The sequence below is a fragment of the Humulus lupulus genome, chromosome X (genome assembly GCF_963169125.1).
Source record: "Humulus lupulus chromosome X, drHumLupu1.1, whole genome shotgun sequence".
In the NCBI taxonomy this organism is placed as follows: domain Eukaryota; kingdom Viridiplantae; phylum Streptophyta; class Magnoliopsida; order Rosales; family Cannabaceae; genus Humulus; species Humulus lupulus.
Window position 1 is genome coordinate 210,289,697 of NC_084802.1, and position 53,756 is coordinate 210,343,452.

The 53,756-nt window shown below is 32.0% G+C and overlaps 6 protein-coding genes across 9 annotated transcripts; 2 read left to right on the forward strand and 4 right to left on the reverse strand.

Moving 5' to 3' along the window:
* Positions 1-15,225: 15,225 nt before the first annotated feature.
* Positions 15,226-16,476, reverse strand: LOC133803781 (uncharacterized protein At1g76070). The gene has a single exon (XM_062241898.1). The coding sequence runs from the start codon at positions 16,332-16,334 to the stop codon at positions 15,504-15,506; it is 831 nt and encodes a 276-aa protein (XP_062097882.1). The 5' UTR covers positions 16,335-16,476; the 3' UTR covers positions 15,226-15,503.
* A 2,920-nt stretch (positions 16,477-19,396) lies between these two features.
* On the reverse strand, positions 19,397-21,499 carry LOC133803710 (large ribosomal subunit protein uL14mz-like). Of its 4 annotated transcripts, none has more exons than XM_062241822.1 (4): positions 21,239-21,499; positions 20,911-21,013; positions 20,370-20,461; positions 19,397-20,027 (listed from the first exon to the last, which is right to left on the reverse strand). In XM_062241822.1, the coding sequence occupies exons 2-4, from the start codon at positions 20,942-20,944 to the stop codon at positions 19,656-19,658; spliced, it is 498 nt and encodes a 165-aa protein (XP_062097806.1). In that variant the 5' UTR covers positions 20,945-21,013; positions 21,239-21,499; the 3' UTR covers positions 19,397-19,655. The 4 variants fall into 4 exon arrangements, with proteins under 4 accessions (XP_062097806.1, XP_062097804.1, XP_062097805.1 ...); XM_062241820.1 differs by having other exon boundaries at positions 19,397-20,030; positions 21,239-21,481; XM_062241821.1 differs by lacking the exon at positions 21,239-21,499 and adding an exon at positions 21,105-21,232 and having other exon boundaries at positions 19,397-20,030.
* Positions 21,500-23,330: 1,831 nt separating this feature from the next.
* Positions 23,331-26,338, forward strand: LOC133806694 (uncharacterized). The gene is made up of 3 exons (XM_062244789.1): positions 23,331-24,675; positions 24,872-25,380; positions 25,555-26,338. Exons 1-3 carry the CDS (start codon positions 23,331-23,333, stop codon positions 26,011-26,013), a joined length of 2,313 nt encoding a protein of 770 aa, XP_062100773.1. The 3' UTR covers positions 26,014-26,338.
* Positions 26,339-26,377: 39 nt separating this feature from the next.
* LOC133804626 (uncharacterized) lies at positions 26,378-28,088 on the reverse strand. Its single transcript, XM_062242772.1, has 2 exons — positions 27,336-28,088; positions 26,378-27,240 (listed from the first exon to the last, which is right to left on the reverse strand). Exons 1-2 carry the CDS (start codon positions 27,854-27,856, stop codon positions 27,021-27,023), a joined length of 741 nt encoding a protein of 246 aa, XP_062098756.1. The 5' UTR covers positions 27,857-28,088; the 3' UTR covers positions 26,378-27,020.
* Positions 28,089-36,367: 8,279 nt separating this feature from the next.
* LOC133807361 (probable prolyl 4-hydroxylase 3) lies at positions 36,368-40,624 on the forward strand. Its single transcript, XM_062245627.1, has 8 exons — positions 36,368-36,725; positions 36,837-36,921; positions 37,626-37,723; positions 37,825-37,922; positions 38,789-38,918; positions 39,019-39,206; positions 39,308-39,402; positions 40,381-40,624. Exons 1-7 carry the CDS (start codon positions 36,535-36,537, stop codon positions 39,379-39,381), a joined length of 864 nt encoding a protein of 287 aa, XP_062101611.1. The 5' UTR covers positions 36,368-36,534; the 3' UTR covers positions 39,382-39,402; positions 40,381-40,624.
* A 1,385-nt stretch (positions 40,625-42,009) lies between these two features.
* Positions 42,010-45,648, reverse strand: LOC133807360 (RNA pseudouridine synthase 2, chloroplastic). The gene is made up of 8 exons (XM_062245626.1): positions 45,251-45,648; positions 45,025-45,168; positions 44,398-44,625; positions 44,092-44,294; positions 43,412-43,490; positions 42,529-42,704; positions 42,316-42,418; positions 42,010-42,130 (listed from the first exon to the last, which is right to left on the reverse strand). The coding sequence occupies exons 1-8, from the start codon at positions 45,617-45,619 to the stop codon at positions 42,122-42,124; spliced, it is 1,311 nt and encodes a 436-aa protein (XP_062101610.1). The 5' UTR covers positions 45,620-45,648; the 3' UTR covers positions 42,010-42,121.
* Between the last annotated feature and the right edge of the window lie 8,108 nt (positions 45,649-53,756).

The window sequence follows — 53,756 nt, forward strand, 5'->3', positions numbered from 1 at the left end:
TTCATCAAATTTTGTACTCACTGTGGAATTAGGAGAGTTGGAGATTATGCATTTGGATCGACCTGGTCACACCAGCATAATTCGGGAAACGTCTCGATATGTTCCGGATGTGGATGATGATTTCATTAATGATGATGATGATGACGAAATTAGTGAAGATGATTTAGAAAGTACAGATGATGATGTAGGAATTGACATTGATGAGGAAAAATATTTTCTTATGCATATTCATATTTGTATGTTTAATGTGTAAGTTTTAATTTCAAGATTTTTCAATCAATATCTAATTTTTCTCAACAATGTATGTTTTTCAATAGTTTTAAATGCATTACCGAAATTATTTAAGTTATGTAATTAACCTCCAAATATAAATGATTTTAAGTTAATAATTATTTAAACTACAAAGATATGTCTTCTATTGTTGCTCGTTCTCATTGCGGTGATGGAACAAATCCTCCTTCTCCAGATCCCACGCGAGTTCCTACTTCCTGTGAGACAGGTAATATACTATAATTAGTCTATCTTTTATCAATAAATGACAAATTGTTATTATTTTATTCAATTTAATTGTATTGTTTAATTAACATATGCAGCGGCTCCAGCAAAAAGAAGAGGTCGGTCTCGATCCAAAATTTACAGCAGCTCGTCAACGACAATAAAGGTCTGTTGGCTCTACAATTTGATCTGAAGGAGGGAACCTACAAAGCAGTTGGTAATTTTGGGACATTGTTCACGAGACTTATTGGTAACCTTATTGGTCACCATGTCCCGTTATATTATGACTCGTGGCAGAGTGTTCCGGATGAGGACAAGATAAGGTTGATGAAAAAGCTTGAGGTAAATTTATCAACTTATTCACATGTAATGTTTTTTTTTTATATAATTTAAAAAATCTCACCATTTTTTTTAAGGAATTTTTCATTCTTCCCTGAGCTCTCCCTGAGTGGCGACTGATAGAGACTAGGATTGAGTGAGAGTTTCAAGATCGCTACAAGGATAGAAAAGGTCGCAAGAAAAGACACTTCAATGAACATGGATGGTATGATGATATCGAGACAGCCAGAAAGAATCCACCAAAGGACATGGACAACGAGAGTTGGCAGAAGTTGGTTGATCTTTTCACCACTCCACAGTTCATGGCACGCTCAAAGGCAAATGCTGCCAACAGAGCAAAACAGAAGTATACAAGTCTCCATAGAACGACTTCTTATGCTTGTGCTCGATTTAAGAAGGTAAATAAAAATATATAGATAATTTGAAATATTTTAAGTTATCTTAATAATAATTTCAATATTTAACTGAGATTTTGTTAAATTTTATTTACTAAAGATGAATCTTCATATTAAGGAAATGCCCATCATTATCGATACGTTCCATGACATGCACAATCATCCGACACTGGATGGGTGAACAAGAATGCTAAGGATGCATATGTAACTTTCTAAGTTTTGTATATATGTATATTATTTAATTATATTATGTATTAATTGTCTTGTTTCTAAACTGTAAAATGCCTTGCAGCAAGAAGTCTAGACACAATCTCAATTTGAAGACATAGGCATAGTCCAGTGGTATCATATCACTTCTCATAAAGAGGAGGGTCCCAAATTCGAATTCTCCATCCCCAATATATAAATAATTAGATTAGTATAAAAAATATTAATTATGATAAAAAAATATATAAATATATATATAAATAAATAATATTAAAACAAAATACAATAATAATTTAAAAAATTATACACATATATGTACAAGTTTTGCTCTATTTTGGTGATTAATTGGAGATGACCTAAGTATTTTTTTTTTTTGAATAAATAACACTTTTGCCCTCCGAACTATGATCAATTCAAATCGTGTCTCCAAATGATTTGCTATGTTAGATTTTGTTCTAGGTGACTAGCAGAATAATGATGTAGTATTTTATTGTTGATGTGTCAATGTTACGTGTAGAATAATTAGTAATTATGCCCCATAAACTTTGACCACTACCAAATCGTACAATTTTTATTAATTTTTTTTAAAAAAATTAAAAAATCATTTTAAAAGATTAAGAAAATAAAAAATACTAAAATTTTCAAATTATAAACAAATTTGTAGTTTATTAAATAGAAACTCATATTATAAATAATTTTTTTTAGTAATTCCGTATGTAAAATTGAACAAATGTGTGTATTCAACAACCAAAAATCTTTGCTTTGAAAATGAAATATGTGATTGCGAAGAGTATAATCTCAGAGATGACAATTACCATTAATGTTACTATAGGTCGTCGTTCGGCATCAGCCCTTAAATTCCAGATTTGTGTAGCCCATTCGTGTAACGCCCTGGATAGCCAAGACCGTCACACTATGTGTTTATAAAGGTGCAAGACTTGCTAATCAAGTCATTGAGTTAGAAATGTGTACTGAAACTATAATTGAACTAGGGTTAAAAATATTTTAGTTACAAAAGTTACATTTCATATAATTAAACATTTTGTACATGGGATCCCAAAAGAAATAGAGTTTAAAAGACAGTTTACAAAAATTCCAGGTTATAAACATGTACTGGCCACTCTAAGGGCAAAACAGACATTTAGGCTTCTCTCGTCCTGTATCAACCCTCGGCCGTGGTGACCGATCAGCTGACTATGTACATTCAGCCTCAAAACATAATATTTTTGTTCTAAGCATTAGATGTGTACAATTTAATGACACATCTTACACAAAGAATATTATGTTTTTACACTAATGAAGAACAAAGTGTAAATATGTGCTAACAATCCAAAATACATGATATTTAAGATGAAAGAAGATATTTGAAGAAGAAAATCCATAAACTTTATTGCACAAAATGGGAAATCAACACACAACATAAATACTATCTAGTTGCATATTGTTTCATCATCACCTTAATAATCTTAAAAAGATTATAAACTCATAACTAGAATAGAAAATACAAACAAAAAAATTACAAACATAATTTAGGAAAATTTGGAGGAAAACCCCCAAATTGTTCCTCTAAAAATACATAGAAAATTAACCAAAAAGAAGAAGATGATAAAGAGAATAGAGAGGTTTGAAAGTGTAGAACTTTGTAGTATAACCTCTCCTAAAATATATGCACTCAAATCCCTTATTTATAGCAAAAAAATGAGCATTAAAATAATTAATTTAATAATATGGCAAATAGAGGTAAATTTTAGGGTGTAATGATGATATTTTGGGGTAAAATGTGTAGAAAAGTTTGGGTAAAAAAATAGTATTTTGGGACATTGTGGACAAGGGGACAATTTGTGCCTTTGATGGGCTCAAGAGAAAATAAAGAGGAAAAAGTGGTTGCTGGTGGCAGGTGAGAGGCGAATTGGGCTTGGCTGAATGCTGGCATTGGGCCTGGTCTGGGAAAGGAAGCTGGCGGGCCCAATGGCTAGAGCATCAGGTGGGTCGAGTGTGCAGCTGGGAGGGAAACGATTGGGCAGCTGGTTTGGGCCTGGCGTGGAGGCGCGGGCCCAGTCTGGTGCAAGAGGTAGGAAAACTGGTTGAGGAGTTGTGGGACGAGATGGGCTGGCTACTTTATGGTATTTCAATAATACCATTTTTCCTTTCTTTTCTTGTTTTCTATCCTTTTCTCCAAACATAAAAATACCACAAATTCCCTAACAAAATAAATCATAATAAAATATTTTCACTATAAAATAAATCAAGTTAATTCTTTGAAAATATTAATTATAATTTAATTTATATTTAACATTTAAGCTCAATAATACAACATTTTTACCTCAAATTAAATAACAATAATTCAAATAATTAACTACAACATTTTACAACAAAATAACTATAAAAACACACAAAAATATATAAAATCAAAATAAACCCAATAAATTCAAAATGACTTTAAAACTTAATAAATCAATTAAAAACTCAAGAATTAAGCAATAATTAGCACATAAAAAGTGGTAAAATAACTCTATTTGGTAGAGTTATCACACCCTCAAACTTAATATTTTGCTAGTCCTCGAGCAAAAGAAAAATTAAAAACACACACATTTTTTTTTAATTGATGATGTCTAATATTTTCGTCAAAAATTACATAATGGAAATAGTTCAAAGAAAATTACAAATAAAAGTAAAGCTTATGTAATTAATTTGAAAAGTTAAAATTGTTTTCAAAATAGATACTTAACATACAAACACAAAAACATCTAATCATCATGTGAATAGAGAAGTAACATATTATGAAAAATATGTATTTAAATTTTTATAGAGATTTAAAGAATTTAATGTTTAAATAAACTATATCCAAATATCACAAATTTGAATAGAATAGAGAAGTGACATATTATGAAAAATATGTATTTAAACAAAACTAACATAAAAATTAAAAGTAAAGCTTAATAATTTCAATCATAATTTTAGAAAATGAGAATCACCAATATTTTTTTCAAACAAAACAAAGAAAATATATATAACAAATGAAAATCACATAAAAACAAATAAAGAAAATAATTTTTTTTAATTTTACAACAAATGGAAAACATGCATAAACACAAAGAAAAATACATAAACACAAAGAAAAACACATACACACTACCCCCAAACTTAAATGAAACATTGTCCTCAATGAGTAATAAAATGGAAAAAATTAAGAACTACTCCCTTGGATGTATGCTTTCTTGATTTGGCTCATTTGTTTTCTTCTCTTCTTTTCTTTTTGGGCAAGAAGTTTCCTTCAAGCTTTTGAAAAACATGAAATAAAAACACAGAACACAAGTGAAATATAAAATGAAACACGAAAGTATGGGTTGCCTCTTACAAAGCGTTTTAGTTTATAGTCTTTAGCTCGACTATAATAAAAAAAATTCTTTCAACCTACACCCAATCGATGGTGTAAAATTTCATTAGTAGGGTGAGTTATGATTTTGATCCAAATGCCATAAATAATAATGTGGTCTCAACAATTTATCACAAATATTTACTTTTATGCCCTCAACGGGCCAAAATTACGAATATGCCCTTATAACCTAATCAGGGCCTACATGCATACTAATACTCATAATCATACATCTCATATATCCAAATAATCATATAAGCATGCTTATCACATAATCATGCATTTAATAATTTAAATCACACATAATCTAGTTATGCCCTCCCGACACACTAATCAAGGCCCTTAAGCCTCATTAGTAATTTTGAGTCGTTACAATTTGTAACGCCCTACTTCCTTAGAGCCGTTACTAAGTGAGTTTTTAAACGTGCATTCAACTCGCTAATCGAGGTTTTAAGTCAAAAGTGTGATTAAATCGTAAACAGCGAAACAAACTTTGAAAATAATTCCATTTACTGTAAATCATTGAGTAATTGACACTTGGGATCCCAAGATACTGTTTAGAAATATTTACAACATATAATTTACAAGTTTGAGTCGACTAGACGACAAAATTTAAGTTTTAATACAACCATCTCCCAAAACCACTGGCCGTGGCAGCCAGGCAGGCCAAACATGTACACGCCGCTTCACGCTCTCCATACTCATGGTTGGTTGACTTTCCTCTTGCCCTTACCTGCACCACAGAGCACCCGTGAGCCGAAGCCCAGCAAGAAAACCCTCACAAACAGTTAACATGTGCATAACAAACACTTAGCATATAGTCAAGCCACCAATAGACTAAACACATACGGCCATGCCGTCCCAGGCGCTTTACCAGGACCTGGGTTCGCGGTCCACACCGTGAGGATATCCCAAGTATCCTTTAGGGTCTCACCCTGGCAACTCACACTCCACATGCTTAACGCTGCTCCCGGCCCCTTGCCGTACTCGGCCTTGCACTCAACGTGCCGAACGTCGTTCCCGACCCTTTGCCGTTCCCGGCCCCTGCCGACCTCGGCCTACGCCGTTCCTGGCTCTCGTCGAACATGCATCAAATCGCATTCATAGCATAACAAACATATACTGAATACTAACAAATTCAATCAAAGGGCTACGCCCTGCAATTCAGACATATTGGGCTCAGCCCTGCATACAAGCTCTGTGGGAACAGTGGTTTTCTTACCTGTATCCCGAGCTTTCCGATGCACCAAGGTCGCAAGCACGGTCCTCTAACCCAAGCCTCTCCGGAGACCTAGTCACAACACATATAAAACATCCTTTAATACTAATCAATCCAAAACCACTTCCCGGGACCAATCCCACACTCTCGGGACCCCCAAATTCCTAAAACAATTCATCGAGAACATCCCCCGAACCCCCGAAGCAAAAGCTCAAAATTGCAAAATTCCATGCCCTGAAAATAGCCTAGCGCTGCGGCGCTGCCCTAGAGGGCCGCGGCGCCTAGCAAGTCAGAAAGCTTCCCCTGCCCAGAAACAGCCTCGCGCCGCGGCGCCCAAGAACAGGGCCGCGGCGCTCCTTCGCGAACCCAGAAATCTGGGTTTTTCCCCAACATTTTCCCGAGCCAAAACACTCCCAAACCAATACCAAGGCATACCCAAACCTGAAAATCAATCCAAAACCCCAAATAAACCATCTAACAACTCAGAAACACCCACAACAAGCCTAAACACACAATCAAATCCTCAATTCACAAATTGGCTTAAAACTTCATGAAACTTAAGCTAACAAACCAGAAACTTGAATCACAGCAGCTAACACATAACAGAGATGCATAAAACCCTTACCTCAAGTAGAAATTCTCCCCTGGGCCTTCTTCAAATCCCTCTTATTCCCAAACTGAACCTAGGCAAGCTTCATCCCCAAGAATCCACCAAACAGCCACACAATTCAATTCTCAAACCATGATATTCATAGCTGAATTCCACAACATAACCACATAAAAATTCCCTTACCTCAATATGCAAAGCAATCCTCTAGGTTTTCTGGCCTCAATTCCCTTCTTGATTCCATAGAAATTCAGAAGCTCCTCTCCTTCCCTTCTGTTTTCTCTAGTTTCCTCTAAAGCTTTCCAACACAATATTCAGACTATACTTAAGTAAAATAACGTAAATGATTCTTCCTCAGCCAAATTCATCTATATCCCAACCAAATTACTATCCTATCCTCCCATGGTTATCCTCTCCTAACTAAACCTCAAGGGCACTCTTGTCCTTTCACTTATATTACAATTCTACCACTTTCCATCTAAACTTGTTACTCTCAGTGGTTACTAATGGTTACTAAGGTTACCTAATCACCAATAACCATTAACCACAAATTCTCAACTCCACTCACGAATTTCCCCAAAGTACCCCTAGGCTTCTCCCGAGCCGGGTGTGAAATCCCGCTGTGACTTTTGAGTTATCTAGCTCTCTAGGACCATCTCAGCACGTGCATCACATTATTATCACCACACTCATGTGGTACAAGTCACATAATACAATTATCACATTTATGCCCTCAACGGGATAAAATTACCAATTTACCCTTATCATGCAAACGGGGCCACATGCATATTTATACCACCTAAACGTGCATTCTAATCACATATTCATTTAAATTCATATATTAGCATATTAGCTCACCTATTGCCCTCCAAGCACGCTAATCAAGGTCCTAAACCTTATTAGCAACTTGGGGTGTTACACAATTCGTCTTCTAGTCCTCTTGCACCCTCTAACTGTCTCCGTTGTGTCCTCCGACCATCCATCTTGTTGCAAAGCCTAGAGTGGTTGGGAAGGATGGAGCAGATGTAGTGAAGAAGAAGAAGAAGAAGAAGAAGGGGGAAAAAGTTAGTTTTAAGATTTATTATTAATTTTTATTTTAAAATAGATTTATTTTATATTGTAAAAGAAAAGAAAAAGAAAAAAAAAACTTATTTTTTATTAATTATATTTTTAAGTTTTGAATATTTTAAAATGATTATTTAAAAAAATAAGGTTTTAATTATTTGTTTAAGAAAAAATATTATATTTTTTAATAAAAAATGCATGATTTGGTAGTAGTTGAAGTTCGGGGAGAAAATTGCTTGTTTAACTCAAATTTGGACATGATGATATGGCATTTGAAGAGGACATGTGGTAGTAAATGACGTCAAATTTTGAGAGTTGATCGAGATAAGATAGCTGGTACCATCTTCTGAAGGTGCTAGAATAGTAGTATGCTCGAAGAGAAGATAGCTAGTACCATCTTCTAGAGCTACTAGAATAGTAGTATGCTCGAAGAGAAGATAGTTAGTACCATCTTCTGGAGCTGCTATAATAGAAGTCTGCTTGAATAGAAGATAGCTGGTACCATCTTCTGGAGTTGCTAGAATATAAGTCCACTCAAAGAGAAGCTAGCTGGTACCATCTTTTAGAGCTACTAGAATAGAAGTCTGCTAGAAGAGAATACAGCTGGTATCATCTTATGAAGCTGCTAGAGCAGACATCATTAGTACGAATAGTTGCAGTCTTCTCAAAGAGAAGAAGCAGGCTTGTGCTGTCTCATGAAGTTGCTCGAAGACAGACCTGCTCAATGTAGGATACATTTTTCACTCGAAGATTCGGATTTCACGAGATTCTACAAAATATCCCAAGATATTTATGTCAATAATTGAATTGTATTAACTCTGTATTATTTGAATTTGTAACCAAGTATAACAATCTCACACTACACGTGTAAAACCTATGTTATTTGACGTGTAAAACCCATTAAGAGACTATAAATAAAGATCTCTCTCAGTCATTATCTCTAAGCTGAATTTGTATGCATTTTACATACAAAACCCTAATGAATTGTATTATTTTTCTCTCGGGCTTGAGAAACTCAGTTGAACCCTGTTTCTTCTTAATCTTGAGTCTGAGACTTCTTTGATTAATAAAAGTGCAAGTAGACGTAGGTCATTACCATCTTGGAGCCGAATCACTATAAAATTTTGTGTGTCGTTTACTTGATTTCAATTCGTTTTATTAATTACTACAGTCATATAAATTGATTCAATGTCGTTGACCAAAACGCTGGTCAACGTTGCTTATTATTCTACATGTCGCATTGTCACATTAGCAGCAAAATGCCACATCATCATTCTGTTAGCCACCTAAGACGAAATCTAACAAAAGTCTCACATTTGAGTAACATGTATAGTTTATGAAAAAAAAATTAGCATTGCAAATTATTCTGGGGCAAAATCTAAATTGGTCATAGTTTAGGGATAAAAGTATTATCCATTTATTTATTTTTAATTAGAGAGTACCTAAGTATTTATGAAGACTCAAAGTCAACAATCTTATCACCTTTCAGTTTGATTTTTATTTTTTTTGAAAGGGCGAGTCTCTAATTATCACCATTATCATCACAATTGGCCACCTAAAAGTAAGAGCTCCTTCTACTTGCTTAGCTACTCATGAAACTGCAAATTGCTATGCCATTTAGATCAACATCGTAATTATTGCTTATATATAATCCAAAACATCAAGCAAAGCTTTATCTTCAAAATTGTTAAATGTTTGAATTAAGATCATGGTGCCACTAGCACAAAGATTACTACTACATTTAATTATTATTAGAGACTTCATTTTCGGAGCTCAAGTGGTTATATGTAGCATAATGCCAAATGTTCAAGCAAAAACTAACCTACCAACTAATATTGATTTGACGTGGAAACCACCAATTAACCTCGCAACTTTCATTAAATTCTGGCACCTAGCTAGGCTTACGACTCCAAATCTGCCTTGAAAGAAAAGTGAAAAGTGAAAACTTTCTTATGCTATTTAAGATGTCTTGATTTTTTAAGAGATTTTTTTTAAAAAAAAAGTGCTTAATTCAATTTTTTATAGCACTAATAAAAATTAACTTTGGGGTATCTATATTTTTTTTTATATACAAATAGTGAAAGAATTAAAAAAAGAATCTACAAAATTTTATTTATCTATATATTTATTTATAGAGTATAAAAAAAAATTCACTCAAAAAAATAGTCTATTGCAACTATTAGATTAAGAAGTCGCCACAATTGCTACAATTTATGGTTGCACCTTAGTCATCACAATGCCACAATTGCTACAATTTATGGTTGCACCTTAGTCATCACAATAAATTAAGAAAGTTTTGGAGACAAACTCATTAAAATACAAGAGCATCTACATTAGTTTTTTTAATTTAATTGTGATGATATGTCACTGCAATAAACATATAACTTGAATGTTGTCACATTAGACTCTTTTTTTTTAGTGTTTTATTAGTTATTTTTATTTTGGGAAACTCACTTATAAATCATAGGCAAATCAGTCAACATAAAATTTGAAAATATTTCTTTCCCACCCCCTACATTATTATTTAATTTATATAAAATTTTATTCATGAAATTTAAAAGAAAAAAAAATGCTTAAACACATCTAATAAACAATTTTAACAATAAAATACAATAAAAAAATATATTAAAATATCTTTTTGAAGAATTCACATATATGATATACATATAATAAAATACAAATATTAATAATAAATTTTTTAAAAATATAACCTCGTAAGAATTAAAATCATTAATAGAATAGAATCACAATTTTCTACACCCACATCATAATTTTCTTCTTCCATTAGCTATATATTGTTGATAATTTTTGTACCTTAAATTGATAACCTAATTTTTTGAATAACTATTGTGTTAGAGATTGATGTAATAAGAAATATGGTTTATGTTTTAAAATTATAGGATGATATTTATGTCAATTTTCACAAAGTTATATTTGTAAATAATTAGTTTTAATTATAAAATGGTAAAAGGAAAAAAAAAGTGGGTGCCAATAATCATAAAATCGCAAAGCTAATAATCATTTTTTGGTCAGTGTGGTACAGACGCAACTAGTATGTACATGATAACTACATGATTGTGGATGAGTTTGTCACTAGTTGGTCTTTTGAGTATGTACCTAGACTAATGCGAAGAAGGCATGAAGCTGGCGTCAGACACTACAAGAAAAAGACTCTACAACGACGATATTTATTGTGACGTCTCAAAAGATTGAGTCGTCACTGTATGTAGTCAAAATCCATGAAAAAATCTTTTTTTTTTTAAATTATTAAAAAAAATAAGCTACATCAACGACATGGCGTTGCTGTAGGGGCTCGTCAACAATACATGACCAGGTCCTCTGAATTCTTGGTACCCTACAACGACGAAAAATCGTCGTTGTAGGGTACCAGGAATTTGGAGGGAACAAGAGACGGGAACTGACCCTACTGCGATGATCATCGAAAAAAGAGAGGGAAATATGTTTGTCTAAAGTGACGATATGTCGTCACTGTAGGATGGGGAGGGAACTCAACCGCCCAGAGTTGGTTGCCTATTTGCACTCCCGTATAGCGACGACGTGTCGTCACTGTAGAGTACTTGTGTTAAAAAAGAAGGGAAATATGTTAATCTAGAGCGACGACATGTCGTCGCTGTAGGATAGGGAGGGAACTTAACCGCCAAGAGTCGGCTGCCTATTTTCACTTCGTATATCGACGACATGTCATCGCTATAGAGTCTAATTTAATCCACTGGTCAGTTATTTTGTATCTATTGTGACGACATGTCGTCGCAATAGGGCCCAAAAAAAATGTGGGAAAGTGAGCTGTCAAAAAATTTAAGTCAAATTTCACTACTTATAGCGACGACATGTCGTTGATGTAGGGTAGACGCGTAGTACACGAGATGATTCGTGTACTATTAACTATCCTACAACGATGACATGCCGTTTGAGTGAAACAATGCGTTTGAAATCAGCGACGACTGGTCATTACACATATCGTCGCTATAGGTCACAGCGATATAACCCCCAGGCAGAGACTTTCTTCCTCATTCTCCTCGGTTTTTCTTAAAAAAAAATTGAGAAACAGAGAGTTTATCCGTCGCCCAATCCTGTTTTGGCCAATTTCCCCCAAGTTTCGATAGTCTAAACTCACTATCTTGCTATTATATCCTTTAATATGTATTTTTTTTCTTAATATATGTGTATAATTTGTATTTGGTGCACGTGAGTTTCGACATTTTTTGTTTGTTTTCTTTTTCAGATTTGGGTATTGGATCATCATCCCAAGCCTTTGCCTTTGGATAATCCCCCAGCCAGAGTCTTAGGTAATTTTTTTTTTTAAATATCTTGTGGTTGGTTACTGGTTAAATTATGTTATTAGTTGTGTAATTGGTTATTTTAGATAGTGTTGAATTTTGTTTTTCATTTTAGGGATTCGTATTGTTAATTTAATTATATTTGTGATTTTTAATTTTTTTTATGTTAATTTAATTTAATTAAATGTTATGTTATACAAAAATGTATGATAGGTTAGATATATGTATAAGTATATGTATAAATGTGATTATACGAATATGTTTATTTGTATATAAATGTGAATGTGAAATATATTTTTAAATTGTGTGGTAGGTTAGATTAATATAATTATATGTTTATTATAATTTTTTGTTTTCAATGGTATATATGTTAGGTTAAATAAATTTTTTGTTTTGAATTATATATAAGTTAGGTTATATAAATAATATGTTGCTTTGTGAATATGTTTATAATATGTTTTTGTTGTTTATTTGTGAATTCAAATGATTGTATTAAATTTTATGTATGTTCTAGGACTGGTTTATATGTTTTTATGCAGATTTTAAATTTTGGGAGGAAGAGTCACTTGTTTGATGGGAAATATGAAAAGGATGTCCTCCACGAAAAATCAGTAGTCAAGACATACTTGAACAATTAACGCATTTTCCAGATCGTTTGTCGGGTAAACATGTTAGTTTCGGGGGTGTGAAAAGAAAGTGATATCCGAAAGAACTTAATTAGAGTAAAAAGAGTATTTTCTTTTAGCTTGATTTCTGGTCTGAACTTGAACTGAAGCACAATTTAGATGTGATGCATGTAGAGAAAAATGTTTGCGACAGTTTACTTGGTACTTTTCTTATGAATAAGAAATCTAAAGACACCACCAACGCACGAGTAGACTTGAAGAATTGGGGTAATCCGACAAGAGTTGCACCTCAAGGAAGACGGTACGAAGTTGATCAAACCACATCCTATATACTCTTTCATACCGGATGATAGATGGTTTTTTTGTCAGTTCGTAAAAGAAGTTAGACTTCCTGATGGCTTCGGTTCAAATTTCTCTAAGAAAGTAACTGACAATGATGGCAACATTATTGACATTTTCAGCACTCCACAGTTCATGGCACGCTTAAAGGCAAATGCTGCCAACAGAGCAAAACAGAAGTATCTAAGTCTCCATGGATCGACTTCTTATGCTTCTGCTCGATTTAAGAAGGTAAATTAAAATATATAGATAATTTGAAATATTTTAAGTTATCTTGATAATAATTTCAATATTTAACTGAGATTATGTTAAATTTTGTTTTCTAAAGATGAATCTTCAGACTAAAGAACTGTCCAGCATTATCGATACGTTCCATGACATATACAATCATCCGACACATGGATGAGTGAACATGAATGCTAATATTGCATATGTAAGTAGCTTTTTAAGTTTTGTATATATGTATATTATTCAATTAAATTATGTATTAATTGTCTTGTTTGCAGGATGCCTTGCAGCAAGAAGTCCAGACACAATCCTAATCCCAATCTCAATCTCAATCTCAATCTTCAGCAAGAAGTGCCACTGTCAATGAGACACAAGTCGTCTCAAAGATACTTGGTCAACGCGTCGTGGCCACAACCGAGGTATTGGACGCAAGTTGAAGGGCACTAGTACCTTTGCCTCAGGCGCCACTAGTTCATCTTCACAATCAGAGACAACAATTTCTGTCCACCACAGTCGGCCCTCCAACGGTACCACCTGAGGCTTTCCAGTCCATGATTCAACATTTCAGTCAAGCCATTATGACCCAAAACAACAACTTCTAGCAAATACAACAATTTTTGCAAGCAACAAATCCGAACATCCAAACTCCACAATTTCAGCTTGTTAACTTGGACATTAATATAATACCGTTCATGATGGCAAACTTTCAACCACAGCAGGCACAACCACAACAACAATCACCACAGCCCGACGATAATGAGTTTGGAATTGATTTTGATGACACTTAGTTTTATTATATTAATATTTTGTGTTGTTTTTTTTTAATTTGGAGACAATATTATTTATATTTTGTTTTTTACATTTTAGAGACTATGAATATTGTTAAATTTGTTTTATTATTTAATTAATAAATTGGTTTTATTATTTAATTAAATAAAATTTAATCAATATAATTAATTAATTTTTTTAAAAAAATTATATACTTACAGCGACGAAACATGATTCGTCGTAGGGTGCTTGTTGAACACGAAAATCTCAGATTTTCGTGACACTACAACAGGAACATGTGACACATGTAAGACTTGTGGTACTGGGGTCCTCTTCAGTACCACAAGTCTTAACTATGTTGTCACACTTGGCCGGAGCCTCTGCCATGCTAGAGGGTTTACTCTTGTGTTCATGATTGGGATATACACATATAATTGTTGTATGAGAGTTTGCCAAGCCTTACATAATAACCATGTTTCTATCTCAGAGTTTGGGATGGTCATCCAGGATATCAAAACTTTGGTGGTACAGTTCAATGTAGACTAAATAATTCAGTAGCTCATTCCCTTGCCAAACTGGCTCTTTCTTTGGACAATGTTATAGTCTGGTGGTCTGGCCTACCAATGTGCCTATGCCTTAGTCATTTGTACTCTGTATGAGTTTTGATGCTTTCACATCTTTTAATGAATCATTTCATAATTAAAAATAAAAATAGAAGCACCCATAGAATAATTGGTAAAAATATATATTTTTAATTTTATTAGACAAAATATCTTTTTTTTAATTAATTTTTTTAAAATCTCTTTAAAGTAGTTTTTTCAACACTTTATTATGTAGGTGTCGACAAGCTATCCAAATGTGTTGAAAAAAAAAAACTTCTTTACAAAGTATCATATCCAACAACAATCATTTCTATATTTAGGTTATCTGAGCATATCCAAACAAATTAAATCCCGTATCAATTATCTTAATAATAAGAAAACTAATAATATATGGAAATAAGTTATTAACTCTGGCTGGAAAAAAGAAAACTTCAAATGATACTCGTGCGAAAAAAAGGGGACTCTAAAATCAAATTCAAATCATTCAAAGTGGAGAAACTTCCTTTCAAAACAAATAAATAATGAGGTAAAGAAAATAAAAAGGTTTGAGATTGGATTTTACATGTGCAATGTTGGTCAGATGGGAAATATGTATTCTTTTGCCTCTCTTTAGAGTTTTAAATTAAATTATTTTGCAAAATGACACTTAAAAAAGAATTAATTATGATATAAAAGGTTACTTGGCATTATGCATTTCTTCAATATGTAGAACTCATGTAATTTTTTTTCTTTTCTTTTCTTACAACACTAAATTTTAAACAAACAAATCATGTAACTTTTAAATTGGTTTAATACATTACATATATATATATATATAGCATTATTACATATGCCAACCAATGCAATTACAGTTTCCTTACAAATTCATCATATGGACAAAAGTACCCTTCCAAAATGGAAAGAAAAATCATAAGAAAAAAAAGAAATAAATGAATTTAATTAATTTGCTCTGATCTCAAGAGGCCTAGGAGGAGCCATGGTTCTTCTCTTCCATAGATTAATTTCCTTCCTTGGCTGTAAAGCGACTCCTTCACCAACCACCATAGGCGCCGAGAACGGAACCATAATCTCTTCTTCTTCTTCGTCCTCTTGATCACTCCCTTCAAGATCCAAATAGCAAATATTCTGGTGATACGAGTCCACCGGTGTAACCTGAGCCGCCGCCCAATCAAAACTCGCAAAAGGATCACTACGCCCACTAGCGAACCGCTTCATTTGACTCAAAGAAGTAGCTCTATCAGTAAGCGTTGCTTTATTATGATGATCATCACCATCACCATCACGATCACGATGATGATCATCAACAGAAGAAGCATTAGATTTTCTACTGTTACTACTCATGAACATCCTCTTAATGGCCGAGGCGTGCTTCTTCACATCACGCGGTGACCACGCGACCGGCTTAGCTTCCTGAACCGCCGCCGGCGCGGAAACTCGTTTGTTTTTAGTATTATTCTTCAATTTCTTCTTCTTCTTGTTGCTGTGCTTGATTTGACCCATGCATGAGATTTTCGGCGACGTCGGCTCCTGATCTTGGGCTTGATCGGCGTAACTTCCGTTCTTGGGCTTTCTCCGAGCCTCGTCGGGAATCATGGAGATTATTGGGCCTGAAAATCCTCTTCCGTGGGCCAGCTTTAGCTGCTTACTTGCGTTGTCCGATCTCATCTTATTATCTCTGTTTGGACTAAATGGTGGGTTTTGAAAAGTGATCACAGAAGCTGCTCTGGGCAAGAATTTCAATATGTCTTGGTATTTGGCTTGTTTCTCCATTATATTCTTCTTACTCAAAAAAAATATGTTCTTGTTTTTGTTAGCTCTCTCAAATATTAACCACTATATATATATAGATATATATGTATATGAGGTGTTGATTTCAAATTTGAAAATGAAATAGGAAGAAGAGAGAGATTAGAAAATTTTGTGTTTTGGTCAAAGGGACTGAGCAAAACTTTATAAGAGTACATCAGTATTTAATAATACAGCTTGCGGTTGAGACAAGTTTCCTTCCTCTTTCTGCACGCGATTAAATTTTTTGGGTCCAACGTGTTAATCCGCGGGCTTAAGAATATTAATAATTTATTTATTTATTTTTATAATATGCAAACCATTTAATTATGATAATATTATATTGACTTGCATGTCTGGCCTCACCCACCCCTTTTCCTTTTTTTGGCTATTTTGTCAGTATCCTGACTCTGTATTCTTTATCATCACTTGATCTAATCATTACAAATTACACGTGTATAATATATAATAAAATAAAATTAGTATATTTGAACATTAAATAGTGTGTTACATTACATACATGATATATAATTTTTTATTAGAAAAAATAAACTTAATTGTGAAGATAGGTGGTCTTATTACAATTGAAAGAGTCTTGTTTATACTAACAACCCTGTCTTACTATCACATGAATAAGAAAAAAAAATCCACTAGGTGAGAATGAATGGGTTCTTCCCTTTTTATGTCTCAAAATATTAAGGAGACAACGTCTATTTTATCCAATTGTGATTTTAATACACATTCTTCAAATTTTATTAATGAGTTATAACCTAGTCTTATATTATATTCGTAGTAAAATTACTAGATATCTCTTATTGAATAATTCGTACAATTTTACTCTTGTATATAACAAATTAAGTCTGCGTTCTACTACATGTGAATTGTAAAAAAAGAACCCTTCTCAAGTTGAATAATAATATAGGGTAATTCTCCAGTGCAAAAAAGGTATACCGGTGCACCCTTTGGTGTTTTTGGCTTGAGAAGTATTTTTGGCAAATTTTTTTTATAATCGTGTATATTGTTGTTATTTAGAACATCTTACAAATTTTTAGAAAATTTCGAATAATTTACAGTGTCGAAAACTAGATTCAAAACAGGTTATTGCACGTATGACTAATTTTTTTACACACGTGGAATGTAACATGTTTTAACCTTATTTTCAGCACTGTAAATTATTTGGAATTTTCTGAAAATTTGCAGGTTGTTCTAAATAACTACAATGTACACTGTCATAAAAAAAATTACCGTACCCTTTTAGGGGAGTGCACCCGAGAATTTGCTAATACTATATACCATATTCGTAGAGCCGTATTTGACTGAAAATAATTGAAATAGTGTTTAGTTTAAAATGATATTCGTATTGTTTGTTTTGTTTGAACTCTCAAAAGATCATTTCATCAAATATAATTTTCAAATGTTTAATTAGCATAAACAAGAGGGATTTAAACTTTTGAAGTGGTCCACTAAGTTGAATTATGCCACCAACATTTTTAATAAGCTAGAGTTGTATTTGTCTTACTAGTTGCTACTTGCTTGGCTAGCTGCTCAAATTTGATTTTTCAAAAAAGTCAAAAGCAAACTTAAATCTGATGTCCCTTGGTATGGTATGGCTGATAGATTCTTGCATAGACTTCTACTATCAAAACAGTGAGTGGCACTACTTGCTTGCCTCAGCCGGCAATAAAGATAATACCGTCATCACTTGCCATAAGAATTTATCAAGCCTTCCAATTACGTTTTTCACCTTCTCATGCTATCACAATTTTTTTAATAATACTCAAAATCACATGGCGAAAACTAGAGGAAAATAATATTTAATGGTATCATGTTCTAATTTATATTTTTCTTTTCTTTACCTAATATTGTGTTTATTATACGTAATCAGAATTAATGAAAATTAGATAATTACTAATCAAATTCACCTCAAAAAAAAAAATTAAGCTTGATTTTATCTAATTTGAATGACAATCCCTAGTTCCCTACGGACAATCACGTTTCTTGATTCTAAATTTGTATCTTATTTCTTAATAAATTTAAGAAACTAATATAATAATACTCATATTCTACACTCATCCCTCAATCCCAAAAGTAAACACACCTTGTCTACTTGTAAAAATAAAATACAAGTGTTACATCAGAATTTCGAGAATGAACAAATGAGCTTCGAAATATAGGCTCGAAAAGTGTAAACTCGGAAATAACAAACATTGGCTGAACACTTGTATAAATAGGTGATTCATGATCTGTCATTGTTGGTAATCGAGTACAAGTTGAAAGGTCTGAGCTTAAGTTTCAAACTCGAAAGAAAGAATCTTCTTCGGAACATGTGGGTATTCGAAGGCGTTGGTCTCCAATGACCGAGTTCGAAGAAACCACAAGGTGAGGAGGAGGCTGACTGAAATAACGAGCTCGAAGTCTTGATCGATCTCGAAAGCGCGTTAACCTTGCATTCGAGATCAGCAATGCGTTTTGCGCATGACAGTTGTTAGGAAATCCCTATTCCTTAGGGATTCGTTGTTATCAGATATTAAATTTAAATTATCATGAGATATTATGTAATTAATGTATATATTTACATTTATTTCAAATTTGAATAATAAATTGCAACTTTACTGAATCAATGCAACTTTACTGAATCAGTGGAAGATATTCTCCTAAACAGCTATAAATAATCTAGTATTTTTTATTTGTATTCACCCAAAAAAAACTGGCACTAAGAATACTCTGATGAATTGTTTTCGTGCTCTTCAAATTTAAATTAATGAAAAATAACGTGAAGAACAAGAATATGATTGATTAATTAGGAATGATATACCCAATTTGGATTTTCCCTAAAAAGTACAAGAAGAGTGATAAGATAAAGTCAAAAGATTGACCTATAAAATGACTAGGATATGATCTCTATCAGATAAAGATCATTTCAAATTTTAAACGAGGCAGCTCCACACAATAGGAACGCGGTTTAGGAAAGACAACAAATAGCCGCACACGGTAGCTCAATATGACATGAACTTTTCTTGTAGATGTTAGCGTTGCAAGAGCCAAGATACAAGTTGCAACCCCTTGTTCACAATTAGTCAATACCAATATACAACAATCCAATCTTTAACCTCTTCTCAGTCTCAGTTCATGATAATCGTTTACATTTAAGTTCAACTCCTTATTTCCTAGAGAGAGTCACATTATCATCAAGCCAAAATCCTTGCCATTTGGAGATGATTAAAACCTTAAAACACCACACTAGTAAAAAATTGGTGTTCCAAAGAAAAAACTAAATAACATTGTGCTTTCTTACTAGTAGACGGTTCAGGCAATATGACCGGCCAAACTAAGAATCTTGACATGCTTTTTTTGCCTTAACTCATGAGGGACTGGACCAAAAACTCTAGTTCCAATTGGTTGGCCTTGCTTGTCGACAAGCACCACGGCATTGTCATCAAACTTGACCTCACTTCCATCGCAGCGGCCCTTTTGCATGGCAGCACGAACTACAACTCCGTATACTACCTTTCCTTTCTTCACTTTACCATTGGGATAGGCCTCCTTCACTGATGCAATTATAGTGTCTCCTAGTCTTGCTCCCTTCTTCCCCTTCAAAGCTTGTATACACATCACTTTCTTTGCCCCGGAATTGTCTACAACTTTCAGTACAGTTCTCATCTGTATAAAAGTCCGCAGCTGCTGCAAAAGGGGATGAAACAAATGAATCTCCCGAGCAGTCTTATCAAACGTAACTGATAATTTATATCAAGTTAAAATAGTACCATCGTTTCTAAGCAGATTTTGAATAATATTTTCTATGTTTACCCATTTCCTTAGAACCCTTACATGTAAAAGCACTTCCCTATTAGTAAAGCCCTTTATCATCCAGTGATATCAATGATAATAACATGAACTCTGGGTCAATTGAAAAGAAATTGACAGATTTAAACACTAGCCCCATACCACCAACATATTATATTACGTAAGTTAGCAAATTTCTTTAGGACTATCACTTAAAATATTGACAAATGCACTAACCTGGGACAAGAAATTGCAGTGCGTCATCTCATGTTGAGTGCTTACTGATGCAGACAAGTTGTTACCAAGGCCTCCCAACAATGAACGGCCAACTAGTTTTGATTACCAATGCATCGGAGAAAACAAAAAGAGAGAATTATGACTATACATAATCCTAACGAGTTGAGTTTATGATTACACGTTAAACTAAGGTAACATCATCCAACGAAGCCAAATAAGTTGCCAGGATATGCATTAAAAAGAAACAAAAACTTGGACCAAAATTATCATCCTCCACACTGACTCAACACTTAACATTAGGTTAATGTCCAAGGAAGCCAATATAATCTTTGAAGTTAATGATTTAAAAGCTTATCTCAACAAATGAAAACACCTACGGAGGTTAATTCTCAAGGTTCTCTCCTCAAATCGGTACAGTAATATTTACAGAACATCTTCAGGAATAAGAAATTCATATGGGAAAGCTCAAAAAAACCAACTTACTAGAATAATTTTTAGATCAACATAACAACAGAGGAATAGTGAGATAATAAAATCGCACCACGAGAACACTTTGAAGCGAAAAAACCAGCCATTTCTGCGGTTGGGCAAGATTAATGTTCTGAACCAAATCGACTTAATTTACTTTCTCTTCTTCCCTGTTACTGCCAGATCCAAAAAAAAAAATCATCATAACCATGGGAGGGGTATTTAAAAACAAAATAGGAAAAAACAAGAAATAATCTTATCACTTACTCCACCAAAAATTGACTTAATTTTTCCTGTCGAGAATGCTAAGCAGGTTTCATTTTCACGTACAAGAATCTAAATCCAGCATATATTAATGAAAGCATATACATAAATTAAAAATAGAGAGTAAGATAAAGGACCTGGTAGCGATGAGTGGTAGAGAACCCGCGAAATGGGTTGGCCGGAGGACCCAACTGGAGCGACGGCAGAGATATTCTAGTTTTTTTGAGGTTTTTTCTGTTAAGTGGTATTTTTAGGGGACTGAAGATTATAGGACTCTTACATGTTAGATTACCTAAATTATAATGTGTAATAGAATTTTATCAAAAAAAAAAGTGTAAAAGAATAATAAATCTACATCATTAAATTGAAGAATTATGCTTTATTATTTTCTTCAAAACAACGAATAAATTAAAGTAAGAACCCATGTAAGTTTATTTGTCAGTTTTTTTTTTCACTGCTACTTCAAAATTGTTGTTGTAATTTATCAACTTTGAAGCTAAAAAAAAGTGTTATATTTTTTTAAATGAAAATAAAATAAGAAAGACAGAGAATGAAATCATTGATATACAAGCATTGTTGGCTTAAAATGACAAGAAAGACAATAGCGCAAGTAATTATAAAGAAGAGTAAAAGTAAGAGTAATGCTAGAGATTAGGAGGTCAAATTTTTGGGTGGGGAATTGTGGTACTGAACCAGCCCGAAATTTTCAGATTTTTGAGTAATTTTGGGTTTTGTGTGTGGTCGGGTCAGGAAGTTCGAGTTTCGGGTGGGATTGGGCCGAAACAAGGATTTGGGCTGAAAATGGGCGTTGGTAAAAAATTTCAAAAATACCAAATTTTTGACACTATTTTATGGGAAATTTTCATAAATATGGCTTTTTAGCCATAATTGTGCAAAAATATGGGAATCAATCTTTTTATAATATGTATGGAAGATTTTATACAAGGAAAACTTAGAATATGGGAAAAATAAGTACATGCCATAATTGAAATTTAAACAACAACACATCAGTACAAATCAGGGGTACACATGTAATTACCAATTGAATCTTCCTCTCTTCTGCTCATTTGCTCATGCGTGAAACATGATCAAAAAAACACGTTACTATTCCTTCCATCTCCAGCACGCAATTCTCCGGTGATAGTTTCCTTCTCCGGCAACGACTCGTTTCTCCGGCGATCACCACAACAATCGACCAACTCTAGCAAAGGTTTGACCTCATCTTCTGTCAAAAAAATGCAAGAAAAATCTGATCACTAAACAAATGGTCCCTTTCTGCAGAAATCAAAAAAATTCCAACATTCTTCCAATCAAACCAGCTGCAATCTTTGAAGATTCCGGCGACCTGCATATCCACTACACGATCAAGAACACAAGGTTTGCAAGAAACCGTTTCCTCTGTCAACTCTGTTCTGCTGTCATTTTTTTTTTTTTTTTTTGCAAACTATGTTCAATCTACTATATTATTTGCAACTATTATCTTGATTATAATAAAAATGATCATGATCAAATGTGCTTGCTGGAAAACAAAAACAATTTATAAACTAAAAAATAGGAAAAAAATATCGAAGCTCATTGGTTTGTATACATTGATTAACCAGAAAAAAAAACAAGAAACATTCAGAAACATTTGGACAACCAGTTACTTGGAATAACATGCAATAAATTCAACTAAAATGTTTCAGTACGGTATGCAATTACAGATTAAGGGAACCAGTTACCTTCCCACTGGTTTTTCTACATTCATTAACCAAAAAAAATAGGCAAGAAACAAGAACTCTGAAAATTTGACACTCTAATTTATCTTTACAAAAAAAAAAAAAAAATTATTTGATGTAGCTGGGAAGATTTACTACAAAAACAATCAGTAACAATAGGGTAACCAGTTACCCTGAAAAACAGAAAATAAATAAAACTAAGAGGAAATTACAACTATATAAAACTAAGGGTAAAAATAAGCAATATATGATTCATTATTAAGGTAACCAGTTACCCTGCAAAAAAAAAAAACAAACAATGTGTAAAACTAAGTGTAACAAGTTACCCTGCAACAACAATCAATATATATAACTAATTTGAAAAACATAAAATATATAAAACTAAGTGTGACCAGTTACCCTACAAAAGCTAAATGTTTCAGGAGAATATGTGATTAAATATTAAGTTAACCAGTTACCTAGCCAATTTAGAACCAACTAACTGCTTAAAAAATTGCCAAATTTTACAGATATGGACAATATTACTTCTTTGGTTCAATATGGAGGCAATTGGAATGAAAACAACGAGTACCAAGGATACATAATGTCTGGGATATTAATACCACCAAATTGTTCTCTTGACAACTTGGTGAATTTGATAAAAAAGGAGATAAAGGAAAAAACAGCAACTATTGAAGTTTCTTATCAAGTAGAAAAAGGAACACCACCAATGAAGGTTGTAACAGACAATTCAGTGTTGTTCTTCCTGGAAATAAAGAAAAAAGTTGCTACTAAAATAACAGACTTACCATTGTGTGTCACTATAATTCAAGAATCAAACAATGAAAATGGCCTTCTTCTACTAGCAAATCAGAAAGCTACAGCAGAAGAAATGGAGGTGGGGACATTATTAATGCAAGCAAATCAAGCTTCCATCAATGAACAAATGTTACTTGAAGAAGGAATGTCAAGCACAACAAATGAGGGCATAAATGTGTCATACATACCCCATTTTGCTGAAGAAGTAGCTGATTTCATAATTGAGGACAATACAAAAAGAAAAAAGAAGTTGGATGAAATCCAACTAGTAATATCTGATTACAGAGTGAACACAATAGAGCAAGGACAAATTTACAAGGATAAGAACACAGTCAAATCAGCCCTTAGCTACTATGCAATGCTGCATAACTTCCAGTTCAAAACAAAAAGATCAGAACCTAGAGAGTACCTAGTTACTTGCGCAGATGAAAAATGCAACTGGTTGGTGAGAGCATCTAAGTACAGAAATCAAGATTTATTCAAGGTACGGAAATGCAATCCAAATCACACTTACTCTGTTGAAATTGTTTTGGAAGACCATAGGCAAGCAAAAAGCATCGTAGGTGGGGAATTAATAAAGAATAAGTACAAGTCAATCAAAAGAAATTACACTCCAAATGACATCATGAATGATATGAATGATGACTTTGGAGTAACTATGGGATACACAAAAGCATGGAGATCAAGAGAGAAAGCTTTGCGTCTAGTAAGAGGGAACCCCGATGATTCATATCAGAAGTTGCCAATATATCTTTACATGTTGAAGAAAGCAAATCCAAGAACAATAACACACCTACTCACAGACAAGGAAGATAGATTCAAATACCTATACATAGCTTTCTCTAACTCAATCAAGGGTTGGAGATACTTGATGCCTATAATTGTTGTTGATGGAACTTTTTTGAAAAATGCACATGGTGGTACCCTGTTTTCAGCATCAACGTTAGATTCAAACAACAACATTTTCGTGTTGGCTTTTGGAATATCAGACTCCGAAAATGATAACTCATGGCTATGGTTCTTCTCCAAACTGCGAGAAACCTATGGAGAACCCGAAGGTATGATAGCTTCAACGATATATTCTTGTTTACAAACAAATAGGAACATTTTACCAAAACAAAATACACAAATACATGCTATTTCTTTTAGAATCTGACCAAAGTAACTGGTTACCTTCACTAAAATAATAATAAAAAAAAAATTGAAAAATACTTAGTTTTTGTTTTTTTATATTAAAATATTTGTACTCCACAGGATTGGCTATAGTTTCTGACAGACATAAGAGCATAGACAATGCAGTACATATGGTGTACCCAAATGCTTTCCATGGAGCTTGCATGTTTCACTTACTCAATAATTTGAAAGGCAAGTATGGGAGCCATGGAGAAGAACTACAAATGAAATTCATTGCAGCAGCAAAAGCATACACACAGACAGAATGTGAAAACTACATGAAAGGCCTTGATAGAATTGATAGATGCATTAGGCCCTATGTAGAAAAAGCCAAGTATGAAACTTGGGCAAGATCATACTCGCCAACAAAAAGATACACCATGATGACATCCAACATTGCAGAATCACTCAACGCTGCACTAAAAGCTGCAAGAAATCTCCCCATTGATATCTTGGTTGAATGCCTTAGAAGTTTGGTTCAAAAGTGGGTTTGGAACAACTCAAATAATGCAAATGGAACATTCACAAAAGTCTCTACAGCAACAGAAAATGAATTGAGACATGACATTGTTTCAAAAATGAAGTATGAGGTATGCAACTAAACATATTCTTACAAATCCGTATTCTGTCAATTGATGGTAACCAGTTACCTTCCATAAAAACAAGAATTTTTTTTCACACAGAAGCATAACTAGTTACTTTAAATCTTAAGTCTAGTTAAAATGTTTATTATCTGATTCTAATTCATGACAAACTATTTTTAGGTCTTGCCTTTCAACACAATAGAATACCAAGTTCGTGATCAAAAGGGGATAAATTTCACAGTAAATATACATAATAGAACATGCACTTGCAATAGGTTCCAAGAAGATGAAATACCTTGTGGCCATGCAGTAGCTGTCATTGCAAAAAGAAACTTGAGTGTCTATGATTATTGTGCAAAATTCTACAGAACAGAAACGTTGAAAGCATTGTATCAAGAAAATGTTCATCCTTTGCCCCATAAAGATGAATGGAATCTCCCACAACACTTGGACATACTAGTGCTGCCTCCAAATTCAACAATCCCTGCAGGAAGACCAAGAAAGAAACGAATAAGATCAAGAGGGGAAAATAAGGTAATAATCACCTGTGGGAAATGTGCACAACCAGGACATAACAGGAAGACTTGCAGGAATCCTCCATTTCAGAAGCCAAATAAACAGAAAAAGCCAAAGACATAGATTCACATTCTACAGCAAAACAAACCTTTCATAGCTTTACTCATTGAAAGAGAGACTTTCATATTCATCAAGTATCATTCAGAATTTTAATAAGATTGTTTCAAAATGAAACACATTGATTGGTTATGCGAACTTATAAAATCCTTTCAAAATAATTTCTTGGATTTGTTTGCTTCTATTTTTCAATGCTACAATCACTATAAATAAACCATGACGGAAAAAAAATGATCATACCCAGTTACCAATAATTAACAACAAAAACAACGATATAGGAAACTGGTTACCCTGAAGTTTCAATACAAGGTAAATTACCCCACTATAACAATCTAAAACCCAAAAAAAAAAAAAAAAAAAATTTAAACCTTTACTTTCTTCTATCACAAACTCGTCTATATATAATATTAAAGTTACTTTAATATTAATTTAATAAACTGGTTGCATAACTATAAAAAAGACAAGCTTAGGGGAAAAAAAAAAAACACTTAAGTAACCAGTTACCCTCGGTATATTAGGAAACAAACAGCCTGAGTACCTAGTTACCCTCAAACATCACCAATAAAATTAGCTAAACAACCCAACTAGGAACTAGTTTCCCTCAAGTTATTCCATAAAACAGTGGAAAAAAATACAAAAACAAACAGAAAACTAGCTACCTGATTTAAAGTGTTATCTAAAATATATATTAATAAATGTAATTAACAAACAACAAACCAATGGGGAAAAAATTAAAATAAAAACAATTAAGTAACCAGTTACCCTTGGTATGTTAGAAAATAAACAACCTGGGTACCTGGTTACCCTCTAAATCATTCTTCCAAAAAGCTTACAGCAAAAGAATTAACAAAACGATATACTAATATGTATATATAAAATGACCTTAAGAATCCCAATGTTTTACATAAGAAGAAAATTAAAAAAGCTAACTGTTAAACTAGAAATTGATTCATCATTCAATTACAGTTGTAGAAAAGATAAAAAACCAAAAGAAATATAATATCACTAAAAGCCTATGCAGCAATTTTCATTCTTTTCTGTCTCCTCTCCAGAAGCTTATCAGTGAACTCATCACTAGTTAAGTATCCCTCAAGTTCTTTGTTCTTTCCATGATAGTACAAGCTGACAGCAATGTCTTTACGAAGGAGACGAACATCAATATTTTTAGGCATCTCATTCTCCTTCCCAAGAATTATTTGCTCAGCAAAATAAGTACAAAACACCCCACAATCACTGCATAATAGAAAAAAAAAACAACTAAGAACATATAAACAAAACAGAACACAAAAAAAAAAAAAAAAAAACTAAAATCAAATAAACAAACTAACCAATCAGTCTGTTGAGGAATGCCTTTAGCAATGCTCAACTTCAAAGCCTCATTCTCTACCACATCATACGGGCTAACATCAAGATGAATATCTTTACGAACATAGAAATCAATCATCTCCAGAAGAAGAGGAATCAATACAGCAAATGCCTCAACGACAGGTAAAGTCTGATTTTCATGCTTTGCACCAGACATTGAATCATACACCGTAAGAGATCTCTGCTGTACATTAAAGTGCAACAAAATCCAGTGCATAAGACCATTCACATTAACAGGCATGACAACATCATCAAGCAAATTCCAATGAGTTGCACAAAACATGGATTCCCCCTTCATTATCTTCAAAGCAACGCATCTCTCATCTATTTTAAATGCGCCACTACCTTTTTTCTTAAAATCTTCATACATAAACACTATGTTTTGCCCAAAACAAGTGTCAGTCGTAGATACTCTTCTCTTCAAATCTGTAGACAATTTAACCTTTCTCCTCAAGTAATACATCATCACATCAATATGTTGCATAATAAATAAAATACATGATTATAAAATGATATGGGTAGAAACAAATCTACTATGACAGACAATAAAACTTTGTAACACAAGGGAAACTGGTAACCATCATCAACACAAAAACCAGTTACAATGATTGGGTAACCAGTTACCCAATGAACTACAACAAAGCAAACAGTAAGGTAACTGGGTACCCAATAACATCATAATATATAGCATAAAATAGATCACCAGACTTATTACCTTGTAAAAAAATAAAAAATAAATAAAAAAAAAACTCCAACATGAAAAACCAGATAAATTAAAAAAGCAAGAATCTCACCGATGAATCAACGAATTGCCCAGAGAAATAAAGGCTATGAAACCAAGCCTTCTCAGAAATATGAACAAAAGTGAAATTAATTGGTGGGTCCACAGAATTATCATCATATTTTTTAAACATGAAAAATACAATAAAAAACAAAATAAAAAGCTTAACAAATTAATCATACATATTACACCTATAACAAACTTTAAAACAAATAATGGTTATACATACTTGTTCCTTTTCTTCAAACCATGATTAATCCAGGAATCAAACTCAGACAGCTGTTCTTTAGTGTGATTATCACCAAGTTCATTGGAAAAGGGACAAATATTATCCAATATCGTCATCTTTCTTTTTTGTTTCACTCCAACTTCAGAAGATCCAAATTTTGTTAAGAAAGGAGATTTTACAACAGCGCTTGGCTTCGCTTGCCTTTTCCTTCCCAAAATCAGTCCAGTATCAGCTGCTTGTGCATCATCATACTTCACAATTGACCACTTACTTTTATCCTCCAAAGAACTACTCTCTTTAAGTGGCCTCTCAACTGAATCATTAGTAACTCTCCATATTGCATTAGAGACATGAAATGTGGGAGTTTGAGGACTTAAGCATACACTTGAGTCAACCTTAATTGGCTCCTGAAAAAGAAATAAAAATATACAACCAATACTACATTACAAACAAGAAAACACGGAGGAAAAAAACCAATTGCTTAAACAAAAAAAACGAAAATAAGATCTTACTTTAACAGTAGAAAAAAATTGTGAAGCAATCTGAACGGAATGCTCCAAATCAGCCCCCAACTCCTCACCAATATCAACATTTTGGTAACCCCCAGAGGAATGGCCATCAAAAAAATCCTAAAAAATACAAAAACCAGCAATTTTTAAACAAAATAGAACCAAAATAGACATCATAAAAGGGAAACACACACCACAACAGAAACCAGTTACCTCCGAAGAAGCCTCAGCATGCATAGGATCTTCAAACTCTCCACCAACATTATGATTACCAGCTGCCATAGATGCCTTAATACCATCCAACAAAGATATAACAGAAGCAAAATCAGATGCAAAGGCTGCCTTCAATTCAGAAATTGCAATCAATATAGACTTCTGCGAATCTTGCACTTCAACCAATTTTGATTGAATGGCAATAAGATCCTGATGCATATCTGAGGAACTAGCAGCATCGTCATCGGGTGGATCTGTCGGTAAAAACTTGCTTTCAAAAGACAACCCTCTCAGAATAGGCAGTCTCATTTCTTCAGTAGTAGGCATTATGACATTAACATCATACTGCAAGAATCAAATTTTTTTTTTAAAAAGCAGGCAACACAAAAATAACTGTGACAAAGTAACTAGTTACCCAACTATAAAACAAACATAATAAAAAAATAGAAAGAAAACGACAAAAAAAAAAATTGAAAAAAAAAACAAAATCAATACCTCTTCCTCCAACAGAACGTTATCAACCAAATACTGATATGAGACACTTCCCCTGCTTGTCCAATTCAGAATCCTTGGAAACAAACAATTAACCCGTCTACACAAAGCTTGAGAACAAGAGGGAATTGTCTCATATATCCATATAAGGAAAGCAATAGGGAAACCATAGCACTTATAACTATAGTTATCCAGTGATCCATCAGCTTTCCTAGGAACACAATCATACATGGCGTTCCTATCTTTCAAAACTGCCCGCATCACACATCTAGTTCTTTGCCACAACACTTTCCCAAAAGCAAACTTCTTCATCTCAGCAAAATTGGAATCAACCATGGCAAAGAATGAGTTGTCAACACGAGTCTCAGTTTGAGTCCCGAACAAAAAATTGGCTAACAAATGAACAATAGCCAACTTAACGACAACCTCATCACCTTTCTTCTTCAAGTTTTTATCATTGAATGCACATGCAACCTCCTCTTTCCTAAGCTTTTCTTCCTTCCTGGGTTTACCTTCGTACAACAGAAAAAGAGATTTCCTAAGCCCTAAATCAGCCTCTTTGAACATCCCGAAGTCAACACTGCCCACACATTTCAAACCAGTAATCAGGGAAAACTCACTGATTGAGAACCTAACTAATGTGCCACCCAAGTTAAACCAAAACTCGGATTCTTCATTTTTTTGATAAACCTCCCGAAGCAAAACACTATGAAATAACTGTGCCTGAAATGTAATATCAGGCATATCCAAAAAGTGACCAAAAGGAGTTCTTCGAAACATTGCTTTTTGTTTCGAACTTAAAACTGCCTTAATCTCACTAATAACAGACGGCTTATTCCACTGTTGGACTTTACTTCCAAAACGCCTGTCAGGTTTAATTCTGAAATGCGCATCCTAAAAACAAACATGAGAATCAATTACACACTGATAACATAACAGTAAACAGAATAAAGAAACTATGAATAATATGAAGGGGGGAAAACAAACAAGGTAACTAGGTACCTATTATAAAACAATAAATGTAAACAACTAACTCGGTACCTATAAATCCAACAAAAAAATATAAAAAATAAAATAAAAAGAAAAGTGGAAAACATACAGAAAAATGAAAAGTTAACATTAAACTAAACAAAAATTATACAATAAAATCAACACAAAAGTAACTAGGGACCACATGATAACACATTACAAGACACTAAAACTTAAGAAACATAATAATATGATTAAACCATACAAAGTAAACAGGAACCACAGAAAGAAAAGCAAGGCCAAACACATATAAACTATTAACTTTAAAAAAAAAAACACTAAACATCAACAACTAACTAGGAACCTAAAAAAGCCAAAAAAAATTATAAAAAAAGAAACAGTAAGGGCATAACATAGATAACAGGGAAACTTAAAAACATTAAAATAACAACAAATGATAAAAGTAAATCAATTGAAAAAAACTAGGGACCACATGAGAACACATGACAAAAAAAACTAAATATAATCATACACTTAAACCATATCAAAGAAACAAAGCACCACAAACAGAAAACAATACCTCTAGAATGCACTTTGAACTTTGTTTTATATGTATGTTTTTCTAGTTACCTAGTTACTTTGAACTTTGTTAAATGTCGAACTGGCAATGTATGAAATCAGTAGTATACGTCAAGGAGTATGAGCAAGTTTTATCATTATTTAATTGACAAAACCACACACAAATACACATTAAGATATTTATATATATATATATATATAAACATGCTCTAAACTTGAAGTTACAGCAAGTCAGAGCCAATTTCATCATAATCTAATATAAAGATGAAGGCATATGATATTAATCATATATGTGGGAATTACAAATATCATATAAGATTTCCCTCAAGGGAAAGATGCAGCAAAAAGGAAAAACATACATATAAACATAGGAAAAAAAATCAAGGTAACTAGGTACCTTAACTCTACTCTGACGATCTTTCTTTGTCCCAGCAGCAGTTCTCTTGATCCTTGAAGAACCCTTAACTTGAGGGGAAGAACGCAAACAGCCATCAACACTTGTTGATGAAGAACCAACATTACCTCCCTTAAAAAACATAAACATAAATACAAAAATTGAAAATATGAACAATGAAAACAACATACAAATAAATATACGATTCCAACTCAAAAAAACAAAAATCAAACTAACAACCAAACCAAAACACTGAAAGAAACACGATACCTTAACGTTAGCTCCTGCATTGTCGGCAGGAACCGTCGGAGTTCGAGGAGAACGGCGCATTCCGACAACGATCAAGACAGTTCACCAAAATTTCTGAAAAATGCAGTCGACCAAATTCCTAAACAACAACTACGATGACCGAAAACAACTCCAATCACACCAAAATACTCATCAACAAACCCCGATCACCAAACCCAAACCGCATGCAAACAACTGAAAAAAAAAAAAAAGAACGCTCGGGAAACAAAGGGAAAAAAACTGATCGGAAAAGGTAAAGTAAAAGAAAACTACCTTTGTAAAATTTTAAAAAATTACATAAAATAAAATTACCTAACTACCCCTGGAATTAAAAAATAATCATTAGAAACAACATATGGCATAATAAGACATCTTAACAAAAATATGGGAAAAAAATACCACAAAAGTGATAAAAAAGTATAAAAAGCCATACAAAAGTTAAGATGAAAAAAAGCCATATTTTTGAAAATATCAATTAAAAGTCCATATAAAATGTAATTTCCACCTATTTTATTTATTTATTTTTTGCTTTTGAATGTTTTCTTGAAGTAGTACCTGAACTTAACCCGACATCAGATTAAGGCCGAAATGGATGCATTTTACAAAAAATTAGGTTTTTGGGACTTAGAGTTGTGCGAGTTTTTAGGTTTTGTGGGTCAAATGTTCACCCCTACAAGAAATCATAACAAATATATCATTAATAATTATAAACGATTATAATGTTAGACATATATATTTTTATGAGTAATGCTAGACATACACTTATTTTATTTACTCAAAATACATACAATAATCTGACATGTATCTTAACCCACATAAAAAAAAATAGTGGATCCCACAATAAAAAAAAATTGAATAGTTTAATATGCATATCACATCATTGTGTATATTTTAAGTATGTAGAATAAGTGTGCACCTATCATTATTTATATTTTATAGATTGAAAATACGCTATAAGTAGATCTTTAAGTGGTTCTTTGTAATAGTAGTCTTTTTAGATATAATAGATACCCAAATATAAACAATAGTACTCCAATAATTTCTGATATTCATTTTTTTAGAGTAGCTAGTTAATATAAAGAGCTTTCTAATTTTCTTTTTAATAATTTTTTTTTAAGAATTATTTAATAATAAATAGTAATTCAAATTTGTAAAAAAAATTATTAAAATAATTTTAGCAAAAATAAAAAATATATTTAGAATGGAGTTAACAAAAGTGGCTTCCTAAGCTATTTTAGTTTAAAAAAAATTGCTGCAAGTGGTATTGCATGTATACTTTGTGGGTATATAAAGTGTGTCTATAGTATTAAGGATATTTAAGTTATAAACTCAGGATATAGAAAATAAGTTAAAACTTGTATAAAATATATGTACAAATATATCTTAATGGAAATTATGTAACTCACCAAAATCACCCGGTAAATTTGTAAATTAATCTCGTGATTTCAAATAAATTACATCTTAAGTAAGTATTTATATTATTGATGTGTATTCTTTTATAATATTTATAAGAGAATTGCTAAGGGGTACTATTGGTGTCCAGCACCATAAAAATGTGGCATACTACTATTTGTGTAATCCAATATCGGGTACCACTTATTTGAATTTAATAAGTATTATGAGTATTGCTAACCAATCATGGAGTGCTACCTCATGTGGTGTTGAGCACCTTAAGATATCAAATAACATCACCCTATTTATAAATAGCTATATATCAACCCCTCTGCCATATTTTATTCACAATTTGACACTTAGACAAATGTATTTACATGTTTAAAATCTTATATGAACAAATTGTATAGATATGTGGAAGTCCTAAATGCAGCAACAAAATACGTCTAATAGAACCACATCGATCATTTAATTATCTTTTATTTGGCAAGTTTTTTTTACTAGAATCATAAAATTCTAGTCAAACTAGATAAGATAAACTATTAATACAAGACAAAAAATAAATTTATACAAACATTATAACACAGAACAACTACATCTATATGAAATATTTATATAAAATATAAAGATGTTTCACAAAATAATAAATCAACTAAATCTATATGAAATATTTATATAAAATATAAAGATGTTTCACAAAATAATAAATTAGTATGAAATATGAATATTTATATAAAATATAAAAATATTATTTAGGAAAATTTGCTATATAGTTTGTTTTGTTACACTTAAATGCCTATGTAAATTTTTTTGCGGCAAAAATGCCTACCGTTACACATTTGATGCAGTCAAAGGTTCCTAGCGTTAAATCTCAGTTAAGTGTGACTTTGACCTGCATAATAACTATGTGGCAATTTCTAATTGGCTAGAAATAATTAAATATATAAAAATAAATAAATTAAACACTAAAAAGCAAAAACAAAATCTTAATATTAAAAATTAAATTAAATCTAATTTTTTTAAAATCACTAAGCATTAATTTTTTTTTAGTTGGAATGTAATGAAATTAAATATGATGGAAGAATCTGAAATGATTTCACTTTCTTTAGAAAGAAAAACAAATCAAATATATGTTATATTGCTTTAATACTAACTCTCAAAATCAGTGAGATTTGAGAGACTATCAAACTTGCCTATAGCTGGTGTGCATATCAAGAATTAATTGCTGCAACCCAAGTGGTTCAAGAGGACCTGAATCATCTTCAAACAAATCTCAAAACTCTTGTTCATCACAGTTGCTAATTACTACAAGAATAGGAATAAAACTCTGAACCAAATACCCAGATCCAAACTCTTGTTCCCATCGACTTCCTCTCCTTCTTCTTCTGCTGCCTGAATATCCAAACCAAACCCCCGTCAGCCTCAAACCCAGTCGGACCCCAAACCCAAAAAAAAAATGTGCTTATTCACATCAAACACAAAGGCATATCATCGTTGGTACTAGGGCTTGTGCGTGAAGTCGTCGTCGTCGTCGAGGGGTTGCAAAAAACACGATGATGGGAGCAAGTTTTTTGGGTTCGGGATCGATGAGATAGTTGGGCTTTGTGGGTTCGGGGTCGACAGGATGGGGTTTCCTGGGTTTGGGGTCTGTCGTGGATGGGGTTTTCTGAGCCAAGGAGTTTGACGGGATGGGTATTCAGGAAGAAGAAGAAGAAGAAGAGGAGGAAGTCGATGGGAAGAAGAAGTTATTTTTCTTTCTGGGTTTGAGGTTCGACGGAGGTTTGGGTGTGGGTATTCGGGAAAAAGAAGAAGAAATGGAGGAAGTCAATGGGAAGAAGAAGAACGATAGGGAGGAAGAAGAGGAGGAAAAAATTTAAAAAATATATATATTTTCTATATTTTGTTTTTTTATAATTATTTTTTATTAATTTTTTAATGAATTTAATTTTATATTGTTAATTAGATTTTTAAATTGTTTTTAAAAATATTTAATAATTTTCAACTAATTAGAAAGTGACACGTAACTATTAAAGTCAAACTTAACTGAGATTTAACGTTGAGACCTTTGACTGCACCAAATGTGTAACAGTAGATATTTTTGCCACCAATAAATTTACATAGGCATTTAAGTGCAACAAAAAACTACATAGGTATTAATGACGCAAATTTCTCTATTATTTATTATCGAATAATTTTTTAAGCCGCGAGTATTCTTATATATATATTTTTTAAAATAATATTATTTGAAATCTTTAATTTGTAAGTTATTTTGTAAATGATTATTTATTTTATTTTCATTACCATAAAAAATACTGTATTTCTAAAAAAACAATTTTCAAAAAATTGGATAGAATGTTTTGGAAACGACAATCTTTCGGTAAACGACAATTATAGAAGATAACTACATAAAAAGAAGATTGATGAAACGACAATATCTTGAAAAATGATAGCAGATAGCAGCAGAGGCATTGTCGCATCATATATTAATGTTTCTTACAAAAAGAGGAGAATTAGGAAGGTAGGCATTCTGATAGGAGATTTAGGGAAGTAAGAGAAAGTCAAGAGTAGATAATGTTTAGTCAATTTTATTTTCTGCATTTCTTTTTAATATTATTATATTTTCAGTGTAATTTTTTTTTTAAACGATGGTGTATATTGAATTTATTTAGAATATATTATCAATTTTTAAAAAAATTTAAATAATTTACAATATAAAAAATAGAGTTGAAATATGTTATTTTCTACCAGTATAAAAAAAATTATAAATTATTTAAATTTTATTTTTGATACTTTCAATTATTTTAAAAAAATTTTAAATTTGTAAAATATTATAAATAACCAAACCAGAAAAAAAATTCGCACAAAAATCGAAATTGAAAACAGGAGAGAGAGTATATGGTACGCCCAAATATAAAATGTTAATTCATGTAATTACTTTTTGCCCCTGATGTAGAAGATAGACTTGTGTTTTTTAATAGTCAACTATCGTTTCCAGTTTCTAATATCCAAACATGGTGCAGCACACAATACCAGTAAACCAGGAGCGTTGTAATTTACCAAAACGCCCATAAATGACCAACTGATTTCAGGGGTAATTGGTAATTATCTCTCACGCAATTCAATTTTTTTTAAACTTATAAATATTGGTTCCGCCCTCCGAAAGACCCAAGTTCTATTAAAAAAATCAATTTGGACTCTGTCAGTTCCGTGCAGAGATTTATACAATTCTTACCGGCGAAAATTCAAACCCCACACGTTGAAACTAGGGTTTCTGGTTTTCCAATCGAGCTTTTGTGTCTTGGAGCTACCTTCAACAATGGCGAAGGGGCGTTATACTCGATTGAACGGTAGAAAATGGTCGACGATCACGCTCGTCTTCTCTGTTATGTTCACGTTATCGGTTGTTCTTCTGATGCTTTTGGCTCTTGGAATAGTATCACTTCCGGTCAGCTCCGACGATTCTCCGCCTAACGATCTCAGCTCCTTCAGGCGTAGAATTGTGGAGAGGTAAAAATACATTTTACTCCTAAATATTTTCATGATCTGATAGTAGTTGATATTTCTAGTGTTAATGCCGATTAGATTGTAATCGATCGACATTTTAATTAATTTTGCCAGAGGTGGTGGTTTGGGGAAGAGACGAGAGCAGTGGACTGAAGTCCTTTCTTGGGAGCCAAGAGCTTTCTTGTATCATAATTTTTTGGTAAATTTCTCAATATTAATTATTTTATTTCGTTGAATTAGGAGCTTGCCTCTTGTGCCAAATATAGTTTTAAGTAACATGTTTTGAATGCGATTCTGGCGATTTCTCTCGTCTTCTTCTTTTTCTTGGTCTGATCTGGTGTAATTTTGTGAATTTAGAATTTGTTATTATCCAAACGAATAGCGTTGATCTATCGATTTTGTTTTATTGACTTTCTCGATTGTGCATAATGCTACTTTAATCTGTTTTGATGGTATCTAAATGAAATTTTCCAATTATTGTGTTCCGATCCGTAGTAGAGTTTATCGCCCTTGCAATTAGGATGAATACACTTCTGCATTGAATATTTCTTATTAATATTCAAATATTTCTAGACAGGAGAGTAGTGAATGGCATCGTCTTTATAATAAGTAGAATTCAAGTAACTGCACCAAGTTAATTTGGAAGGTTATTCATCCTTTTTAAAACATTGACTATGTAACATAGTAGATATAAAAGAACATCTCATTTCTACCAAAATTATGTCTGTTTTATCTCACCTTGTTGACGGATTGTTGACATTAATCTGATCCAAACTAGGGGCACTTTTCTCTTTGCAATTAGTGGTGAAATTTTTAACTTAGCATGTGTTTTATTTTACTGGTTGTGCAATAAACGGATAATTCTTGCTCAATAATTTTAGTTCTTGAAATCATTTGAAACAGTCGAAGGAGGAATGTGAATACTTAATTAGTATTGCTAAACCGCATATGGCAAAGTCGACAGTGGTTGATAGCACAACTGGACGTAGCAAAGATAGCAGGTTTGTGTTTACATCTTTCTATTTCAACTTAGTTATGAATTAGATGGATGAAGACGGAGGTGACATAGCTGTTGTTCTGTTTGCATGAATACACTATGCAGGGTCCGCACCAGTTCAGGAATGTTTCTCAAGAGAGGGCGTGATAAGATAGTCAGAGATATAGAAAAAAGAATAGCAGACTTTACATTCATTCCTGTAGGTATGGTATTAAAAAAAGGACAAAGAAAAACCACTTATGTTCCACATTTATGAGTGTCCATATGCACAAAAGCCCAATGTTACTCTTCTATTTAATTTTGACTTCTTACATCTGAAATATAATTCTTCCCTTTAAGGAAGAAAAGATGAAAACAGAGCTTCTTTCTATTTTTTATTTTAAATTTTTATGCTTACTGGACAATTAGTTGGAAGTTTGTTAGACCATCGATTTTTGTGGCCATAGACATGCTCACGCGTCTGCAATAACCTTCTTCAACTGTTTTTCTTCTCTTAAAGCTTTTAATGTCTTCAACTAGTTAAAATGTCGTTGGTAGCTGTGGTACTAGTGCACTTTCTGAGGTATAATGTCGTTGTTATAGGTTTGTGATGCAATTTATTAGTTCCACTAGAAATCCACATTCGCATCTTGTAACTGATTTTTCTGTTTAGTATCTTTATTTATATTTTCCATCATTTATTCATGATCCTGGATATGGTAGGTATGTGTTCAAGGCAATCTAATTTCATATCATAAAATTATTTCATGTAAAAATGGTCAATTCATTCCCAAGTATAGAAAACATCAAAACACACAAAAAGGATTGTTTGAAGAAAAATTCACATTGTACACTGATTACGTACACGTGACATCTTCAAACTGCTTTCACTTTTTTATTTTTTTCATAAAGAAAGTGTATTTAAAGTGTGGTTGAAGCAGTAACTTTATTTTCTTCCATATGATCCTTGCATCGATTATTCATTTTGTCATTTTTATTTTCTGTATCCGTTGATGATGTTTTCCTATGCACCTTTTGTAGTCTCTTTATCACAAGCTTATCATATCTAAGCTAACATTTGAATTTTCAGAGCATGGCGAAGGACTACAAGTTCTCCACTATGAAGTCGGGCAAAAGTATGACGCACATTATGATTATTTCCTCGACGAGTTTAACACAAAAAATGGAGGCCAAAGGGTTGCAACTGTTTTGATGTATCTGTAAGATGCTAATTAATCTTTTCTAATGTTTAATGAATCTACTAAAGCATTTATATTTGTCGTGTCTTTCTAATGTTTTCTCTACTGCAAACAAACGCAGGTCAGATGTTGAAGAAGGTGGCGAGACAGTATTTCCTTCTGCCCGGGGAAACTTCAGTTCTCAACCAAATTGGAATGAATTATCTGAATGTGCAAAAGAGGGACTTTCAGTGAAACCAAAAATGGGCGACGCTTTACTATTTTGGAGTATGAGACCTGATGCAACTTTAGATCCGTCAAGTTTGCATGGTTAGCAACAATCTAATCTAACTTTCGGAACTCAGTTCTTTTTTCTAGTGCTGATTTTAGTAATTTCTAATCGTTTTTTTTTAAACCATGTTTGCTGACAGGAGGATGCCCAGTGATCAATGGGAACAAGTGGTCTTCTACAAAGTGGCTGCATCTTGAAGAGTACAAAATATAAATTGTAGCAAAGCAAGTAGAGGTACTTCTTTATACCTTATTCAACAACAACGTTATCATTTTTTAATCAAAGCCTAATCCTCAATTTTTTCTTTCCCTCAACACGTCATTCTTTATACCTTATTCAACAACAAAATATCATTACTAAGTTTTTCTCTTTCCCTATTAATAAACAGTGTTAATATGAGAAGACATTAACGATAAATTTGATAGTGTATATTAATAACCGACTTCTCGTGGTCATGGGGCATGTACTTGGTTGTTACTACCCATAAATAGTTTGATTTTGTATAGATTTTGGCGTGATTGATTCTGACCTGATCGATGATGATGATGATGTCCATGTCATTCTTTACCATGTTTTTGACATTCATTGTGAGTTCTAATAATATAATAAGCATGTAAGATGTCGTATCACGTTAAATTCTTAATTTAGCTTGCGCAATTTCCAGCTTTTGTAAAAGAAAGAAAAATTTCCCTTTATGTATGTCGAAAATAATTGATTGAATTTCTTAAGACAATTTGGCCGTGGCATAAATTTTTTAGGTGAAATTAAATTGTCGAAACATATATGATACATGCATGAAAATGAATTTGCAAAAAGCCATCTCAAACTTTTGAACATATGATTTTGTGCACATTTACTATTCGAGTATTGATTAAATTAAATATGGCATAATTATTCAAATTAATAGATTATATGACAACAATTTTGTTCTGTTTTCTTGTGATTTTACTAATAAAATGAATGATTAAAAATAAAGTCCTACTTTTTATTTGATTTATTCAAAAGGTTGACAAAAAAAATTGTCACGCAGATAATGACGATATACCGCGTCAAGTAATGTTGGACAACATAAGATGTTGCGTGACAATATTTTGTTAAAAAAAATAGTAAAATAAACAATTTTATTTAATGATTAAAATTGATTTCAGCAAATTTTTATCTCAAAGACACAAGACATCAATCTAATAATATGCTCCACATCAAATTATGCAGGGATATACGTACTCTTTTTTGAGGAGCCCGGTACCAGCAACATTCGTGCTTGCTTGGGGATATGATGACCGGTTTTTGTAAATTACCCAACAAAAAAAAAAAGATCGAACCATGTATTACTTCATTTTCATTTTTTTTAATCTTCTCCCTCATTCTTATTCTTCTATACATATATTTTTTTCTCTTATAATATGTCAAAAAATTTAATCTTCTATTAAATCTTTTATCTAATAACTTAAAATTATAGCTTGTCATGAATTGGAGGGACAATGATATCCATCGATTTCTCCTGCAATTTATTGAATTCAGTTAGAAATATGAGTAATTAAATTTGTAAAAATAAAATATAATGTAATGTAATTAATTAAGGTGCTTGCGGTTAAATATTTTCTGAAAACATTAAACCAAATGTTGGTTATATTAATTCTCCTGATTAGTGTTTTTATTTAGAGAAATTATAGGAAATGTCCCAAAATAAAGACATGACCAAAATAAAGGCATGAAAAAACTAATGTACTTATTTTTAAAATTATAGAAAAATAACATTTTTACATTGTTGATTACCTAAATTATTTTTTTTATAATTTATTTATTTATTTAATACTGTATGACTTTAATATAGTAGTATATATATACTAGTTTTACTTAATTAATTTTTATTTTAAAGTTACATTGATTTGTTAAGTTTTTTTATAAGTTGTTGGTATATATTTTTTCAATTAGTGTATATATTTTTTGTGGTATAATATATAATTTTTTTTTTGATATTTAATTTTTATTTTATTACATACATAGTGGTAGTATCTAATTTCGTATCATGGTATATACATTTTAATGATAGTATATAACTTTGTTCGCATTGTATATACATTTTTGAGTAATAATTTTGTAAGTTTTGATAATATATTATTTTTCAACTTAGTATATATATTTTGTAGTATGGTATATCATTCAACATCCCATAAAAAAAACGGAAAAAAAAAATCAAAATAACTTTAAAATAAAAATTAATTAAACAAATATAATATACATATACAATAATATTAAAATATTTATAATAAAATAATAATTTGTTAAAGAGCATGTAATATATGATATTAAAGATATGATTAGACTATTTTACTACAAAATTAAAAAGACATTTATTTACTTTCATTCACCGTTAAGATCATTTTGCACCATCCTCATATATGGCTTCAGAATCTGTCCTAAAATAAGTTACGGTTTAAAATAGTCTTGATTTTTTAAAGGATTTTTAGACAAACCCTCTTTCCTGAGAATATACCATATTTGTTTAGAATAAATTTTATAGTACTTTGCGCAAATTATATACGAAGATCATAACAGATATCTATTAAAAAAAAGGACGGAAATGTGACAGAAAATCCATATTTATGAAATGGATAAGATGAATAATATCTAATCATCTAATAAATCATAGATCTAATCTAACTAATACATCCAAGAAACTGGGATCAAATGACTTTTTCAAGCTCAGTTCGAGAACCTCGCGTGTGTTACCCATTTCGATACATCGATCACTATATATAAATAAGGTCAGAATATTTTTAACAAATAATTGCTAAAGAAAAATTACCTGTTTACTTCAGTTTCTTTTTTCCGATAAGGATGAGATTTCCAAACATGTAATGCTAACAGGCATTTCATTTAGGGACCAGCTCACCAAGGCACGGCATATGAGCAAATCTCAGAATTGTCATAATATAAGACCGAATCAATCCTAAGCAGGCTGCAGATCAAACACCCCACACGTAGAACAAGCAAAGACAATTGGTTAGTCGGTGCAAAACATTCAAGCATTAAACAATAATTTATGTTTTCGAATTTAGAACTTTCTACAACATTTTCATGTGCAAAGCACGCGACTGGCAGTATCAGTGGCAATTCAAATGAAGCATTATATAGGAGAAATACCTTAACTGTGCTAATTTTACGAAGCTGGCCCAATATCTTGGCAAAGTCCGGAGGAGGTTGGCATGTGAAGTGTATGTTCTTCCCTGTGTATGGATGCTTAAACCTGCGGGAAAAAAAAATCATAGGCTTTATTACCACTGAGTTGAGTACCACTCTTATCAATCGACATCAAAATGGAAAAGCCATGATGCAAACATAAATATATCATTTTACCCAAGAGCCAGAGCATGGAGAGAAGGCCTCTCGAATCCAGAGACTAGCTTTAAGAGTTGACCATGAATGTCAGAGGGAGTTCTAGGCCGAAGCAGTGACAAAGCCATGCTCTTAGTCCCTCCATACACTTCATCACCTAACAGAGGAATTCCCAAGTACTTTGCATGTGCACGGATCTACTACATAAAATGGAGAATGAATTTGAGCATATAATGCAATACCAAAGATTTTCATTAGAGCAACCAGACGTTTATTCTTGTTTTAAGAACCATAAAAAGATTTATTTATAGGTGGAGGCAAGCAACTATTCCATGATGCACAAAATTGTTTTAGTTGATGCAAAACTTCCCAAACGCAGCACAAAAACATATGCCGATTAGTTAAAAATACAAGTGTTGTAATACAAGAGAATTTGATACAGGGGTGTGTCTTTTGCCCCCTTTCTAAATGAACCCCTTATAAAATATTGAATAATAAATTATTTTCTCAACCTTACACTTAATTATTCATTAGATTTAATATATAATATTATATATTTTCAACTAAAACAACAATAACACATATGGAGAAACACACTCTTAGTTTATTTTAGAAGGGGGTGAGTAGGGAAAATAGAGTGTGCCAACAGAACCACCCTTTATAAAGCATGCAAAATTAATATTCCTTTTTAAATCAAACGAAGACAATCTAGCAATCAATGAATGCCTAATTAGCCATTGTAAAACAGCCATTCTTTCACAATTTGGGTACAGAACCGAAATTCCATTTTTATCAATGAATACCACTTGGCATCAGTTGAAGTGTCCAGGTACAAGGTTTCAGTTAGCAATGAATGAGCATGCATCATATAAACTAAATGTATACAGCTAAGTTCTACAGGTACCTGATGAGTGCGACCAGTTTCTAATCTCCACTCGACCAATGCAGAACCACCACCAGCTAGTATTTCAATTACTTTATACCTGCAAAACGTTCAACCAGCTCTGAAAAATGCAACAAAGCCTGAATAAAAAAATTCCTCCACTAAATCACATGCAAGTAACATAAAATCTTCTGAAATTGTTAAACAACTAATAGACTTGGTAGACGTTGAGTTATCTTATGATATTGTTAAATGTTAAGATAACTTACAAAACTTAGTAGACACTAGGACAAAGACAGAAAGACATGCTACTTAATAGTACAGGAAGGGTTCTAGAACAAAAAAAAACACCACTCTACTATATTGAGAGTTAAAGTTATGCTCCGATTGCAATGTGATCAAGATCCTGATAGCAGAAACTCCTACATATTCAAAAAACACACGCGCAAGCGCACACACCCACACACACAATTATATATGAAAAGTTAGAATCTTCTTGCAAAATTGTCGGTCATTTCTAAATAAAAGAATTGGCTACCATCATGGCAGCCTTATTGCTGTATTATATATCTGAAGAAATTGATGAAATCCTGACTAAAAATATATTAATCATCAACTTTTAATACATAAAACCCATGATAAACTCACAAATTACAGTATATTAAGAAAAGCATAGAATAGAATGAAGGATCACAAATCACCTACTAGCAGCATGCCGAGCCTGTTTACTATTATTTGCTCCTGGTATAGCAGCCATTCGAATCCGGTTATTTGAATCACGACCAATTGGAACCTCAATGCGTCCAGAAAGTGGGGAGGGTACTCCAGAAGTAAGACTAATGTATACTCTCTGAATAGTGTGTAGCTTGAATTGATCAGATAAATGTGCATGAGAATGTTCGTCCTGCCATACAAAGAATAAAGACTAAATAGTTAGACACAACAGCAAAATTTCATGTCAGGCTCACAACAATGGTCATCCATGACTTGATTTGCTTAATCATCACCTTTGCAACTACAAGCAAACCGCTAGTGCCTTTATCCAATCTGTGCACAATTCCAGGACGAACCGATGCTCCAGATGTGTTGTGATCTCCAGAGGTGTTTTTAAGCTCATCATCCTCATCATCAGATAGAAATTCCTGGTTGGAATATTCAACTGTTGGAAGCGAGCAATGATGAAGAATTCCATTCACAAGTGTGCCCGTAGGATTGCCTGGTGCTGGATGAACAACCTAAATCATAGTGCAAAAACGTGATTCAAAACTTTTATCCACCTTAAAATATATAAGAATTTACTGATAATTGAGCTATATCAGAAGTCAGAAAAGCATTTAAAACTTCTTCCTCCGAAAGATTAAGAAAAACGCAGAACCAGTCTCAGACAATCTTCAAAATAAATTTTAAACCGCAAGAATCTTAGCTTTTTTTTCCCACCAAGCACACAAACCTAGGAATTACGATCTGATCTAAACAACGGATGAGATTGAATAAACTTCTCCCATCATTTATTTTTAAAGACAAATATATCGTCTTATTTAGTATACATTCTTATTTATATATATATATTATATTAAGAAATGCGTATAGTTGACAGACTGAAACCTGATTGTAAAAATACTGGCTGACCATACCATGTGTGGAGGTTTGTTAACAACTAGTACACTATCGTCTTCATAAACAATATCCAGAGGAATATTTTCAGCTTCGGCCTTCAAAGGTCGCAACTCGGAAATTTCGCAATTGATTTCGTCGCCAGCTTTCACATTGTAAGAAACCTACAATTACTCCGGCGAACAAAGTATAAGCGAGAGAAAAGAGACAAAAAAAAAGTGAATCTCAAGGAAGGAACGGAGTTACCTTATCGACGACCTGGCCATTAACCCTAACAAGCCCCAACCGGATACTAGACTGGACACGAGCTCTACTGATTCCACTAACGCGAGAAGAGATCCAAGAATCGAGCCTAACTTTAACAGAATCGATCGGCACCGTCTCCTCCAATCGCACACCGGAAAAATTAGAGAGAACTCCGACGAGAGCGTCCTCGTTGCCGTCGGATAGTGAAGAAGCGGAAAAGCTGGAAAGGAGCCTGACGGTGATCGGAAACCTAGAAGCAGAGAGAGAAGAAGGAGGAAATGTGGGTTTAGGAGTAGGAAAGAAAGAAACGAGAGAAGGAGAAGTGAGAAAAGCTTTTGTAGAAGAAGTAAAACCACAGAGCCAGGGCATTTTAACAGATTTGAGAGGGAAGTTATCAACAAATCACTCTCTGTTTTATACAGAGGGCTCGCTACTTGTGTAACGCCTGTTACTGTTTTGTGTGACACAAACATGAAAATCTATTAACACGTCACCCCTTTCCTAATTAAACAACATAAAATTTTAAAAATTAATTTTTTTTTTCAGCAATGAATAATTAAAAAAATTCTTAATATATACAAAATTTCTTATTAAAAAAATATATTAATAAAAAAATTCTACAATATTATTCAAATTTTATAAAACTTTATTTAATAATGAATAAATTATATTTTTGTGCATTAAACTATGAACAATTCATATCATGCCTTCCGAATAATTCGCAGTGTTAAAAATTCTCCCAAAATTTATAAGTTCCTGAAATATGATATTTTTGTTAGATTTAAGGGAATTTACTTATTTAGTACTCTGTGTTTTTACAAAGTATCATTTTTATATTTATTTTTTCAATAATGCTTATATGGTACTATGTATTTTAAAATTATACATATTTGATACCCTAGACTCTTATTTGATAAATAAAATTTTATCAATGTGACTAAACTGTCATAAGTTATATGTAATTAAGTAATTAAATTTGAATTTGGAACTCATATAATTGAGAGCAGTTGATTAAATTTGTAAAATTTTATAAATTAAATTTGAGTTTATGGTACTTAATATGTACGTTTTTAAAATATCAAGTATCAAATAAATAAGATTTCAAAATATAAAATGTCAAATGAGTATTATTATAAATACAAGTATCAAAATAATATTTTACAGAATCACAACGTACCAAATAATTACATACCTTATATTTAATTGAAAAAAGAATTACACTATGGCACAAGTGTTTCATAACATGTGACTTTTGACTGGTTTTTGTGGAGTACCAAAAAAAAGTAACATTTAGTATTTTTGTGGTTATTATTTGCTTTTTTTTTTTTTTTGGAGTATTTAAGTATCAATAAAATAAAAGTTGTCATATTTCAGCAGTAAATTTCCATATAATATATTATACAATTATCAACCACTATTTCAAAATTCAAACACACATTTCACAAATAATACAATGTTAATATATAGACATAATTTAACATCAATCATTCATAAAATCCTTCACAAAATTAATTTTTTGTTTTAATATTATAATATTTCACACTATAGTTTACCATACTCATGTATTACAATTTAGATCATTCAACACTTATTGAGGAGTCGTTTTTATTATTACTTTCGCTTTTTTTCTTCTCTAAATTCCGAAATGCAACTTTTTTTAGTAGTGTGAATATTTCAATTTAAACTTTGGAGAGGATTTTTGAACTTTTAGTTTACCATTAGAATTACATTCTATTAGTTTGTCAATCTATTCTATAGTAAATTGTAAATATTCTTTTTTTATTAACTACAAAATTGTGATTAAAATAGATATGCAAAATTAACTAATCTAATAGCTCAATTATTATATATACTTTAACGCAACTTATGCAAGTTGTTCTTTTTCTTATTTTTATTTTTACTATCAAACATTTTGATATTCTCCACTCCATTGATGAAAGTCGTGAAGAAATCCCATTATTTTCAATTTTATATCCTAATTATATATAAGTTATCCAATACATAATTAAAAAAAATTGAAAAAAAAAGTCATTATGTTATTAAAATTAAGAATATTAAAATTTTATATTTTCGTATTACTTTTTTTTACTAAATTCATAGTAGTATATATTTACATAACCAATATTCCATTTTAATTAGTTTTAGATGTGGGACGAAAACATGGTTATTTTAATTAGTTTTAATTAAGTGTCAATAAAATGAAAGTTGTAATATTTTACCCACAAATTTTCTTATAATTCCAGATATAAGTAACATGCACGCTTTCTTAGTTTTATTTATAGGATTTATTGATTATTTTTATTAAATTTATATTAATATCATATAAATTTCAAATAAAAATTATATTTTAATTAAATAATTTATTTATTTTTGTTTAAGTTTATGTTTGTTTTAGTTTTTGAATTTGAGAGTGACAATAAAAAATTATATATTATATGTTTAATGTAATATTAAATATTATACGTAGATTTTAAATTTCAGTTTCTTGTTAGTTTTAAAAAAAAAAACAATTTGTTGCTAATTGACATTAGATTATATTATATATTTAATATGATATTATTATAATAAGTAAGTTTAAGTTTAATTAAATTTTGTTTAAGTTATAAAACGTATGATTTTATTATTTTTAAATAATTATCATTATAAAATATCTTTTTTTAATTATATATTTTATTTTATTTAAATTTAAAATATAAAAATATTTCATTAAAGTTAACATTAAAAAAATAAAATATTGTTAAAATAAAAAAAAAAAATTATCTACACACTTTTTATATAGAAAAGATATTATAAAATTACCAACCATTATTCAAAAATCCAAACACACATTTCACAAATAATATAATGTTAATATATATAGACATAGTTTAACATCAATCATTCATAAATCCTTCACAAAAATAATATTTTTTTTATATTATAATTATTGGAAAAGTTTGGACAATGAAACTATCTTTTATCGTACTCATGCGGTACACACGATGAATATTCTTACATGAATATGAAAAGAAAATCATTTTTATTATCAAATATGGATGCTTATGATCTACCATTTTGCCATTACTCTATATTACTAGTTGTCTTTTTTATCATCTCTTTCATTTTTTTTTTATCTTTCTAATTTCTAAAATTTAACTTTTTTTTAGGTGTGTGAATATTTCAATTTAAACATTGTAGAAGATTTTTGAACTTTTAGTTTAACAATAACTTGATAAAATTTCACTCGTAATAAGAATTACATTCTCTTGGTTTGTCAATAATCTTTATTTAATTATCTACAAAATTGAGATTAAAATAGCTTATAGAAAATTAACACAACTAATTGCTCAAATGTCAACCTAATGTAACTTGTTCTGTTTCTAATATTTGTTTTTACTTTGGTATATTTTGATCCTCCAACAATGATTTTCTTCCATTCTCAGTGTGATGAATTATCTTCTATGTAATTTAAAAAATTGGAAAATTTTCCTTATGCTATTAAAATTTTATATTCTCATACTATTTAAAAAAAAAAAATTCATACTAGTATTTATTTACATAATTATTATTATATTTTAATTAGTTTTAGATATGGGTCTAAAATAATCGTAATTTGCAACACAAGTAATATTTTTTTTTTAGAAAACGTGTCTCGTTAAAACCACAGGAGCAAAACTTTTTTGGTAAAATGCTCAAGAGGAAAAAGAGTGTCAATGGGATATCATTGATAATAGCTATCTACTTGAATACAAGTGTCGATACAATACAAGTAATACTTGAATCCAATAATATCTACCTAGAACAATTTTGGACCACAAACACCATATATTTTAAAGGGATATTTGCGGCATAAATACCCAATATTTTTGCGTTTATGCATTTATATACCCAAACTTTTTTTTACTGTAAAACCACCCTACGTTATGTTTTTCTTGCAGCTGTCACCACCACCTCCATTAACTGTCATTTCAGCTATTTAAGCTGCCATGTGCCACTCTACTATTAGTCCACGTTATATTTTTATTAAAAAAATGATTAATTTATTTTAAAATTATAAAAACTAAATAAAATAAATTTTGAATAGTAAAATCTAATTATTAAAAAAATACCTAATATTCAATTTCTTTCTCCTTCATCCTCTCGCGTTCTCTCTCTTTCCTTCCTCTCTCCTCTTTCACCCACTCTCTTTCTGGGCGAGCTTGGAGCTGGAAAGGCAGGATGAAATGAAGATGGAGGCAGCCATGAACGAGTTCAGAAGAGCCCTGGGTTCAACATCTCTCGTCGGCATTTTTGGATCTGGCATTTTTGGGGGAGTGATTACATTACTATCGCAGGGGGAGTAATTACATTACTATTTTGCTCTAATCTGTTTGTCTTTGCAATGTCTTTCAAAATAAACTCTTAAAATATTTTTGTCTATCAAGTTGCCAAATGGGGAGATTGTAAAAACCCTTATTGGCTAACTTTATTATTAGACAAAATATTTTAAATTGCGAAAAATCAGCAGCATATCTTTAAATAATTATTCCATAATTCAGCTGGTTTTTTTAGTGTGAAAATCTCATTTAGTGTGAATACATTTTTTATCTTATTTACCACAATTAATCTTTATTGGTAAAATGTTGTATTTAAATTATTTTGTGAGAATATTTTCAAAGATTATGTTCATTCAGGAATAAAGAAGGTTTCGAAAATGAACATGGTCAAAAGAAATGACCATGTTCGTTTTTCCATATAAGTCTCATATCGTTGCTGACTCATTAGTTTCATTTTCTGTCAACACAAAATTCACCTGAATGACAGATTTCCTAAATAAAAGAAATTTGCAAATTGATTACAAAGATCTCAGAGAAAGTTGGCATTTGACGATTTCTTTTCCAATAAATCCCTTGCCAAGGCCTTTGGAAATTTCACCTCTTCCATTTGGAAATTTGTAAACATAATGTTATTTTGAAGAGTGTTTTTTCTGTAGAGATTAAGTTTATTCACCTTAATCTTTATGAGAGTGCTGAGTGTACTTGTCGATATCTATCTAATCCCTTGTAAATAGGTAGTGTCTATTGTGAACGTGTTCATAAGGATCTTCAAGAGAGGATTCTATCTAAATCTCACTTCGGGAGGAAGTGAGAACTCACTATTCTTTGAAAGGATTTCAAGAGAATCAGCGTTTCATCAAAACCAGATTTGTAAAAAAGAGTACAACAAGACTGCGACAATAGTTTAAGAGAGAGTCGTACATTGTTTATGTCAATGCTTTTGTACACATTATTTCTTTACTAATTGATTTATTATCTGGGCGTGATCTCGTAAATGTAGGTTATCTGAAATGATTTCGAAACCACGTAAAATTTATCGTTTGTTGAATTATTTACCTGTTTTTTTCTGTTTCTGTTTAAACAGTGTATATGTAGTGTTAACAAAACTGTAATTTATCTAAACAACTTAATCAATATTCTGCATTTAATTAAGTTGTTTATTTTAAATCACTTGATAAAATTAAAATACAGAATTTCACTTGTCATTTTTTTTTAATGTGAATATTTCAATTTAAACTTTGAAGAAGATTTTTGAACTTTTAGTTTAGCATTAACATAATAAAATTTATTTGTAATAAGAATTACATTCCCTTGTTTTTGTCAATAATCTTTATTTTATTATCTACAAAATTGAGATTAAAATAGCTTATACAAAATTCACACAACTATTTGCTTAAATGTCAGCCTAATGCAACTTGTTCTGCTTCTAATTTTGGTTTTTATTTAATCTAATTTTTATTTTTATTTTGGTATATTTTGAATTTTCACCGTTGGTTTTTTTCCATCCTTTGTCGTGATTTATTATCTTCTATATAACTATAAAATTTGAAAAAAAATCTTATGCTATTAAAATTTTATATTTTCACATTAATTTTTCTTAAAATTCATACTAGTACTTATTTACATAATTATTACTCTATTTTAATTAGTTTTAGATGTGGGTCTAAAATAAACGTTATTTGCAATACAAATAATACTCGAATCCAATAATATCTACTTAGAACAATTTTGTACCACAAACACCATTCCTAGTGGCATCCAACACCATTTAGACACTTCCTATACTCCAATTTTAAACTACATTTTTTAATCAAATATCTCATTTCTAATTTTATGTACAATTATTATATTTTTTACATTTAATTAATCATCCATTTAATATTTTATTTAAACTAAAGTAATTTATATCTATATATATATATATATAAATGAGAACCCAAGGATATGACACTTTAGAAACTCTTCAAACCACTCTATGTATTTTATCATTTAATCTAATTTTTTATTTATTTTATAGATTATAATAATAATAAATGTAATTTTTTAAATTTAAATGATATATTTATAAGAAATTATTATTTAAATATAGATAATATATCTTTGTGAATCTATATAAATTATAAACATTTTTTATTAATATCATATTTTCCTTATGTTGACGTCGTTTTTCGTCAACAGTGAAAGAATAGCACGTAAACAATTACTAGTAATGGCCAATTAAAATATGACAATTCAAAACACGATTTTTTACGTGGTTCAGCAGTTAAATCTGCCTAGGCCACGAGTCTCTGTTATTAAACTCAAGATTATCTCTGAAAATTCTTAAGCATGAATTCTTCAGAGTTTTCTCTCCAGGTTCAAAATTTCGGTCTTTTACAATGGTGCAAGACCTCTCTATTTATAGAGAAGGATGCAGAATACTATCCCACATATTTTGGGTAGTTACTCTTTTTGTATAAATAAATTAAATGGCTTTAAATGCCTGTAATCCGATATAAAAGGAAACGTCTCCTGAAGACCAGGGGGCGTATAACTAATCGAATAATATCCCATGATTTTATGGGATTTACAATAATAAATGCAGAATACGTCCCTTATAGACAACACTTGTAGATATTCAAGGTCATTATCATATATCTCCAAAGCCTTATTCCCCCAGGTTTCTTATCAGCTTTCGAGCTAATGACATCTCCCGAAGTCACATGGCTTCGAGATCGTACGTGTGTCAGGCTCGGAACCCCTGACCCGAGGTCATCCCTGAGGATAGATGCGTCTCGGGAGCTACCCTTCGAGATCGTGAACATTTCGAGGCCACCACATTCGAGGTCGTCTCAGTCTTGCGGGCTCGATATTTAGTCCTGGAGCATACTTTGAACTTTACGAGTTTATTCGCTGCGAATCCAGCTTTCGAGGTCACATTTAATATGGCTCGAAATCTGGGTATAACATCTTACCCTCTCAAAAGTATTTGTTCGAATCCTAAGAGAAGGAAACTTTTGAACTACTTTCTTCGGGAACCAGACCGTCATACACTTAAAAATGGGCACGCATCAGTTGGGTATTGCTCATTTTTGGTACTTGAGTACCTCAGAAACATGCCCACGATCATTCGTCTGCCACCTTTTCGGCACCATCTTGGCATTGACCCCTGACCGTTGGATTTTATGAGGATTCTAGCCAATGGCCCAGATTAATCCTCTTTTTTCATCTATATATATAAGACCCCATTCATCATCTTCTTTTTTATTTTCGTTCATCAGGAGCAAGAAAAGAGCAAAACCAGAGACTATTCTTGAGGATTTCTTGCTTGTGCATGTTTTCTCAACCGAAAAAACAGAGGACCGCCAGTTTGTTCGAGACCGTGAGCTCATATCTGCAGCCTCTCCTTCAGTCAACGATTTCTCTGCAACCGCCATTATTGTGTAAGTGTGCAATTTTTATCTTCCCTTGTGCCAGTTTCTGTCCATAGCGTTCTTGTTACGTCTTTGAAGGTACTAGTTTTCTTAGCATAATACATTAGGGAACTTTTATCCGATAGGCTCTTTTGTTTTTGTTTTTTTTTAGATTTCCATACTGAGTTTACATCACTGGTTCATACCCAGTTTTGATGTTTGAGCAAGATTCTTGTTTTTTGGGTTCTAAAATTTTAAGAGACGTTTCTTGTACACCAAGATTTCGGGTAGAAAACCTTGGCTTTGACAAATGCACGAAACCCAAGGTTGCCTTTTCTGGTTATCCGCCACTCTTTTTCCCCTGATTTTCGAGATTTAAAAAAAAAATTGTCTACTCTCTTCCCTTTCTCGTGGAACGCACGTCCTTACTCTTTAATAAGGGTCTTAACATCGAGCTTATTTTGCTACTAAACTCCGAGCTCGCCCTATCGAGCTCGTAATTCTTGCATGCATGGCCCTCACCATTTTTTCTTTCTCGCTAGATGTCACAGAATCTGGAAAGACGGTGGGGGCCGTTGCTGGCAATCCCTTACGAGCCAAAAACCCCGAGCCCGGAATCAGTGTTCGCTCGTAATCAACGTCGGATTCGGGAGTACGAGCTTGCGCGCGAGCAGGAGGATATTCGAGCTCATTATCGTCGCCAAATAGACGAGGTCATAGAGAAGAAGAGGAGAGTTCTCCGGGAGGCCCTTTATCCAGAGTCCAACTCAGGGCCTAGGCCGATCCCCCTCGACCCTGCATTAAATTTCACTATCGCGT

Bases quoted from the DNA above. Each gene is read 5' to 3' on its own strand.
- LOC133803781 (XM_062241898.1), bottom strand. From the start codon at position 16,334: ATGGAGAAACAAGCCAAATACCAAGACATATTGAAATTCTTGCCCAGA.
- LOC133803710 (XM_062241820.1), bottom strand. From the start codon at position 20,944: ATGGCTGGTTTTTTCGCTTCAAAGTGTTCTCGTG. The intron at 20,462-20,910 runs GTGCGATTTTAT...AATCAAAACTAG, and splicing joins CGCTTCAAAGTGTTCTCGTG to TTGGCCGTTCATTGTTGGGA. The intron at 20,031-20,369 runs GTTAGTGCATTT...CCCCTTTTGCAG, and splicing joins ACTGCAATTTCTTGTCCCAG to CAGCTGCGGACTTTTATACA.
- LOC133806694 (XM_062244789.1), top strand. From the start codon at position 23,331: ATGGACAATATTACTTCTTTGGTTCAATATGGAGGCAATTGGAATGAA. The intron at 24,676-24,871 runs GTATGATAGCTT...TGTACTCCACAG, and splicing joins AACCTATGGAGAACCCGAAG to GATTGGCTATAGTTTCTGAC. The intron at 25,381-25,554 runs GTATGCAACTAA...AACTATTTTTAG, and splicing joins TTTCAAAAATGAAGTATGAG to GTCTTGCCTTTCAACACAAT.
- LOC133804626 (XM_062242772.1), bottom strand. From the start codon at position 27,856: ATGCAACATATTGATGTGATGATGTATTACTTGAGGAGAAAGGTTAAA. The intron at 27,241-27,335 runs GTTAGTTTGTTT...TCTATTATGCAG, and splicing joins ATTCCTCAACAGACTGATTG to TGATTGTGGGGTGTTTTGTA.
- LOC133807361 (XM_062245627.1), top strand. From the start codon at position 36,535: ATGGCGAAGGGGCGTTATACTCGATTGAACGGTAGAAAATGGTCGACG. The intron at 36,726-36,836 runs GTAAAAATACAT...TAATTTTGCCAG, and splicing joins AGGCGTAGAATTGTGGAGAG to AGGTGGTGGTTTGGGGAAGA. The intron at 38,919-39,018 runs GTAAGATGCTAA...AAACAAACGCAG, and splicing joins GCAACTGTTTTGATGTATCT to GTCAGATGTTGAAGAAGGTG.
- LOC133807360 (XM_062245626.1), bottom strand. From the start codon at position 45,619: ATGCCCTGGCTCTGTGGTTTTACTTCTTCTACAAAAGCTTTTCTCACT. The intron at 42,705-43,411 runs GTACCTGTAGAA...TTTATGTAGTAG, and splicing joins AAACTGGTCGCACTCATCAG to ATCCGTGCACATGCAAAGTA. The intron at 42,419-42,528 runs GTAAAATGATAT...TTTTTCCCGCAG, and splicing joins CTCCATGCTCTGGCTCTTGG to GTTTAAGCATCCATACACAG.